Source organism: Rhamphochromis longiceps, linkage group LG9, assembly GCF_057381845.1.
Source record: "Rhamphochromis longiceps isolate RC_006_pf linkage group LG9, R_longiceps_female_GT1.1, whole genome shotgun sequence".
NCBI classification, from domain to species: Eukaryota; Metazoa; Chordata; class Actinopteri; order Cichliformes; family Cichlidae; genus Rhamphochromis; species Rhamphochromis longiceps.
This window is the reverse complement of record NC_140565.1, coordinates 22421980-22475382: the sequence shown is the minus strand read 5'-3', so window position 1 is coordinate 22475382 and position 53403 is coordinate 22421980. Positions and strand designations below refer to the sequence as shown.

At 39.0% G+C, this 53403-nt stretch overlaps 2 protein-coding genes and 3 long non-coding RNA genes across 6 annotated transcripts; 2 read left to right on the top strand and 3 right to left on the bottom strand.

Annotated features, from left to right (window-relative positions):
* Positions 1-5387: 5387 nt before the first annotated feature.
* Positions 5388-6685, bottom strand: LOC146662320 (uncharacterized). The gene is made up of 2 exons (XR_014913202.1): positions 6228-6685; positions 5388-5636 (listed from the first exon to the last, which is right to left on the bottom strand). It is a non-coding gene; the product is annotated as an uncharacterized LOC146662320 (long non-coding RNA).
* Positions 6686-6920: 235 nt separating this feature from the next.
* Positions 6921-24648, top strand: LOC146662319 (uncharacterized). 2 transcript variants are annotated; one of them, XR_014913340.1, is made up of 6 exons: positions 6921-7163; positions 7802-7873; positions 9676-9734; positions 10410-10478; positions 22607-22679; positions 22779-24648. It is a non-coding gene; the product is annotated as an uncharacterized LOC146662319 (long non-coding RNA). The 2 variants fall into 2 exon arrangements; XR_014913341.1 differs by lacking the exons at positions 6921-7163; positions 7802-7873; positions 9676-9734; positions 10410-10478 and adding an exon at positions 14642-20784.
* A 3717-nt stretch (positions 24649-28365) lies between these two features.
* Positions 28366-31959, bottom strand: en2a (engrailed homeobox 2a). The gene is made up of 2 exons (XM_085418881.1): positions 31086-31959; positions 28366-29264 (listed from the first exon to the last, which is right to left on the bottom strand). The coding sequence occupies exons 1-2, from the start codon at positions 31570-31572 to the stop codon at positions 28945-28947; spliced, it is 807 nt and encodes a 268-aa protein (XP_085275007.1). The 5' UTR covers positions 31573-31959; the 3' UTR covers positions 28366-28944.
* A 1235-nt stretch (positions 31960-33194) lies between these two features.
* LOC146662317 (uncharacterized) lies at positions 33195-36808 on the top strand. Its single transcript, XR_014913339.1, has 2 exons — positions 33195-33392; positions 36153-36808. It is a non-coding gene; the product is annotated as an uncharacterized LOC146662317 (long non-coding RNA).
* A 7497-nt stretch (positions 36809-44305) lies between these two features.
* On the bottom strand, positions 44306-51437 carry insig1 (insulin induced gene 1). Its single transcript, XM_085418879.1, has 7 exons — positions 51323-51437; positions 50710-51081; positions 50258-50608; positions 48680-48804; positions 48256-48422; positions 47708-47807; positions 44306-46226 (listed from the first exon to the last, which is right to left on the bottom strand). The coding sequence occupies exons 2-7, from the start codon at positions 50765-50767 to the stop codon at positions 46197-46199; spliced, it is 831 nt and encodes a 276-aa protein (XP_085275005.1). The 5' UTR covers positions 50768-51081; positions 51323-51437; the 3' UTR covers positions 44306-46196.
* Positions 51438-53403: the final 1966 nt, after the last annotated feature.

Below are 53403 nucleotides of genomic sequence, written 5' to 3'. Positions count from 1 at the left end.
AAGAAAAAACAATGACTAACAACAAAAATCAGGAGTCTTTTTTCTGATTGAATCCGAAACTTGGAAAAGGAAACTATTTCAGTCCCCTGCTCAGCTGAATATGCTATTTTGCACACATGAAATCATGAAGAACAGAAGAAATACTTGTTATCTTTAGAAAGGAAACAACCTCAGGCATTCAAAAGGTTGCATTTATTGTCTTGGCATGAGATTTTTTTTTCAATACAGAGAAGAGATCACAAACTGGCTTAGAACACTTGAAACTCATGAATAATACAAAATATTCTGGTTGTTAATTGGATTCCATATGTTTCAGTGCCACATAAATACATTAACACTAGAACAGAGAACAAAGAGAAACTTCTTTCCATTGGTCAGCTTTATGCTAGTGGGTGAAGTTTGCCCTTAGGGTGTCTGCTAGAAAGCCTCAAGGCAGAAGACTTTATGAAGTCTATGGTAAGCTAGTATAAAAAGTGAAACGTGTTGGAATAGGGAGGAGGTAAGGGTGGATGAATGGGCAGAGCACAAGACTTTCTCCTGGGAGACACCTGGAGTTTGTGTCCCATGTGAAACCAAGAGTCAACTTTGGCCTTTGTTAGGCTTTGTTTTCAGTTGTATTTTAGTTTAAACACAGGCGTAACAACTCTGTAACGGGCCTGGGGCAGATATTTTTTGGGCCCTTACTGCCACCAGAGCAAAAACACCATCTCACATTCTCTCTATATTTCTCAATAATCAATACTATCAACAACATCATTCTAGCTTTTGAACAGCACTGTGGACAGAAGCTGCACTCAGAAGTCGGAGAATGGACACATTTAGTGCTCGTTTAGTGCTATAAACTCGACTAGTTAAAGTGACATGAAGACAACTGTATTACTATAAACATGGAACAAAGGAGAGAAGCCCATTGACCACATTCAACAATCATTTCCAGTCGACCAGCTTCTAGATGTATTTTCACATGTAGGTGGTAATAATGTTTCAGTCATTTAGAAAAAGAACTTTATCTTAGCAACACATTGATAACACTGCTCAAATACAAAGTCTATCATCCTGCTCTCTTCTCTCCTTCCTCTTCTGAGCACCACATTTTTACTTTGGCTTGCTAAATATAATTTATAATGCTGCTATGCTGACAAAGTCCTCTATAGTACAGCCTACAGAAAACTTGATGTCAACAAGTTCGTGCACATCATCCATGGGCACCAAGGTCAAGAAGACAAGTAAAGTATTTCCCAGCATATTTGTCACCAAGACTTTTCAGAAATTCAATTCATAAGGAAAATGTATATTACATAAATCAAGTTAGCTAGAACCATGGCTTAAACATACGGTGAAACATTTATAATAGAACAAAGCAAAAGATCATGATATGAGCTATGGAAGTTTGTGGGGTTCTCTTCCACGGTCTTCACGCTGTACAGGCTCCAGTGATTCTTTTAAAAAGCAGCTGAAGACATTTCTATACAGACAAGCTTTTAATTCATTTGTTGTTTTATTTTTTCATTTTATTGTCTTATATTTATTTCTGGTTTTATTGTAAAACACTTTGTGATTTCTATCTGTGAAAAGTGCTATTTATATACATTTTACTTACTTTTACTTACTTATGAGTTAAAACAAATCCTTTTACAGTCGGTAGCAAAAGTACCTTCATCAAATTAACTGTCTATATGTAGGAAAACTTAAAGGCAAGCAGCTTTACATTGTTTCATGGTTCAGCCAATAGAATTCATATTTGTCATATTCTATTTGAAAAACATAAAAAACTCAACAACTTATGGCAACGGATATTTAAGATTCTGCACAGTATCTATCCCAATGATCAAACAAAGAATGAGAACAAAAGCTCAGAGTTCCTCGAACTGTTTCCCTTCTATTGAAGCATTTAGATGACACTTGGGTTGATTTGATCTGCTCATCAAAGACTTGTTTAAGTAGCCATTATTCGCTTGTTATAAATATGACTTCCCCCTATTTTACAGAAGAAACTTGATTATTACCTATCATTATATGTCAGATATTGTCAGACTAACAGATATTAAGAGAGTAAGTAAAGTAAGTAAAGTAAAGTAATATCAGCAAGACCAAAAGCTCAATGAAAGCTTTAAAACAAAAATGATGCCAATTGCAGAATTTGATAAACAAAGGATGCAAGACTCTAGTCAGAAAAAGAACTGCAATGGCTACTGTTGTGGTTATCTTGATAGTGGTCTGTGAACCAAAAAGGGGAACAAAAAGGCCAAATGGATGATTGGATTAAAACACAGTATTTCAAAGTGACTGAGTTGAAAAGAGATAATCTATTTACTGATCACTTAAGTTAGAGATTAGCGTATCAGTATCATAAGTGTGTAAGACATGGTAGGAATAATTAAATCTGAGTGTATCTTTTCTCTGGAGTTGCACTGAGTTGTACTGACTTTCACCGAAGAGAAGTGGCTCATTCTTCAAACATGCGACAGCCTCTAGTTTGCATGTTTATGGAGAAGCAGGATTCACACCCTAAATACACCTAAAAGCTATGCAAGGACCTGAAGTAGGGCTGAATGTTCCTCCACAACCAACGGACCACCTGCCCCAAACAGTATTTAGTGTTAAAATTGTTATAGATATCATAATTTCTAAAAATGTGTTTAAAATTGACTAAATTTAGAAATAGAAGTACCTTCTTACAATATTAAGAGACTATAATTGAGAAGGTAGTTCATATGGATAAAAATATTATTTAAAAAAGTACTATTAAAGCAATGACATGGCCTAAATTCTTTGCGCATTCTTCACATCCATATTGGCAATTATACACACACACATATATATATATATATATATATATATATATATATATATATATATATATATATATATATTGGCATAATATGTAATAACAGCAACTTAACAATTTCTATTTAGCTAACAATTAGCTAAATTAATAAAATGGCCACATATTGATATTCATCTTCCAGCATGTCCTGACTGTGAATATTTTTAACATTAGCTAAGTCAATATATTGAAGGCATCGCTTATATCCCCCCCTTTTTTAACATTTAGTGTTGGGGTTTGGACATTTCTGTTGTTTGGCTGTTGATATGAATGAGAAAGGATGGGGAGGGGTAGTTTGAATGCTCTTCTTCCACATGGTCCTAGTGCATGCAGTGTCTCCCTGGTTGTTATGTATTACATTTGTTTATAGACTGTAAGTAGTAGAGGGGTCCAATTCTGCATTTCCTCTTTGTACGTATACCCCACCGTCTACCACTTTTTAATAACAACCGTAAATTCGACTGTACAAAAATCAGTCAGGGTCCATAGATGGTCATTGTTTCTGGAATTTCTTCAGTGGGGGTCTCTGATCTGCTTTGCAGTCAAATTTTATGTTTTGATATCTGGAGGTGGCATCTGAATGTGCAGAGCTTCTCTCACTCACATGAGTTGTAGCTTTACTTTCCCCTGCAGGCAGGTATCATGACTCATCAGATCTGTTATTTGCTGCAAAGCTGTCAAAGTTAAAAAACAAAAAAACAAGTGCTTGGTTTTCAGTTTTAATGTAACAGAGTACAGCTGTCATGTAAATGCTTGTCCTTTTCAAATGGTCACTTTGGCTGAAATTCAAAATCTGGCCTTATCTTTATTCATTTCACTCCTTTGATTTTTCTTCCCTGTAAGGTCACAGCCTGCTTATCTCAACGCTATTTTTTCCCCCTCTTTTGTGCTTAAGTCTGGGAGTCAAAGTTTCGTCTGAGTCTGGCCGTTAGACTACAGCAGAATTCTAACCCCCAAATTCCTCTTGGGCTGACAAACGTCAACAAAGACCCCGAGAGACACCAAAGAGAGGTGAGCAGTGAACTGAAGCCTCATTGTATTGGCTCATTATGGGGTCCCGCAGTGAGGAAGAAGCTATTTTGTAGCACCACAAGGTCAATATCTGAAAGCCAGGGTGATGGAGGGGATATGCTGTGAGATTTTTAATTTGAGAAAGTGTAACGGGACTTTGTTAGTGAAATATAGTCGGTGAATTCTAATAGACTGCAGCTACTGATAGACAAAATGCGGACTTTGCCTTTATTTTTTCTTTTAAACTAATATGAAAAGCTGTTTATCCAAAGCATTGTGAATTTGCAGACACACCCAATACTGTGCTGAAATTTAACAAGCCCATATTTATAATAGTTTCCAAGTTGGAACCAAAATTGTATCTGGCAAGACCCATTGCAGGTGCTTTTATAGCCCATAACATGCTTTCTGACATTATAAAGGTCTGGTGTTTCAGCCTCCCAACCTCTGCAGGTGCAGTCCATATCAATACATATATTCCACACCTCATTACATGTTCACTCACAACATCTGTTTTCAAAGCTGTATAAGATATTTCTATGCTCCATGGATCTACTTTCCCAGGAATTTTGATTTTACTTCCAAATAGATTTGAAAAGGGGACCTGTCACACTCTATTATGCTGACCTCAATGATTCTGTGCTCTGTCCAAATCCAGCGGTTTTCCATAACAATGCAAATTACAGGGTGCAAAGCCGAAGGAGACAAGACTTGTTATTCTCCACCCAAAGGACAGAGGTTCTTTACAACAAACTCGCCTGTATGCCTTGTGTAGACTTTGACAGAATATAAATGCCAACTTGGAAGTTGTTTTGTGCCAGACAATGAGTTTTAGATGTCAGTTCATAAGGATCAGCAGCTGTCTGGAGAAAGTGATGCTAAGGCTGTGGGATGGGGTGGGGTGGGCTGTAATGGTCTGTAGGAATATTTTTGTGAATGAATGAAACTTTGAAAGAAAGAAAAAAAAAAAATCAGCCGAGACCTTCTGATGCTGATTTGGAGATTCAAATTGGTTCTGTTTTCTCAATAAGGGGAAAGTCCTTGGCAACATGGAAACTATTAGGGTTAATGTATTCAACAACTTACTTTTTCATCATTGTGCATAAAATCAATAACTCTAGCATTATGCAGACCGTATCTATCAAAGCTGTCTGGCCTTTATATGTATTTAAACATCTATCTATCCATCTTGAGGAACATGCTACATTTTTAAAAAAGGGTACACAGCAAATCCAGCATGTCCAAATTAACACTGTCGGATTTGATTTCAACACTATTAAAGTGTCTATATGGGTCCACACCAGAGAGTGTTAATTTAACTCTTTTTGGAGAGTTGGTATGTTAACTCTGATTTAGTGTTAAACACCAAATCTGTCTGGAGTTGATAATTTAACACTTGGTGTTAAGAGTTTATATATTAACTCTCAAAGAGTATTTTAGTTTAACTACGTAAGAGTTATCTTCTAATTCATTCTAAAAAGTGGGAATTTTACTGTTCTGAACTTCTAGAAATTTCTTTTGGAAATAAACATTTACTAAAAAGATGCAATGGTTTTTGAAAAACATTTATTCTGAACTGTGCACCACAATTTCAAAACATTTTCTGAAAGATGTAACAGTGTACATGTTCTCACTTTCATTAGAATTTTGTTTATCAAAAGGTCTGACATGGTAAATGCAAATAACAGCATTCTCATCACTTATTTCTTCAATACAATATGCATGTCCTTCATTCATCCCTTTGTGGAACTTCAACGCACTTCTGCTCTCCCCCATATTCCATCTTCACAAGCATATCCTGTGCGGAGATTGAATAAAAATTAGTTGACACTAATTAATGGCACAAATAATCCAGTAAACAATTGCAGCACAGTAAAAAAAAAGGAATCCTTTTTGAGCCATTACTTGTGTAAAGTATTTTCCCAAAAGACAAGGACACAGGCAACAGGTAATACTGAACTAAATGTAAAACCTCAACCTTTTTAATTTTTACCTAAACCGTGTGCACAAAACTCTGGAGGGATCTAAATGCTAACGTAGAACCCAGTCAGGACATCTGCTGCTGCTGTTTGCTCGTTTTTTTTTTGTTTTTTTTTTTATGGGCGATCGTTTTCAGGCTTCAAGTAGCACCATTATACCAACATTTCACATTCTAGACATTGTTTTAGGTGTATTTGACCAAAAGTTTGACTGAAAATTCACATGCAAGCTGTTTTTCAAGGCTGTGGTATTTGCCCGCAAACAATACCTTTCAGCTAGCTAAAACAGAATATTATGCTATCAGCGAGCAACATGGCTAATGCCTTTCACACAGCTTTGTCTCAACTCCAAAGAGCCACAGAAGTAAAAGCTCATAATAATTGAAACAATCTTTGAAAAAATGACTTACCAAGCATGGCAAACAACTCAAATATGTAGAGCAAAATGTTCTGAAACGGCTTCACTTCAGCTTCGATTGGAGCCGTGCTGGGGGCGGAGTCTGTGAATTTACTCTGTTGGTGTCATAGCCCCTCTAGGAGTTCAGAGTTAAGAGGTCAAGAGTTAATGTTTCCATTGTAACACCTCCAGATTTGACAGAGAAACACTCATTTTTAACACTCGATTTTAACTACTATCATTTTACGCCTCAGAGTTACATTAAAAGAATGTGACTCTGCTTAGAGTAAAATTAACTCTACTTTTGCAAGAAGACTATTAACACCAAAAAATTTAACACTTTTGAATTTGCTGTGTATGAATGAATATAACTGTCTTAACCCTAAAATGTTAACTGTTTTAGACTATATGCTTTTTCTTGAATACACAACACCATGCATCTGTGCCTTTTTCCCAGCGTGGATAGGCTGCAGTCAGTGACCCACATCTCAGCGCAATGAACTGCTTAACTCAGACTGTTGTTTTATTCAGTGCACTGTCAACAGACGGCTGAGGAGGAGGAGGGGCGGGGCTTACGCTTATGGCCCATTATTATTGGACACTAGATTCGACTCGTCTTGCCCATTGGCCGCTCGCGCTGTCGCTCTCGATCTGTTATCGCCGCTTCCCGCGCCATTCGGCGTGCACGCGCATGCAGGACCAGGCACGTAACCGTTTGGAGACTGTCTGGAGTCTGTCTGAAATAGATAAAATTGAAAATGGACTTTTAGATATCTGTGTTCATTTACAAGGAAGCCGCCTGTTGGAAAATGGGATCTTTGCTCTCCTCCTCGAGCGCCTTCGCCCACCAGTCGCCACGCTCTGGCAAAAATGTAGATTTTTTTTCTAGATAAACGTTGTGAAAGTTTTTTCTTCTGCAGTCTATCAGGAGACAGCTCTTTATGCACAGGTAGGTACGGCAAGCGTCAGAGTGAGAGTTGCCCAGTGTACTGCAGCATTACACAGCTGGTTTTTATTTTATTTTATTTTTTATTTATTTTTTAAATTCATTTTTAACCTGTTTATTTGTGAATGTTAGCTATGTGTTTTTGACTAAAAAATAAAAAAAACAGAAAACAGTTAAATTGCAGACCTTAAAATCTAAGGCAGCTTGTTTTACGTAGCAGACTGTAAAAAATAATAAAATAACGCATATTGTGATATTTTTATTTACTTGTATAAATTCGACTAGCAGTAGCTTCTTTTGTTGTGGAGGCTTCACCTCATTCACTACTTCAGGAAGACGCGCAGGTGATGCACCTTTGCTGACGTGAGGTTGTTGATTAACCCCATGCGCGCTTTAGCTACCTGTTAGTCAGCAGACACCTGAAGGCAAATGCTGCCTTCGGTGGACTCTTCTATTCTCAGTTTAACCCTTTCAGCTACACTGACAAAAAAAAGACCACATTTTTGGTTACAATGCATTTCTTTTGCAAGTAGACGCACATTTACGGAATCTAAATTCGTATATGTGACTACAGGGTAGTGGAAAATGAACACTGTATGAATTCTTTTTCTTCTTTTCCTATCTTTGCTTGTGCTCTGCAGGGAATCACCCTTCAGCCCTGGAGTTCAAGAGGAGTGCACCATCCAGAAGGCAGCCTACAAGAGCACAGAAAGGTTGGTTGCTGTGCGCATTAGGCTAAGATAGAGATTTTTGAACTGACTTATAGTGTGGGTTGATGTTATGCAGGATGTTGTTAGCTGTGTAAATTAACTGAAAATTTTCCTCAAAACATGATATTAATATTTGAATTCTAAAAGTTTTCAGAATTTGACCTGAACTTCTCCCTTTTGTAGCTTCAAAGTATAATAAAACACTTACTGTGGATAAAAAAAAATACATCTAGAAATCTATACTATATTCAAAATGCACACATATTTTAATAAATGTAATAAATATGGCTACAGTATTGCACCAAACTGAAATCCCTACGTGTGCTTTTAAACATCTTTTGTAGCCCAGCCTGGATGAATTTGGTTTGACCACCGAAAGATGTCTTTGTCAAACAGTTTCTTATCCTAAAACACAAGACTTTACAGAAAACAGAAATATTGGTAAGGCTTTAACAACACGATCAAAGTAATCTGTGTGCCACTGTGGCTGTGTGCCTGATGTGCTGCTGCCACAGACTAGTCTAGACACTTTTCCTCCTTCACTGCAGTTGTCTGCAGACAGTGCGGTCATATGACTTGGGGAGAATTCCTCCCTCCTTTCAGTGTCTGCTCTTTTAGGGCAAGATGGCTGCTAAAGTATTGTTGCAACCCATGACGTATATATGAATCAACGTAAAGGAGGAAAACGGTGGCAAAAATGGTCACACGTCTTGTTATAAATGACAACAAGGTAGAAGGGGTAGTGAATATCAGCTCTTTTCACAGATTTTTTTTCAAACCTACATTTATTGTAATCGTCAGCTCAGTTATTTCTTCGGTCGGTTATTGATTGTTACTAGTTAGCATCCTTGGATCAGTGCAACCCAGTAAATGGAAAGTTGCAATGTTTTTGTGCAGTTCTTGACTATCTGAGAGCTTTCCTCCCCACTTCTTTCTCTTCTGCTGCATGCCGGTCTTTTATAGGGGCGCTTGGTAGCCATTTTGTCTGATTCATCACTGCATAAGGCTTGCAGGGTATTCCAAAATTTGTCGTGCAACTACTCAGCATTTCTGAGCATTTGGCCCAGCACCTTCAGAAGGCTGTGGTCTCAACAGGAATACGCAGTACAAAATGCAGTCGTGTTCCAGTGTTGTTGAAAATGAAATTTGAGAGTGTGAATGTTTATATTTTTGTGTTCATAAAAAATCCAGCGAGTCTTAGACAAATAGTTTACTAAAAAGTAACCTAACATAGGAGAAAGCATTACTTGGAATAACGATGTAGTCTGTAAGATTATACTTTAGTTTTTATGATTTGTAATTTTTTATTTTAAAGCTTTTGTCGCTTTAGACTTGAATGAGTCTTGTATTAACAGCCAGTGTGTTCATACCACAGGTAGTGCTGTAAAGTGGGATGCACGATAACAGAAGAAAAAAAAAGTGTACAATGTCTTTGGGAGATGCATTGCTTCACCTGAAGTGGATATTGATTTATAACAGTGGTATTACGCTATTGAAAAATTATAGCTGCGGTAGTAATGCTTTACAGAATCCTCTTTAAAGAGAGGGAGGCAGGCAGTATTAACTTTGACTTGTAAAAGTGCTTCAAGCTTTCCTCTGACATTACGAGTTATTTCCACTGCTTAAGTCTGTGATGTTTATCTGTTTGCCATATCAGTGACCAGCCTGGACAGATCTCTTCATTAACACCTACTTAGTGCATACTCTTCTGATGTCTGACGGCTTCTTTAGTCTCATCCTTTTCAGGTGTTTTTGTGAGCTTGTTGATCATGTAGCCACATATAAAACATGCAGTATTTTTGCAGGCCTGTCCCTAACCTGAACCAGTGTCTGACAAAAAATGATTGGAAATGCAATTAGAAAGGTAAGAAATGCGCGCAAAGCAGTCTTATATTTCTTTTTGATACCTTTTAAAATAAATAAATAAATAAATAAATATGTGATTTACCTACAGTAGCACAATAACACAGAATAGCGAGCCATTTTGGGGGTGTATGCCACACAGAATAATACGTTACTGATTCATTTTCAGATTTTTTTTGTTCTTTTTTTTTTGTAATGCAGTTTTAGTGAAATGTCTTACTTATTATTTGTAACTGTGACCACAATATTAATTAAATGAGTATTTATTTAATCACTACTACCTCCAATCAAACTGTAAATTAAAGCGATGCATCGCTTAAAGCTAACTTCAAATAAAATCATTCCTAAATTATGTATCTGTAATTGTGTCAGCTACCATAAAGTGAATAACAATTGCAGCTTAAGTGTTTCCGCACAATTACGATTTGTTTTTAAACTGTTTCAGCCACACTTACCGTCTAGCCAATATGGCATTTATGTGTGGGGACTTTTTAGCCGCAGACTTAGTTGGAATAGTTTGAAGAAAGCTGTGATAAACAAGAAAAAAACAAAGTGTTTAATTTAATCCTTGGCATTTCAGTTTTCTGCTATGTTCTGTGTGGTGCAAAAGAATGTGAGCGTTGACTAAGACACACAGTTGTCCTGTAATGCTTTTTTTTCCCTTTCATTTTCACAGGAGAGCCCTGGTTTCTTGAAGTCTGTCATGCCTTCATATGTTTGACCCTGAAGTATACCCGCCCAAATGGTAAGATCTGTGTTGACCTGTTCATTAGAGCACATTTGGGCACGTTTAAAGTTGAGAAAAGCAATTCAAGGAATGCTTTAAGGTGCTGCAGTGAGTGAATGCGATTGCCTGAGGGAAATATCAGTCCGCTGCACACCAGCATTTCCAGAGCTTGAGCTCCTGCCTGCAATGCCAGTTCTGCATGATATGATGGTGAGACTTGGCTAATCAAATCCACTGCTGTCATTCACTATTTTTTTATTTTATTTTTTTACCAACACACATTTTTGATCTCTTCATAATATAATCATAGATATGGATCTTATAAGTTATACTTGAGGCGTTGACTGGAAAATGCTGATGCAAGAGGCGCTCTGAATCTTCATACTGTTTTTCTATTGGATGATTGTCTCCACCCACAAGTGCAGTCACGAGGTCTAGCATCATGATGATGTCTGGGAAAAACAGGCTTTTCGTGGGTTATTTCTGTGCACATACAAACTAAAATCTGAGCCTGTTTCAAAGCATTGCTCTGTACAGCAGCAGCACCTGCCATTGTCTCCTGTAAATGGTGGGATGTTTAGCTCACCAGGCTTTTGCTACGTAATGACGCAGTTTCCTTTGACAATGGTGTGTCATTTTTTTTTCTTTTCAAATCAAGGTTTTCTCTGTATTTAAGATGTCTCCTGGCAGTCTGCCAAAACATGGATCCATTTCCCTTTTCTGCTCTAACAGCTGCACAGCTGTGACCCTCAGCCGGTCTTAGCCATCGATATCGCAAAGCCATCAACGTCCATCTTAGGTTTAGGCACTGGCAAAAGAGAAGAACTGTAATGTAGCACGTAGAAAAGGAAATCTGAGCTCTCAGCATAAATCCTAACAGAAAACGGCACAACTTGTATGAACTAAAACTTTCCAGTCAAAGAGATTTATGGGTATATGTGAAACGTACTTTTAGCGTAGTGGTAGTAGTATTTTAGTTTGTCTTCTAAAGTTTTAATTTTTGTTCAGTGCAGTGTGTTTTTTCTTATTGCCGTAATGCTTTCTTTTTTCATTTTCAAATGTTTAAATTGACTTTCAAATGTTTTTGATGCCACGTTTAAGATGATTTACTGAAAATGCTCATCACCTCAGATTTAAATCAAAAGTATTAATTAAGCGCCAGCGTAATATATTCTAATAACGTACTATTAAAAGTTTAACATGGAATACATGCTTTAAAACGTGCAATACACATATTTTGTTATTTGTTATTTATTGAAGTCTATCAGACTTAAATGACGATCACTAAGTCACGCCATGTAAATGATCATTCGAGAGAAGATTCTGAAGCAATAAATGTTTGTTTGATTTTTGATTTTAAATTTTATTTGCTCTGTAAATTGTCGAAAAGTTATAGGCATTCGGCGATAATAAAAACGTGCATTAACATAATACATTTACACGATTAATAAAAATGTTTTTTTTTCAGCGTGTTGTGCATCTTAAACCTTTTATATTTTTTGTAATAAAATTTTAGCGGCATTAACGGTTTGATAGCAAATTTATTTCTGATTTGTACGATTATTACGCATTGTTCGTATTTATTGAAGTTATTTTTAATCGTTTATTTAAACACAGTTCGTTTTTATTTTATTGAGCAGAGTGTATAAATCTCTAAAATGTAATGAGTGTAATAAAATATTGTTTGTATATTATAGAATAGTATAGAAAAGTTATGCTTATTGACGCTAAATTATATTAGAGCGATATAGTGTTGTATTTTTGTGTGTGTTAGATTTCAGTCAGGCTCTTATAAGTGATGCATCTTTTTAATGAAGTTGTATTAGCTAATGACTGCACTGGAAAGTAAAGTCCACCCATTGCAACGTTTATTTTAAATGTACTGTATAAAACGATGTAGAACTGCTAGTTTGTCTTACGAAACTATTTAGTTAACCTTTACCCACCCACTAAATACTTGTTTTCCTCCACTTATGTAAAGCCACACTGTATTCTGATGCCATGTAACACAGCAGTGGCTGTCAGTAACATTAAGCTGGGTCTGTGCTTTGTTGCCATTAAAATAGAGAGAGGAAAAGGGACTTTGGATTTATGCATGTGTTTAGGTGTTATGAGGCCAGGAGGCAGGTCAGAATTACCAAACCTATAGATTAATGTCAGACCTGTTAGATTTTGTTAAAAAAATAATTAAATGAATTTTAAAAATGAGCCATGCTAAACCATATTAAGTTCAGCTTATGCATGCAGGTGGTTTAGATAGTTTCCACTTGAAATTATGATTACTAAAACGAAATTATTTCAGCTGAAATCCTGATTGCGTTGAACACTTATTAATATTTATTATTAGTTCATTTGACTGCAGATGCTTTTGTTAATAAGCCTAAATTGTTTTCACCGTTTTGATCCAATGTTACTTTTCAAAATGTTTCTTTAAGTGGTTCCATTAAACCTTAATAACAGAATAATAAAAAGCTGTTTATCTGGTGAATTTTTCTGTCGCTTTGAGCCAAAATAACATTTTTGAAGTATTGAATTGATCTTAGGTCAACAGTAGGATCTTGGCTTGGAGATAACAGACCTTTTTTTTTTTTTTTTTAAGTTTTCTTTTATTTTAAATCACTAAAGAATCACAGTCGGCACACACTCACTGAGGTTGGGAATGTAATCTGCAGCCACAACATCATATCACATGAATATTAGTTCTTCATTAGCAGAAGGCTGCCTGCCTGAAATTCCACATTGACTTCAATGTAAATGTCACGGTTATTTCTGAGAGTTGTGAAGGTAAGTAAATAACCTCTTTTCGTTGACTGGAGTGTGTTTGCTTGCATTTGTTACAACTAGCTGTGATCCAGCCAGTCTTAAGATGTGCACACGCAGCATGTCTGTTCCCACTCAGCTGCGTTGCATTGACAGCTTCAGCAGTACTTCCTGGTTTCATTTGATTGCAAAACCACCTCTGACTTTTAAATGGAGTGTGCTCATTTACAACACCCTCATAAACGATACAAACAAGGTCATAGGGCCTGGTGATCACTGTTTGACTGCACTGCAAGGCTGTGTGCTTGCTTATAGTGAGCAACAGCCTCAATAAGTACTTACCTTCTGGGAGGAAACTTTTGGGTTGAGGTGAACTTCTGCTTGTGTAACTCTTTCTCTGAGATGTCAACACATAAGATTTTACAGTGGACTACGGCTTTGAAAATGACCTTAGTTATACAGTTTGTTTGTGTCAAAAGACATGTATGCTTTTACAGTAGTGTTTAACATGTTGCACAATGCTTTTTGGAGATTTTATTGTTCGTAACAGTATTCGGCTTTCTAATGAAGGTTTGAACGTGCAGTAAATAGTATACCAGTGCAATAGTCACTATATAAAGCTTGACTCGTATCATTATTAAAGGACAGAATTTTGTAATTAGGAAGACAAAACACATTCTTATTGTGACGAGTTATTAGATATTGTTTTGTGCATATTTTAATCAAGACATCTTCTAAAATTGATAGCTGCTTGGTTGATCAGCTACTATCACCATGAGTGAGTATAAACATCTGGTAAGATGATAATATGGCAGTTCGAGAGTCCTCCTTGCCTCCGTGTAATATAGTACACATCGCCATCGTCTACAAATTTTGGTTATTTTAACAAAAGACATACTTGGGGTAAAGTGTAACTTGTTGCATTAACTTTATATTCACAAAAATGAAGATGTAAGAATAAATCTGCAAAATACTTTTATAGTGAAAAGTCAGAAACGTCATTTGTGGAGTAGCCAGTAGTTTGGTGCAAATAGTATGTAGAGCAGATCGGTGTGTATGTTACTGCTTTATATTTTTGTCATTTGTTTCATATCTTACAAAAACTGCTTCGTTAACATACAAAAGCATTAAAATTTCACCACTGCGGTGGCTTTGGTAAAAGTTTCCCTCAAAGCTGGATTTCTGAGACTTGAGGGTGCACTTGCATTTTTCCCTAATTGGGTCTTATTTGAACACACCTGGAATACCTGCTTTCATTCTGCCATTTGACCTTTTGTGAATTAAGACGGCAAGACAGAGTTAGAGCTCATCAACCCTGCGGTACATCATACTGAGGGAAGGCTGCACCATGACTAATTAGTAAATCTCACTTCTCTCTAAGGTGAAAAACTGATTTCCTTTGCAGAGTGTGGGGGTTGATGAGTAAATACCCACCTGCACTAAGTTGCAGTAACCTAATAAGTCTCCCTGGACTTTGAAAGTGAATATTTCATATTTCACTTATCTCCAACAGCTTTTCTGCATGTCTCATATCTGACTCCCAAACCTTAAAAGATGGGTAAGACTGCACCCACAGACTGCAGGATCTCTCTGTCACACAATGGCGTGGAAAGGTCAGGCCTAATGAAGTCGGGGGTTTGACCCCTAGTATTCAGTGACTTTGCATGGGCTCCCATCCCACTGCTGCAACCATGCCGGTTAATCCCTTTTTGATCCTAATTGATAGGCATTAACATGATCCTTATCCAGGAGCTGTGTTTTGTCTTCCACAGCCCTTCTCTCTGGGTGTCAGTGACACAAAGTGTGAAAGCGTTAAACCAAATGTGAAATTGATATTTTTCATGTTTGTGTGCTTAAACTCAGGCTGGGTTTTATGAACACTCACGCAGAAGTCCTCAGTGTTCAATGTTTTGCCCTTTGAGACTCTTAACAGGACTTAGCATATAACCTCTGGAATCCGACTGTGATGTGAATGGTACCAGCCCATTTCCAGTTTGTTTTCCTTTGAGTCCTTTTATCTTCATTGCTAGGTGATTGCTTCCTTTAACTATTTACTAATTACCCTCTTTAAAATGTTTGCACAGTCTTTAAGTCAGGGTACATGTCACTTTTATGAAAGCACAGATGCTGCAAGACTTCAGAAATGCAGGCGGCATCAGTTCTTCAGGGTTTCTTTTGACTTTGATTTTATTAGTCTAGTATTATATAAGATTCGTTTTTTTAAATTCCAGCTGTCAATTTCCAACTCTAAAAATACTTAACTTTAAATATTAGAACTCTCGCTACACACTAATCATTTACATTACTTATTGTAGTTTGACTTTATTCACAATAGCAATCAGAAGTCATCGCACACATTTGTAAATTAGAAAAACGCCTTTACTAAACACTTGATGTACATTTGAGTAATTGCTCATTACATTACATATTTTCCAAAGGTGTGTCCTTTTAATTTCCTTGCATCTACAAACTAGCGGCACATAAATCTGTTGTGTTACACGATGTTTTACAAGCGACATTAAAGGGGTATTTTATTTGTATTTGTTTGTAAAACTACCAAGTAAAGCAAATAGCAAAGTTTTCTTTGGGCTCAGCAGTATTCGAGTTTTCTGCAAAAGTTTTGCTTATGTTAATGTTTAATGTGTATGAGAATTTTCTTCCAAATGCATTGAAACCTTGTGCTGTCATAAAAACACTGATTTAAAAAGTTAGGTTCTGACTGCTGTGCGCTTTGAATTAGTCACCTTTATATTAGATTTACACGTAGATGTTTTACATTTAATGTATTGGTGAACATTTTCCCACAGCTCCAACGTCACAATTGTTCCCCTAAAAACTGCATTATGCTTTTAATCTATGGTCTCTAATGTGAAAAACTTATTGTAGGAACCTTTTTCTCCCATTGTGCATTGCATGAACTTTACTTAAATGCACTTAAAAAAAAATTGTAGAGACATTTCATCCTTTAAAAACAAAAAAACCCCACCAGAAAACAAAAATCTGTTTTTAAATGTTCTATTTCTTTCCTAATATTAAGATTTAGTTCCTTCTTTAAGCTTAGTAAACCTCATCTGTCTGCAAAACCAAAAGAAGGCTTCAGGTTTTTTGGACAACCATATGTTAAATATTTATTTATTTTGAACACTACACTCAAATCTGCACAATTAAGAAGCATGTCTCGCCATTTCGCTACTGTGCTCAGCAGTGTGCATCAACCCACTTTAGCTGTAAAATGCCAGGTGTCATGTTGGTTCTTGTTGGTTTCACACAGCGACTCAAGTCCCTCCCTGGAATGCATTTCTCATGTCTCCATAGGATTGAGTGCTATTTCAGCTTGTTTGTTGCAGTCAATAATGAGTACTCTGTAAGGCCTGATGACATAATTTTAGGGATTGCTAAAGGAAAAAACTCATTATGGAGCTAAGACGGTACAGACTGGGACGGCGCACATGTACTCCACATGACTGGCACCACCTGCCCTCTATATGTTACACTCGCTTCTCTTATCCCACTGAGCTAGTTTCTGCCAGTTATGTGCAACCCCCAGCAGACACCCATGCAGTGACTCAGTGGTGGGTTGGGCTTTACTGTGTTGCTGTTATTTAGATTTGCTTTAGCCACAGGTAAACAAGTTTGTAGATGATTTGGTGGATTGAAAGGTCAGTCAACGACAGCAACAGGAAGTGTACTCTCCTTAGTGAGATAGAAAGATTAGAGAGTCAGTGCACTGTAGAGAGTTTTTCTCATGTTTGTTGTCTAAAGAAGCTTTGTTTTCTTGCATTTTGTCTGACACGTTTTTTTCTGAGATGGTAGAAATTTTCAGCAAGTGTGTGACTATTTGCTGTGCAGTATGAAGAGTTTGCTTAGTTCTGGTTGTAGCTGTTTTCTTTCTACTTATTTTTTTCTCCTAGTTGGAAAAATAATGGGGAGGTAGTTCATGTACAGTAAAATGAACAATGCAGTAACCAGCTCTAACATTTATGACAGTGTTGCACTGGTTCAGGACATGCAAATAATAATTATCTGTAATTGTCATGCTGTGTGGATGGTAATTGGCTAACAGCTATATCGTGCATGCGATTGGTGCACATTTAATGTAAATTTTAACGTTTCCTTGATTGAGAGGTATTTACGGTATAGCAGTAATTGCCATCCTGGAGCATGCAAACCTTAAAAAAACCTGACAGATTCCACATTTTGACTGTAGCTGTCCTGTAATTTGATATTCTTGTCTATAACTGCCTTTATTAATAATTGCAAAGCCAAAAAGTACTTCTTGAGAAAACAAAAAGCAAAGAAAATCAACCACGAATTTGTGCATGTGCATTTGTGTTTGCCTGTGTTATAGAGGTTTGACTTTCAGCTTGAAGAAAGCGACATCATTACACTTTTACAGCATTGGCAATTGAGTGACTGAGCCATATTTATACATGTCAAATTCTGGTCTAAATGCACATCAATGCAGTCTGTCTTTAGCATTTTAGAGCAGTTATACCTGTATGTATCAGAGTGACATGTCTGAAGTTTAAAACTTTGGAGTGTTTATTAAAAATAAAACACTCTTATTTTGATATCTTATTTTACTCTGGAGCTTTACACATCACAGCGCCTCACCACCTTTGTTTATTCTCTTCATATTGTTTCGATATGAACAGCTTTTTCTAGAAATGACACAGATGAAAATATCATCTTGCAGGATGTTGCTGCATCACAGCAGGGATAAGAGGAGCTTGTTGTCATGTGTGGAGTTGGTCTTTTAAGACATTGAAGTCGACGATAATTTCCACTCCTCTCTGGATTTAGCTGTCAGAATTCCTACCAGCAGACTTCCATTTGCATTCAGTTCATTTTTATGAATTAGCTGGTGTATTTATAGCCTCTGACCATTTTCGACAGCTTAGATGTGGATCACTTAGTGTGCAGCCATATTTTTTAATTATTTGGTTGTGTTCACGCACATTTTACTTATTTGTATGATGTTTAAAACATAAAACTAGAGTGGGATTTAGGTTGAGTTCCTAAAAGAAAACAAGAAGAAGAAGAGTGAAGCATATGAAGAAAAGATGGAAAAGGTTGGAAAACAATCTTTGTATAAAACTTGCACTATGTAAGACCAGCCATATATTTGCAGAATGGCTCTAAAATTAAAAGAAAACTGAAAAAGAAACTTTATTTAAAACTTTTCTTCAGGTTCATTGGATATTAAATCATCATTTTCTCCCGGCACTAGCATTATTTCATATTTCCTACATCCCTTTTATTCATATTTAAACTTTTGGTGATTAAACCTTAAATAAAAGCATTAAATTAAAACACAATGCTAAGCTCTTGATCTGTGAAGATGGAGTTTAAAGAGGCAGCAATGCTAAATAATCAAAGTGCGGATTGATGGACAGTATTTGATTGGAGAGCCTTTTAGCAGCTTTGGGCCTAAACAAGTTATCTAATGTAATGACTAATGTTTGAAGTTGGGTTTCATGCTGTGCTTTTTCCACATTGCAGTTGCATTTTTATTTTAAAAAATAAATCAGTTTTCTTAACATAGCTGTTAGTCCCAAGTGGGGAGACTGCTCAATCTAACTTTACTTCTCAATGCTGCACATTGTCCTTTCTCCTGACAGAAGCATTCAAGATCAAGGGCAGCATCACCTTTGCCACTAATGAGGTTGTTTATTCCCCCAAATTTCCTTGTGGACTTAAACTGAGAGGAAAAACGGGCCATGCATAGCAGAGCACATAATTAGCATTAGCAAAACAGAGCTCCAAAAGTCCCATTTTATAGAATAGGTGACAGCAGGATCCCATGTTTCTTACCTAAATTGCCTGTATGTTTACACTTTGGACAAAAGTGTATTTAATTGTAATAGGTCATAATCTTTGAAAAAAAAATAGTTTCAGAACTTCCCGTTGCTTTATTTTAGAGTCAACATTTTTAGGACTTTAATTAGAGAAATTAATTTCAGATTTTCCCAAATTTACAAAGATTTCTCAGTAATAAACAATATTTTTTCAATGGTGACTATCCATATAAGATATTACTGTGCTCTTTACTTGGACTCTGTAATAAATGACACTATAACAATGTGCTAACTGCTAGTCAGTAGCATTTTTTCTTCTCTTTCAAGGCAACTTGAGCTGCAAATAGGCCAAATCATCTTTGACATCAGCTGCATCAATGTTTTTTTGCTTTGTTTGAATCGTGGGCATTCAAAAGTCACGACATGCAAAATAGAAACTCATCTGATGAAGACGACTAAGTACTAAAAACGAACTACTAGGGATACGACAGAGTACACAGTGTCTGTGGTTGCAAATCAATTAGCAATCAACCTAATGTGTTGAAAATCCTTTTGAATTCCCAATACATTGGCTTTTTTCGTGCAGTGGTGCCTGACGTACTCTGCCCTGGATTATTTATCTTAATTTCTATTGACTAGATTGTATTACCAGTTCAGAACTGTCATATATTTTAATGTTTTTAATCTAATTTCCATTACGAATGAGTTTAACCTGATCAAGGGCCTTTGGCGTTGTATATCTTCCAATAATAGTGATGATGATATATGTGTGGCACTTTTCTCTAGCTGGTGCACAGGCAGAATACCATTTCCAGGCCTCTACTCAGAGCCCATGTACGCTGCTTTATTTGCTGATGTAGATTGGGTTCCAATCTCTGCGTAAATGTGAGGCTTTACTGTATGTTTGCTTATCTGTCCAGCCATCCCATCTATTCAAACAGATTTCCTTTTATTTAAAGCTGTGTGCTGGCTGGGCTTTTTATCCCTAGGACTTTTTCTGTTATTTTGGGACCAGATGGCGAGGGGCACGGAAGCGCCTCTTTTGTCTGGGTGCTTCTTTTGAAAAGAGGTTGTCGTTCCCTAATGTAATCAGCAGCACCGGAAGGGTCCATTTTGGGCCGTGAAAGAAGACAATTGGGTCTGGACACCTCTAGCTTACAGAAATGTAGAGTTCATCTCTCGACCCTGCCCCCTTTGACCAAGGCCCTGGCATGAAGGATGCTGATCTTTGATCAGTGGAGGGTGGAGGTGCTGATCCGACCTCATGAGGGCCAAAGGGCACCCCCCTCCACCCCGTTGCCCTGTTTACCCTGTACTTGGCTACTGCTGACACCTCCTTCCGGAAGAAGCCAGGGGGTAGTGGGTTGGGTTGGGCATGGTGCGGGGGTGTACCATGACCTGTCTAGACACAGTTGTTGTTTGTTGCCCTGGTGTTGCCAAGGGGGACACGGTGAACTTTGACCTCAACTGTAGTTGGTTAGGAGCTACTTTGGTCATCCAAGGAAGACATTTTTTTTTCTTTTTAATTTCAGGGTTGGAGGTGGGGAAATGAGGCGGGGTATGGATGTGACCTACATAATGCGCAATCTGCTTTCAGAAACCACAGGCATGAATTTGTTGGCAAAACTGGTTTTATTTTTTTATTCATTTAATTATTTGCTAGTTATATTATATGATAATTTCAGTTGGGTCACAAAATGGAAGACTTGTATTGTGATTTTGCTGTTTACTGGATGCACTTTTGGATGTTTTCTTCATCATACACAGTAAGTAATCTTAAAATTTCATTTACAAATGTGATATTCAGTCAATAAATTGGAGGTAAAACCAATAGAAATATTAATTAAACTCTTACTTACAAAAACTGACTACTAACATAAGCTGTTTTTGTGTGAAGCATCAGTCTTTAGGCCCTTTATTTATTTTAATTTATTGGAAAGCACTTTGGTTTTAAATGTGTTATATAAATTCAATTTAGTTACTTGCTTAGTTTTAACAAATGCTGAGTAGCACTTGTCTGTCCGAGCGGCTTTAATGCCTTCTTGTTGAGCGAGAGACAGATTTTCTGTGTGGTTACACATTGTTATGCTCGTATGTTGCTCGACCTTTTTCACATTTTTAATTTTATATTTCAGTTGCTCAAATTAATATCCGGCACAGTGTTTCTCTTTATCTCTGCTTACTCAGAGCTTATACATAGATAATTCCTTGGAAAAGATTTAAACGTAATCTGGAAACCAAAGAAGACAAACACTGAAAAGTAGTAATGAAGAGTTTGAATTTTAAAAACGCAAATCAGATCTTGTCTAGAATTTTTATGCCAATATGCACAAATGTCTAGATTTTTTTTTCTTTGTTCCTTTTTAAAAACAAACAAACCCCAAAACAAACTATTTTAATAGGCTTAGAAGAAAATAATTAGCAACATTATTCCTTAATGGGAATGTTTCGCCACAGACACAGTGAAATGTTTCTTTTATTATTTACCACATGTCGCTCTTTATCCTATGCCTACAGTCGCTGATTTTGGCCTGAACCAGAACATAGCCTAATGTGTGAACTGGCTTTGATGTTGAGGCCGTTTCTCAGGAGTGGGTGTAGCGATTCCACCATCATGGCCGCCACTTCCAACCCCGCCCTCTCGCCTGCCACTCAGGAACAGTTAAAATGGCAGCACGCAGCAAAATGAGTGAGAGGGAGAAAGAGGGAAACGCCCACTACTGTGAGCTAAGGCACAGTCGACTGAGCTGTAGCTCGCCTCGTATGCCAGCTCAAAGCGAGATCATTATTTTTTGGTGTTTTCAGTCGTCTGAGTACAATGTGAATCCGAAAATGTCTAGACTGGAACACGCTGCTGAAATCACTGAATAGTTAGCAAATTTTGTCACAGATTCATCCGCCATCTGTATTTTACTGTAACGCTCTGTTTTGAGCAACAGTTTGTGAGAAATTTTACTCAAAACAATCATATATTCTTCTTTATGAGCTGATTTCAAAACTTGTAATAGGGCTAATATGATTAGCGAACCCTTCGTATGCAGTATTTTATTAGGCGTTACACTTACTACACTGTAATTGAACATGAACATGCTCTTTGGCGTGCTGCCATTCTTCATGTTTTTGGCTACAGGTTTATACAACTGCTTATGGGCTCTGTGTGATTAACACAGGATTTTCTGCTGTGTACTATCTAAAGATGTTAAAAAAACAAAACAAAAAACCCTAAAATATTCATATTTTACTCATAATATGTATTTGTTTGTACTGCACGCATTGGCCACTGCATCATTTGTATTCTGAAGTGATACAGTACAGTATTTCAGCGAGCATATTCATTTTTAATGTTGACAGAACAAAGTAGTGCGATCAGTGATTTTTGAAACCCTTTGCTCTTAAACAGCTCTGTGAATGTGCTTATTATGTCATCTAACTAATACCAATTAAAGGCTGTACGCTACACCAACCCAGTGCTGTTTCAATGAGCTTGAGACCCTTTTAAAATGGCTCACAGAGCATAGATGGATATAACCAATCTCAGTAAACTGGCTGAAATTAAGCATTATACCCAATCATTTTAAACCTTTGCAGGACTGGCAGCTTCTTCTTAACAGCTCTATTGCAAGGCACTCTACATCCAAACTGCAGTGTGGAAAATTTAAAGGTAAATGTCCAAATTTTTATTTTTAGCTCTTCCTACTTTCGCTGAATGACAGTTTATTATGATCCTCTTGGTGTGAATGTGTTTATTTCCTTTCCACAGTGCAGGGAGCTAGCTGGTGTACTAGGAGGAAGATGTCATGCTAAGGATGGGTTTTGGTGATGATGTTGCTACTGTTGATGCAGCATCGAGCTCTCACTTTGTGCCTCTGTCAGCTATGATCCGTAACCACAAAGTGAGTGACAGGCCAGTCCCTGGGGAAAGCAAGGGGGCCTGAGGTGAGTCAGATATATCCTTGACCCTGTCTGGCTGTGTGTCAGCGAGCAACACAAACTCTGTATAAAAAAAAAGAAAAAGAAAAAAAAAAAGGCCAAAACTGGCATGACTGTACATTGTACATCTTTATTTAGTATGTAGAAGAAGAATGTAGGAGAAACAGAACCAACCTGAGTTTTTCTGTTAAGTGGATCCGTTTTTTTGTTGTTGCTAGACTCATTTTGAAATTATAATGAAGCGCACATTACAAATTGATGCCTTTGATACCTTTGTGTGCATTTCTCTTCCACCAGAGTGCTGATGTTTTAATCTTGGCTTTGTGATGTTGTTACAGACCTGTTTTAGACAAACTCAGCACAAATTTTGTATACACTGTTTACTCCAGTGCATTACATATGGCTTAAATAACACATTCATGCAAGGAAACATAAATCTGTTCATTACTGAGGGTAAATTTTACTCAGGTTTGAAGTTGCAAAGTGGCATATTCACTCAAATTAGCATTTTGATTTTTTTCACTTAAAATAACTGAAGCTGATGATTGAGAAAATCTTTATTAATATAGCTGTTGTACAGGATATGTGGTCAAATGGTAGAAAAATGTTCCACTGTTAATCAGCTGCAGCACTAGGTGTTGCAATACTTAAAGATGGTGTAACGTTTGTACACGATGGACTCAAAATGAGGGGCCTGGAAAATGTTATCCACATCTCAGGATTTCTTATTAGAGCAAATACCTGATCAGTTTGAGAAGGTGTCCAATTGAGAAGAAATTTTTGAATTTATTGAATTGCGATAAAATATCTGTTTTATTTCTGGCCTTTTTTTGTTATATTCATGTACTGACAAATTTAAAAATATATAGATTTTAGACTTTTAATCAGATAAAACTGTTAATCTGATGATAATGTTTAAGCATTTTGTGTTTGGGGATTTTGTGTATCTAATGTCTGAACAATAAATGATCAATGCAAAATTTAAAGAATATAATGATGATTAGTGAAAATAATTTTTGTAGTTGCTGCTTTTAGGTGTAAATGTACATTCAGAAATTGATATCTGCAGATGTTCCAAAAGAAAACATTGTGTTTTGTGCCATGCAAGATATTTGCTTCCACTTGCCAAAAAAGATGACCCATAAGACATATTAGGAAATTATTTTAAAAGTTGGTGTTTTTTTTTAGTTCTAAAGTGCTTATTGTAATATTTTGTAACAGCAATCAAAGACAAGAGTTCATCCAAAGCCGTAGTCAGTGTTACACCAGACGCATTCTGCAAAAGACATGATTCAACTTAAGGTGCAACTGCAAGAAATGATGTATTTATGTTAAATTAAATGTAAGATAACTATGACCGTAATATTAAATAACTTTTTATTAATAAACATTTCCTATTCTGTAATTGCTTCTCTTATTTTGTTCCTATATTTCTTTTACCATCTTTTTGTTAAAAATATATGACACATCCATAAATCCACCAGTATAGAGAACAAGCTGTGCAACTCATGCTGTGTTAAAAACAACTTTGTGAAATTTGAACGCAGCATAAAATTTGGTCTCGCTGAGCAGAAAACATTACTTTAGGAAACAAATATGGTAGCTACATGGGAAAAGGTGCATTGATGTTTTTTCTTTTTCCTGAATTTCTTCAAGTGAACAAAAAGAATCTTTGCTTAAAAGTCTTGCATCTTCTTTCTTTTTTTTCAAGGGTCACTCAAACACGGTGTGTGAAATGAGAGTTGCCTGGGTGTGACTTCTCCAGAAAGCATCCGCTTGCTATTGTCTGCCTAGTCAACTTCTGCAGGCCCCAGCACCCTGACTTCCATACATGAGAGATCAAGGGTTACCAAGGTGCTTTTGAGAAAGAAGGGCTCAGTGTGAGAGGGGACAAACCAGTCCACAAAATACTCATTTCCTTTGCATGTTAGGTGCCCTAGTGGGGATTCAGCCGGGGTCACTGACACAGTTTTTCTTTTTTCCATCGTTGTTCTTAATGAAAACTGTTGCTTGCCTTTTCACTGCCTTTTCACTGCTATCTGCTGCCCTGTACAGTATGTGGCTCGATAATACGGTGAGTTTGTCCAAAAGAAAGTTTGTTCAGACTCTAACTGTTTATCCGGTGCCAGACAGAGGCACCTCATGTAGAAAAGGTAAAAGTAGTTCTGTCCACCTCTCATTCTTGCCAAAAAAGTTCAGCCACTGAGCCACAGCATTAACTTGTATTCTAACAAGATTAAAATATATTCGTCCTGGGGATTAGCATAGTTAGGTGTCCTTTTGCCTCTTTTTTTTCCTGCACTGGTGCGGTGACAGTGGGCTTTGATCTGTGTTGCGAGGCAAGAGTCCTGGCTTGGACCTAGCCATTCGAGTGCCAAGTGTGAAATTGGCCTGATGTCATCCCCATTCTTCACCTTTTACATCTTTCACCACTTTAATTATGTTTCCGCCACAAAGCCCAGGCAGCTCTGAGCAGATTCCACTCTGGCCGTAGGAAGCATTTAGAAACTGTGGGTAAATGACACAGTAGGGGAGGGGGAGGATGGTGGGAGAGGTCATAGCAGGATGGGGCCCTTTTGTGTGTAGAGGTAGACATTGATACTTTCCTGATGTATCCTGCACCCACTTCCATTTTTTACAACATGAGAACTCTCTAAAATTGTCTGCAGTACTGAATAAAATTGCTTTTATCCCAGGCATTTTTAAGAGTTTCTGCAGAGATTTTTTATCTCTGTGTTACCTCCCCAGCTTTACACGGTCATATATGGTATTTTGGCAGCAATGCAAGACTTTTCTGAACCATGAGGAGCCTCAAAAAAGGACCGCTGGTGGTCATTTGACCACCTGAATCTCTACTTCCCAATACGAGACAAATTATTCTCAGATAAAACCTTTTGTTCCAGGAAAGAAGTGCCCATGCAGCCTAACAGCTTTAGCTTTTGTTCATGCGCTGGTGTCCCTATCTGAACTTCAGGGGAGCTTCTCTGCCTGTGAATATTTTGATGAAGCTTCCTATTGATGCGCTGAATGAAGGATCAAAACAACAGGGCTGCGTGCGCATGTGAGGAGGAACACAATTGAATGGAGTATTTGGATGTGTGTGTGTGTGTGTGTGTGTGTGTGTGTGCCATGCAAGAATAAAATAAACCAAGTGATACTGAGATATGTGTGTGTGTGTGTGTGTGTGTGTGTGTGTGTGTGTGTGTGTGTGTGTGTGTGTGTGAGAGACAGAGTATGAGTTGGCGAGTGAAAAAGCTGTGTGTGGAGAATGGGTTACTGAGGGGCGGGAGGGGGAAACCAGCCACCTGCAGCCATGACGGGCTTTGACCTTCATTGCTCTCTCTCTCATTCTCTCTCTCCCCCTCTTGCACTCACCCCTCCCTCCCCTACCCTCTCTCGCTCTCTCCCTTCGACTCCAATTTCTTCCTTGTGATAGAAGCACAGGCTCTTTTCAGAAGCAACGAGGAACACTGACCGTCTCAAAGACAGTGCTGGGTGCAGCCCTATTTGCTCTAATGCTAGTCACTGGCCGTTAGACATGGCGTTCAAAGACTAGTGGTGCAAGTATGGAAATGCAGATAAGGCATTGTTGAGGAAACATGCCTGGGAATTGTTCAAGGCTTTCCCTTGCATAATATTTGAAGCTTTTGCAAATGTTTTAATCTCAAAACCCATGATTCTGATTTTCAGCGACGATTCTGAACATAAACAAGTGTGTGTTTGCATGGAAAGGACTGCTGTGCTGTGCAAATGAATAATGTCTGTAATTTTCTTTAAAAAGAGCAAATGCCATGTTTTAGCTTGTAATGTATTTGTTTTTTCTTCAAGTTATGATGTGTGCACACTATCAGGAGAGACCGAAGGTCCCGTTTGCTGTTCTATCCAGGCCTCGGCTAATGCTTATGGGTTTTAGAGCACCATACAGAGTTCAGAAACATGTTTGTGTATAATCTTCAAGGTTTATTTACTCTTCTTCTGCAGTTTTCAGGTGGCAGTTAATTACACAATTAATACATGATACAAATTATGTACATTTATACCAAAGAATACTTCCAACATAAAATAAAAAATAGCATTGTATTCTACAACTCTGTGTTGTAATTTTATTTAAACATGTTCATATATAGATAGATATACGCTGATGAGTAAATTCATAATGTCGTACCAGCAGTTTTTCATAAAGGCATTAAACTTGAGTAGTCTGCATTTGAAGTAATACTGCTTCTCTGATTCGGCACAGTTCTGTTTCATAAAAAGTTCACACTTGAACTTTAAGGCAAAGTGTGTTTTCTGTTTGGTGGATTTTAATTCACACACACTTTTTGCAGATACACAACAAAAAGACTTTGAAAGGCAAATAATCCACAATTTGGTATGGATACAGTCTGAAACTTAGCTCGATCATACTTTCGTTGATAAAGACCAAAGTTTTATAAACACAGTTATTTGCCCAAGTACAACAAATTGCAGCTTTCATGCAAAAGGCCCCATAAACAATTTTTCATTCACAAAAAAAAGAACCCAAAAGAAAACAAAAGAAAACAAAAAGAAGTTATTGCAAGATAAACAAGCAGTGTAAACACCTCAGATATCTACTCTAAAGCAACACTGGTCATTGGATAGATTTTTTTTGTCAATATAATCTATATAAATACACATATGAAGTCCTTTCAACAACGATAAGAGATTTCCAACATTTGTAATACAGTCACTGACGGATTTGCCTTCTTTTTATGATATATGGATATGCAATAAAAATGTATATAGAGAAAGATTTAACAAGAACATCCAATAACCTGCATTTCTAGAAGATACTCGTGAGAGTGCGCAAAAATCGGCGTCATCATTGTCTTTATGCTACGGAGTTGTTTCTGTGACGTAATAGGCAGCATTATAGCCTTCGCTTAGCTACAAAAAATGATTCGTATTGCTATTTAAAACTATAATAGCTGCACTGATGCATTGGTATAACGAATGGAATACGCACATAATATTTGTTTAAAGGCTATGAGATGACCACAAGCATAAGCAAGGCCTAAATTAGCATTTTAGTTAAGTGGTGTGTTAGAGAGAGAAAAATCCCTACCTCTCCCGGTCACTTGTAAGAAACTGTGAATTTAAAAAAAAAGTATCAAAATTCAGAGTCTGCCCGATTAGTTTTGCAGCTGACACGCAACACCTTCTTCTGCCTATTTTACATCAAACACAATCAACCCTCCCTCCCCCAAAAAACCCAACAAGCATGGAAGATAAAAACCGCGTTAGCATTTATTTAAATTCACAGTAGCCTGGATGCAGCAGAAAAATATTCTTTGGACTTAAAGTTTGCTTACTTCACTGACAAATCCAAACGTCAGGTGCCAGTTAGTAAAATGTGAAACGATGACAATCATGGGTAGCAGTAATCCTATACGGTATATAAAAATGAAGGGAGTAAGCGTTTGTACCTCAGGGGGGGTTGTTGGGGTTGAGCTTGGGCTGGGCTGGGTTGGGGGACAACAAACAATGAAAACATACCTTTATACAACATCTTTTATAGACGTGATATTGCAGAAATATCTCTCTTTTTTTCAAACAATTTATGCTGGTATACTCTATACACTGGCCCTTTATTCGGTGAAATTATTGCATTGTAGGCTTGTCTAAACCTCCCATATAACGAAAAAGCACTATAATATTCCCATAGGAACATACAGAGACCTATGGTAGCATTAGAATTCCTGTAGGGACTCGAAGTAGTAGCGATCTTATTCTTACTTTTTTTTTTTTTGTAGTATTGTATTTTTAACGGTGCCCTGGACGCGATGTACATCTGTAGGCTACTGAGTTAGCGTTGAGTAATAGTAATAGTACTTTGTAGTATTTTTATCTGCTGTGGCATCATTAAATATTCCTGTAAGTAGAGTTTTTTTTCTCTGTGATATCTCTATAAAAATCTATAATAGGATTACTATAGGTTCTTTTTCGTCAGGAGGCTGCTTTTACTTCTCTGGAAATCAATCGCTGTCTGATTTTTCGTCTTTCGACGTGACGGTGGAGTGATTGTACAGTCCCTGTGCCATCAGGTGCAAGGCCAGAGAGTTTTTAGCGCCGCTAGCCTTCTTGATTTTGGCCCTCTTGTTCTGAAACCAGATCTTGATCTGGGATTCGTTCAGGCCCAGTTCCTGCGCCAGGTTCTGTCGCCTCTGCTCCGTCAGATACCGATTTGTCTGAAACTCCGATTTGAGTCTTTGCAGCTGTTCTGCTGTGAAGGCCGTCCGTGGTCGCTTGTCCTCTTTGCTGGTCGTTTTCTTCTTTGGTTTCCGAGATCTTGGCCCTGTAGTGTGGGGAGGTGGGAGGTGGGGTTCACAGATACACATGTATGGGTTTGTCAGCATCCGAACACGAGAAGAATAAAAGAGAATAAAATCATAATAAAAGATACACTGCCCATTATCAGAGCTGTTTTATAAAGTTCAGAAACTATTTTGATTCATTTTTTCTTATTTATGTATTCAAATCCTCAATCAACATATGATCTCTACACTGTTGTGCTAATTTGTATTCACAGCAGTGCCTACAAACCCGTGCGTAAAGCGTATTTTATAATAATCTAGATTTTATAAAGCTTATTTAACACCCCCCCCCCCCCCCCACCCCCCCATGCAATAAGTATGAAAACAAATGGCTCTGTGTCTTACTGCTCTGGTCACCGTGCCTTTTAAAAAAATCGCAAAATAAGTGTGAATTAACTGACAAAACATTTTTAGAAACTTGTAAAATCTGAACAGGGATGCTTGTTAAATGTTGACAAAGCAGAAACAAAACCTTCCCTTCCCCCCTCTGTTTTTATCCCTCTTCCCGGCTTACACATACTACGTATGGATACACACACACACACACACACACACGAACACACACAAACTCTGGAGCAATGTGAAATTATTAGCATAAAGCATCTCTGACACAACTCAGCCACTGTTTAGCAGGTTGGCTGAAAAAGAAAAAAAACAGGATCAATTTCAGTGAAGCTACTTTGCATTTTAGTTTTTGTGGGCCACTTGAAAAGCTCCTCAGTGGACAAACGTGAACAGAATGTGAGCAGCACACATTAGATACACATTAATTTTCCGTCTGGATGGAGGCCTGTTTTGTGGAGCCGCTGGCTGTCTGTGTTCGGTCGCCTCCTCCAAACAGCGCGGAAAACATTAATGAAACTACTTAATACGAGTCGAACCTCCATGAATCAACGTGCATGATGTGTGTGCCCATAACCCCCCCCCCCCCCCCCCCCCCAATAAAAACCTGCAGCTCTACAACTCGGTAGTAGTCGCCTACGCCACTCTATATGGCGTTACATAATGCATGAGAACAAGTTGTACTCCACTTTTTTTGACAGACACTTAGAAAAATACACGAGCTGTTAACCTTGCTTGCTAGATGAGAAGCGACTTTCCACGCGTTCTTGTAACTGAAGATTAGAAAAAAAATACCACCAAGCTCTCTACTGGCCAGCGTGTAGCCTACAAGTCCTACTGCAGCCATCATTTGAAAGCATATGCATATTTAATTCACCTCAAACAACTTCTGCAACGCGTTTAAAGAGCAACACGTCCACGCAAAGTGCACTAAATATTCATTTGGAGCAAATTCTTTGGAAGACACGCAGCTGCTTATTTTTAATGGAAGTAGGACTCCGATATTATCATATTCATAACAACGTGAAACTGATGACTGCTTGAATGTGAGATTTTCAGACAAAAATTTAAATTTCTGTGCAATACAGAAATTGAATATATACATTCAATTTCTGTATTTTTAGTATTTAAAATATTTATATCTTTTTTTAAGGAAAAAAAGACATGATCTCCGCTCTGTCATTTGCATTAAAATTGCCCCTCGCCAAAAGCTTTTCATGTTGTGTTTTTCCGCTCTGTAAATTCACACCTTGTTATTGTCTTCCTGTGGATATTATTCCTGCGTTAAATAATTTTTGATGGTTTTCTTTTGTGTGTGTGCAAATTCTCAGCCTGCTCTGCACAGCACGGTTCGCTTCTCTACTCTCGAGAAGTCGGTCAAGGCATTCGGGGTCAGTGTTACGGGGTATTTCAGGTTACCGAGAACGCGGTATAGAAAATTTAAAAAAACGCACACCAACCTGAAGAAGGCCTATCCGAGTATCTGGTGCAGTAGACCCAGGCTGGCCACAGCATGGGCTGAGACATGGATGGGTTTGAGCTGGCTTGGGAACTGTCTGAGTCTGAGCTTAGGCACTGGTCTCCATTCTCCCCGCGGGGTTTCAGGGGCTCCTCGGCGGCTATAGCAGGCTTCTTGGTCCCGGTAACCGTGTGTGGAGTGGAGGTCCCTTCTGCTGGCACAGTGCTCCCCACCGGTTCGGTCTGAGGGGCGGTTGGGCTGTTGTGGCTCTCCCGCGACGCAAGGCTACTCTCTTCGCGGTTTGCGCCACCGTCCTTTTTCCGTCCGAAATCCGGCCGCAGGATGTTGTCGATGAAAAAATTGGTGACCCGGTGAGGGATCTGCAGGTTCTCCGGCGCCTGTAAGAGGGGAAGGATGGCTCTGTTTGATTCGTCCGCCGACTCCTGCCGCTCCACCACATCTCTGTTGCCGTGATCATTTTCTTCCATACTGATTCACTTTCCCCCGCTTTACTCTCTTTAACCCCTTTATCGCTCTCCCCGTTGCAATAAAATTCGCGAACAACTTTAGGGGAATTAGACTGCAAAAACTGCACGAGTAAAATAAATAAAAAAGAAAACTCAAATACTAGTGAGTGCCTCGGACACCATGCAAAGCCTTGCGACTGTGTCCTCTGAGAAAAGCATACTTTTTGACATATATCCCCCCAATCTCGGGTTACAACTGATCTCGCACAGCTAAAACATTTGCCATTTGCGCACCATCCAATTTAGTGTCATCCAATATCAGCGTGCTCGGTAATGCCTACACCTAAACTAAACTAAGGGTAAATAAAGAGGCTCCTAAACTGATGCTCTAATACTCTCACTCTGGAGTTTTGTTCTTATTTTCAATACGAGCCCCCCGAGTGACGTTTTCCCACCGTCCTCCCAGACACGTGCCTTGGACCAATGGGACGGCAGAAACCAGGCCACGTGACGCAGGCTCCAGAGCAGTCTACAAACGCCCATCCTCTCCTTAGTAAAAGAGAAAGAGTGCTGGACTAAAGGAGAAGAGACCTAATTTAAATCCAAGGCATGCACCCACATACTCACAATATTTCATCAGTGTTTATGAACCTGTGACTTATTTTATTCTATTTTGGGGCGCTTTGGGGTTTTCAATTTAAAAACGCCATGCATGTCGGTTTTTGTCGTGTATATTAAAACAATAGGACACTGGAGCATCGGTTGTCAAATTGAGCTGCGGGGACCCCCGGGGTTCCTTGCTTGCAGGGCAAGCAGGGATTCCCAATAACACAAGTAGCAATTTTTTACTATATAGGCCATTTATACACGTGTATATATATATATTTTTTTATTCAATAGCATTTTTATAACTATAAAGTTTAATTTTCGACACTTTTACGCACGTCCGCAATTAAATACAGTTTCATTCTAACATAATAAGAAGTGATGATTTACTCATATGAAGGCAAATGAGACGGAATTTTAACAAAATGGCTAACTGGTCCAATGCAGACATGCGTGGGGATGCGTGATATGAAGATCTTTGAGGCGAGTTTTAAAATGCCATCTGAAAACACTACAACAATAAAATAACTACTTGTTGAGTTTATACATTACAATTTAGCTTTATTGAATGTAGTTAGAGCACTGGTAAGGTCAACTAAGGCTTGAGAACACTCCGTCCTGGCCAAGGTTAAATGCGGATAGCCTTTTTTCTGGGTGTCTACGTGCTCATATTTTCACCTAAAAGTAATGTATGTGTGTTTACTTTAAAAATGCAACTTAATCTCCGAGCATTTATGCCCTTTATCCCCCAAATAAACAGCAGATTTTCTGTTTACTCGTCACTGATGTGCAGGGTGGTCGGATGTGTCATGTTGCTTTCAGTCGCCTCATAACTGGCAACAAATTGCATCAAAACTAAAACGTGACAGCCAAAAGAGTCTTCCCTGTCTGCTTTCAAACGCACGGGGAAGTGCGCTGAGTATTTTTGATGTTCTCATGTTCGCCTGTCGTGACGCTGCGGTCGACCAAGAACTGGGTCCATATCCCTTTAAAAGAAATCAGTGATGCAAACAAACTGTTTTGTGCGCGGTGCTCGGGATACAGAGTCGCGCCAAAGACAAAACTTTGAGTAACTTTGCTGACCAGCACCAAGTTTGCGCTTCACTTCCCAGGACGCCACCGGCTCGCGAGGACGGCTCTTCTCTGGCGTTTGAACCGGAGAAGTGCATTTTAAAAAAAGAAAGAGAGCCAGAGTGGATCGGGGATGACCCGAGGAGCAGCAAGACTGAGACTGAGTGAGGAGTTTTTCGGCTGGCTTATTTTTATTATTAGAAAAACGCTTTGTCTTAGTCACTAGGTTTTCTGGCTGGCGCCTCTTAGATTCTTCAAATTAATTCAGGACACATAACCTGTTTCCTCGTGTTAGCTAATTATTTGGGCACCACAAGCCGGCAGTTTGCTCTGATGTGATGTATTTGTTTGATTTGATTTGTGCACATGCTTTGGGTTTGGGAAAACTGTGAAGGTTGGCTGAGAAGTGGAGTCCAAAGCTGTTTTCATTTCTATTTGTGCAACACAAAAAATCTGTAATTTAAGCTGGTTTAGTCTATGCCCGTTTTTTCCCCCGTGGGAGACATAATTTTCTTGATTATTTTTTTCTCACTTGTTAAATACAGGCTTTATGAATTTATTTTTTGCAAAGCAATAGCGGTGAAGCAGCACAGCAAAATATTTTCTTGGAATTCACACAGTGCGCGTTTCCACGGCTATGTCCAGCTCCTAGTTGCAGAGATTTGCAAAGTGCACCATCACATGCTTCTAGCTGATTTGATTTAAAATAAAATTCTTGCTTTGTGATAATGCTGCTTCTGTTTAGTATTTTTACACCATACCTGAGCAGCACCTTCTGCTCCCGTCTAACATCTCCCCAGTCACAAAAGGGCCCAATCCAAACAGTGAAAGTTGGGAGTGAAAGATGTAATTAGACAGGCCACTCTCACGCTGCGATTGTTTCTCACTTGTGAGGGGAAGCGCAGATTAATGTTGAGCGCTAAATAAGCAGCACACAATGGATTCACAGACAGGCCGCTACCGCCTGGGCTTGGCCTCTAACCTCATAGCAAAACAGGGATGTCTGGAGGAAATGACACCATTTCAGACTCTGAATTATAATAGGGGCCTTTGTGCACTAAAAAAATATGCACATCTAAACCAATCTAAGCCTGAAATATTATTTGTCTTTAGAGTGAAAGAGCGTCCACTAATATCACTCCATTGGCTCATATTGTTAAAGCGTTTTTAAATAAAGGACGAGATTTGTTTGAAAGTCGGATTTGGAAATAATGACTCTTTGAGCTATTTCTCAGTGCTGCTTCTGTGCGGTGCAAGGAAGTCATCTCAGCCTGGTGCAGTTTTTAGACGAAAACAAGGTTTTGACTCAAATCTGGAACACACATGCTTATTTCTTTATGCTGTACAAATCCATAATCCCGGTCATTGTGGGGGTTCCGATTCACTATTGTCTGCCCACTTTGGACTGGCTTGTTTTGAGTATGACTGATGAAAAGACAAAAGGATCGTGCTCTGTTTTTAGCACATTTCTGTGGTGCTGGATGCTAACGAGACTTTCTGGTCGACCTTTTTCGGGTTTTTGTCAAATTATATTTTCCAGGACGGTCTGATCTGGTTTATTAAGGGTTAAAATAGTACCATACGATTCAGTTATCGACATATTCTCATTATTACTTTAAATATAGGCAGGCGTTAACTGACATCTATAAAGCTGTGTTTTATTGGCATGGTCTTTTATTCATGTTTGCCTGTTTTGGCACGCGTATATGCCAGAACAGCCAACGAGAGCTGCTATATTACTTTCTCTGTTTCGGCTCTTGTGGTGATTTGGTGGCGCCACTGCATTTTCTTCAGAATGCGCTTTGTTTCCCTTATTTACTGATTTGTAAAACGTGATTTTTAAATCACAAGCCTTAACGACGGTAACTTATCAGTCCCCCTTGCCTCACCAAGCCTGGGCCCAGACTTTCCACACGCAAGAAAATGATCAAATTACTGAACAATTACAATTACTTTATTTTTGCTTGTGCTATTTTCCCAGTCAATCAACTTATAATCTTATAGTTACTGTTATAACCTAACCATTGTAGTGCAGGGGTTATACCTTAACCCTAGCTGTAGTTTTTGTTCAAGATGACTTTTTATATTTTGACAAGAACAACAACAACAACAACAACAAAAGTCCACTGGTCAAAGAGTAGCAGCCATAGAGCCAGAGACAGCTGTTTTTTGGGGGGGATAATAATTTTCTGGCGAGTCAGAAACATCCCCTGCAACCATTTAACATTTTGAACACAACATGTGAAATATTTTCATTTCCTGGACCCTGTTTGCCATCATTTGCTCTTTAACACGCTGCCAGGTAACCTCCAAAATAGCCTCCAGCAGGCCCGTCAAAGCTCTAATCAAAGATATAAAGATTTAAAAATTCTTGATCCCGCTATAAGGATTTTTTCCTCTCACATATAGGCTCAACATTATTCATTTAGCTGGTTAGCTTTTCTTGAATTCTGCATCCCGGGTGCCGCCTTATGGTTAAAACATAGCCTATAAAATGGGCATTTCTTATGATTATATTCTGTTCTTGTTCACGGAAGCAGGAAACATTGATTATTGTACTTGTCATATCTGTCAGGTTCTACTAAATAAGTGAATGCTTCCGTTTTTTTCTGTCTTTTTGTTTGTCTGCAAAAAAATTAAAAAAAAGCATTGGGGCATCTCTTCTTTTGCCCTGAAAGGGTTAATATTCCCTGTCTTTGAATGCATATTTTGCGTGCAGCGTATATACACACTAACCAGGTGTGTTTCATAATCACTTATAGCTCTATACCCCTCCCCTCTACCTCACACGCGCACATACACACACGCATATATACAGACATATACTCCTCCTACTATTATAATGTATCGCATGCATTGTGCGCATGTGCCCTGTCCTTGAGTTCCTATAACCTATTTTTTTTCCTCTGTATTTTTCTGGGTAGGATTGTCTTATACGTCACCAGCGCTCAGTACTATGGAGTACTACAAAAGGTGACGCGCAGAAGGAGGATTTGTGAATGGACGCCGTGATGTGTGCCAGCTCACAGATCAGAGGGCGGTGGGCCCTCTGCAGATGCACCCCCTCCATCACACCACCCCTCCCTCCAGATGAATGGGGGTCTCTAATATCAGCCCTGTCACCATTGCAGGGGTCTAACCAAATCCTCCAGCTTCCTGTGCCTTTCAAAACCTAAAAGCACCTCTCTTCTATTTGATGATCCTGTATGATTTTTTTCTTTCTTTTTTCTCTTTTCTTTTTTATTGTCGTGGTTTTGTGGGCCTAGAAGCTCGCTGCCCACTCTTTTATTATGGGCCAAGAGCATGGCAGCCGAATTAGACTAGAAGCAGGCCGAGCTGCATTTAGTGGGCAATACAAAAAGTCAATCAGTTTTAGAAGTGTGGTTCATCGGAATATAAAATAGGTTAAATGGAGGGACTTGACACCAGTATCTATTTTTTCATTGTTTCCCCGGGATTTTCCAGAATCGGTCTTCGCAGTGTTTCATATATAACCATAACAGGATAAATCCCAAAGAAAAGAAACACATGGATAAGAAACAAAAGCAGTTTTTTGGTATCTGACATCGATACATGGATACAATTGTAGTAACAGTCTTTACAAAACTGCCTTCTTGGGCTGAAATACTGTAGGTGTTCATCCAAGTTTACATTGTTAGATTTTTAAAGCAAAATCATGCTCAGGTGGTGTTTCTCTAAATCCGTTTGATTAATTTTATGCTCCCCTTTTCCAGTGGAAAAAGCGCAGTATATAATTTCCACAGCTGCTTATTCATCACAGGCTCTATGTAGATGATGTCTATATAATTTTTTTTCCCCGTGGTTTGATTGTGTTTACAGAGAAATCCTCTAGAGTCGCCACGTAGCGGACTTTGGGGCTGCTGAATCTTCTGCTTTCAGCCCTTTATAGGTTTTAATAACTCTTAATCCGTCTGATCAGTCTGGCGTAGATAAATCTCATTTGAATTTGGATTGTTCTTAAGAGGCGGGTCGTATTTCTCCACAGAAGTCTACAGAGCTTAGCACAAACAACCGCACCACCCTGAGCGCAATTAAGGCTTCAGCTAAATTAGATGAAGGGTAATTGAATGCAGCTGACTTCCCATCAGCAAACTCTTGAATTAATACAATGAATAATACCAGTTGATGGTCACTGATTATTATTATTATTATTATTATTATTATTTTATCTGTATTTTTAGGGTAAAAAGTCAAAAAGTGCATTTTCTTTTAGACACGAAGCAGCAACACTCCAATCTTTATTCGCATCATTTTAGAGAGGAAAAATAGGCAAAACTTTTCTTCTTTTCAAGTTTTCTCTTTGCGCATAAGAGACACAGATTTGGAGAACCTCGCTGTGGTGCATACCGTGTGGGTTGCAGACATAGAAAGCTTATATCTTTGACAAATCAAATTTCTGTTCTTGCCAATCAGTGCCACCCTGGATTGTTTTGCAACTATTTAACTGTTTTCTGAGCGGAGGGGGAAAAGAAAACTGCATATGCTTACTGTGATCCAAAGTTGTTGTTTTTTTCTTTCTTCTTTACAAGAGAGAAAAATAACATAATTCTGATCCGGAGATTAAGGTTTAAAGGAGAAAATTTGATTTTAAAATATAAATTTAAGGACAACCAAAATCTATAGCGAACAGAACAACCATCTCTAAGAATGAAACTCTAAAAAATAATGCAACAGATATATAAAGTGCACCAACAGCAATAAAAGTTTGAACAGAAAAACCTTTCCTTACAGCGGCTGCAAGAAAAAAAAAATCTCATGCATTAAAAAAAAGCATTGTCCACCTTCTTTCTTATATTTTGAAATAACTCAGAGACACTCTTAATGACCCATAGTGCCTCATTAACAGCCATAAAAGTTTTTTTTAAAAAGGTTTTAAAGTGGAAAAAAAACTTCACTATGCACGCAACTCTCGCTTTGTATCCCGTTAAAGATCAGAATTTCCTTTTTCTAGTGTGCTTTTGTACTTATATACACATCAGAAAATAACACTGTAAAGATCCTCATATCTTTAATAATAACTGGCTATTTTTCACAGAGTGTAAAAGCCTCTAAGGGTCCGCTCTGTAATCCTGTAGGTACATAAAGCGCACAGTTATCTGCGTGACGCTCAACTGGTGTCAGGCCCACAGAGCTCTTCTCCTACTGTAGTTTTGTGGCTGGTCTGCGGGACTTTTCACGTGTCGGGACGTCTTACTTCGGACAGCAAAGAATGAACTGCTGGCTATTTCTGTAAGGTTAATGGGTTTACATTCTCAGTCATACAGAACAAATAGGCTATGGTGTGGGTGTGGGTGGACAGGTTCAGTTTGAGAGGGACCAGAGGGGGGGGGGGGGGGGGGGGGGGGGGGGGGGGGGATGAAAATGTGCCGCCAAACAGACCTCAAAGCAAAGCCAGTGTAATGTAAAAAAAGAAGAAGAAGAAGGAAGTAGTGTGTACCTTATGTTCAATCAGCTCAGCTCGCTGGCCCCTAAAGTTTTTTGGGGTCCTTGATTCCCCTGTGTGGGTCATCCGGGAAGCTTTGCGGTTTTTGGATTGTCCGCATGCCTCGTGCACCTGTCTGTCGCGGGGAAGCAAGGAACAAGTGGGACAAAGACAGGTGGAAATCCCTTGCTGAAACTCATATTTGTTCTTTGTCGTTGTATGAGCTAATTAGATTTTATTAGAAGAACCTCACGTCCGCAGGAAGTGCAGTTAAACGTGTGATCGTTTAACTGCATAACCAAATCTGTTAGTTTTATTTCCTTTAAAACGACGAAGAGGAGAAATTCCTCTTAAATTATGGCAAAATCTATACATATATATTTAAAAAATAATAATAGTACAAATCTTATTCGCGTTTATGTTAAGCTGAAAGTAGATTTACCCCAGCCAGTTCGGATTTTGCGTCCGGGCAGTTACAAACGCCAAACCCACAAGTTAGATGTAATCATATCGCATCACAGAGATTTTAAAGTTACACATTTAGTGCGAGTAGTAAATGCTAAGGGATTAAATCAAGCATCGGCATCAGTGCTTCTTCATTTGTTCATACCGAGGCTCTTTCTAATTGCGAGATACAATTTAAGTTATGTCCCCGCGTCCAGCAACTTTAATTATAGTGGAAGGAGGTCAGTCATAAGCGGATATTTGACCCGGCTCCTTGTGTGGCATCGCGCCCTTTACCGTTAAAGTCGCCAAAATAGTTCTGGATTTACCATGTGCACCCAGTCCCACCCAGTGCACCTGAGTTGTTTTTACCCCCCAGTAACTTATATGTTGTGAATTTGTCACCTACCAGGAGAGGGGCTCGTCAAAGGACATTTTAGACGCAAGAACTTTCCCAGATGGGTTTAGCCTGCCAACTTTGTGCATTTCTCCGGAACTGCAATCCTGTTGCTTGAATTATGCTTACGTGTACTAATGAAGACTAATTAAAACATGACAAACATCGACCTTTAGTGCATTCTAAGTAGGGCTGCAAGCATGTCTTAGATTACTGGTATATGGAAATGAAGTCTGTTAGCCTATTTGACAATATACATACGGGCGACATACAGTAAGACATAAGCAGACTGTCCACATTAGTTGTAAAATCACGCAAACGTAAGGGCTTATATATATGTATATATGTTTTAATATTGTAATATTTTAAACGTGCTTCATTGATACAGCTAATGGCCACAACCAGCTAATCTTCTTGAATCTCAAATCCACATTTCATTTTTAAATGAATCTCCTACTATTTAATTCTTTTTTCTTTCTTTTTCTTTCAGAAAACTAAAGAATACACACGGATATTGACCTGTGGTGTAAATTTTAGCCTTCTCTCTGTTTGTGAGATGTTGTTGTCTGCCTCCCAGGATAGATCTCGCAATGGAAATGCTCACCTTGATTTATTCCATCACCTTTTATTCAGCTGTTATTATTATTATTATTATTACCCTGGTCGATTTACAGAGTCTGATCTGGGCGCTAGGATGCACTGGGTGTGTTTAATTTACACTGGGAAGGATTTGTTTGGATGGCATGCATAATGTGCCATCACCTGAGGTTTATGCTGTCATTTTATTATTGTCCTGCGGTGGAAGAAAAGGAATCAACTGGAATGGCACACAAGGCTGAGCATGTTGACTGAACTGATAAATCTCACACGACACAAACACTTCTAATGATGATTCTGTATCAGTCTGTTTAATGTTTTTAAGCGTTCATACTTTTATTTGTTTGGGTTTTTTCCCCCCGTGATTTCACCCACTGGAGGAACTGCGACCAAAAAGAGAATCACAGCCTCTTAAAGGGAGAAAAGGTGTGAATGGATCATTTCACCCTCAGACAGGAATACGCAGAGAAGGCAGAGAGCAGCCCGAGACTGCCATTTGAATGGATCTGAGAGGTAATTTGAGCTAAAATGGAGTCCACTTCTGAGCCACTCACTCAGCCCCCCCATGGCATCCACTGTAATTCATTATTCCTGGCCGGCACTGGGAGAGGCAATGAGCGAGGGCAGAGGACAGGAGTGGACCCAGCTCTGGTGTAATGAAGACTCAGTAGACCTAAACCAGTCTCGCACACACTCGCACACGCACTTGCACGCACAAAATCTTTCATTATATTTCAGAGAGAGCAGGACATTAATGCCACTGAAGACCTTTTGGCAGAGAAAAAAAGTGCAATGATTTTCTCCACACTCAATCCATTTCATTGACCTTTTCTATCATGCATGTGACTCTGCCCGCTCACTGCACTGTGAGATAAATATTCCAAGGATAATATTCCTCTGCTGTTTTAATAAATTATCTTTCTGAATCCAAAGTTTTAAGAGGCTTTAAGGAGAATATGAGCGTATTTGTAATTACTTTTACTTTTAATTGCCTTCATTTTTCTTCATGTGCTGTGTTTTCTTGCTTTCTCAGATTCCAACACTCCGGTTGTTCTTTGTTCGACGCCTCTAAAGACTTGTTTTTTCTACATTTCCATACAAGTAGTTAGGTGAAAACCTCTACATAGATGAGGCCCTTCCAGACCTTCCTTTTCCTTGTCCTTCCACTAGGGGTCTATAGATGTCCTGTCCAGACAAGCTGGGAGGATAAATACTGTCATCTGGTGGTAACAAAAGCCATCACTACTGGGTAATCTGGTACTATACTGCATGTTTTCTTTCCCCAGAATATATGCATCTTAATATCTTTATCCACTACCACACCACAACGCGGTAGTTTACAATACATTTAGTTTTTTTAAACAACAAAACGAATAAAGTAGTCAAAATTTCATTTTTCTTTGTCCTGGATGAAACAAACAGAAGTTTAGTGCCACAGGTGGAGCATGAAATAAAGCAAACAGTGCCTGTGTAACAGCAGCTCACAGATTTTAAATGTGTGTGACAGCCAGGTGAGATGACAGGCGCTCCCCCAGATGGGTTTACCACAGAGACGCGTGTTCAAAGCGAGGCAGGCCACCAGCGTTCAGTGAAGACAAAGTCAGAAGTTATAGAGGAGAGGAGAAGTTCAGCATTCAAATGTTTCGATAGGAAAAGAAAGAATAAACGTGAAAGTAGCTGATGGTTTCAATACATTTTTTCAGATTGTAGATGCAGATGCATTAGTGTGAGACTAGTTTTTCTACTAAGACAAATCTGAATGCTTGCAAGACTGGGGTAAGAAAGTGATGAAAATAAAGTTTTACTACAAATTATGCACCGAGTTATGAACATTTTGTTTCTTGTTAAGTTTGAACAGCTGTTTAAGTGAAAAGATTTCTAAAGGAAATGTTTATTTTGATGGGCGGATCTGCTGAAAATGGTCACAACCCCATAAGATTAGTACCTGTTGGTTTAATGGTTTTTAATGTATTTTATAATTATGCCTTACGTGCACCATTGTGATATGTAAAGTCTTCAGCTGTTGCATACATTTAGAAGTTCCAGCAATTCACTAATACACATATTTAAAATAATAATTTGGCCAAATTTAGTCTATTCAGATACAAATAGAAAGAAGAGCTGTAAAAATTGTAAACATCTTCTAGTGACATTGTAAATGCAATCCTGTTTGCAAACTGTTCAATGGTGTATTCCTGAAATGCAATACAGTGACAGGAACAAAACCAAATCTGAAATATAATCCAGATGAAGTGTAAAGTAGCACAAAATAGTAATACTCGCTGCCTTCTACACTGTTGAGGGACGGTAAACGAAAGAGCAAATCTAAAGAAGCAGTTTAGTATAGGATTGCATCTTCTTTCTCAGTACACCTCTGAACACCACCTTTTTTTTCCTTGAAAAATTTAGTTTTTGAAATATTGCCTCATCACAAAAAAACTCTCAAAGGCAAATATATTCAAAAGTGCCAACACCACTAGAGTTGCTCTGAATTGCTGAAGCCTTTTTCTTTGAGTTCGAGCTGCTTTTTTAAAAAAAATTTTTATTTTTATCTCCTAAGAACTCATAAAAGTGAGAAACTAAGAAATACTATAAAATTACAGAACCACACAGTGCAGCAAAGAACTATTATTATTATTACATTACATACATATTGGCCTTAAACTCTGCTGTATCATACTGTTATATTTTAATAGCAATACCACCGGTGTGTTTCATGAGCAAAACTCGTACTCATACTTCTTCCATCGTGCCAACTTATTCTGGAAAGCTGCACTAATCATTTTCCACTTTATTTTGGAGTCTCTCTCATTTCCTTTGGCTAGTTTAAAACAAATATATATCTGTACAGTGTAATTTTTATATGAATATACCTTCTTGTCTTGTTCTTTCTGCTGCTGTTTTCCTCCTCGGACCAATAAAGCTATTTTTTAAATCTGATTTTATCCATCTTGTATACCGTGATCTGTACTAAACAGACGCAGTAAGTGAGACTCTCATTTCAAGAGACAAAAAAATTGCAAAGAGAATGAAGTTAAATACAAAGTAAACAAGTTAAATTTGCTATACTCCAGTGTAGAGTTGTAAATCTTTGTCTTCATGTTTGCTGGCAGTCGACTTGCTGCACAAAATGCGAGGCCAAGTAACACAAATTTCAAAGTCAAAAAAGTGCTGCAAAGAGATGATAGCAGTCTGCCGGAGCAAACCTATAGGTGCTGTGAATCAATATATCTGATGTGCCCTCGCTTGTCTTCTTGCCTGGAAGGAAGGATAGAGAGACGGAGAGACGGAGGGGAGGGGGCGCTTTTGGCAATGAGGGGGATTCTCTAATGGAGTCTTTCAGTTTGCTGTGGCTGGAAATGAAAGGAGGTTGAAGCCTGGCCAATTATTCTGCCTGAGAAGAGTAGGAGACTGAAAGAGGAGGGAGAGGAAAGAGATGGCGTGTGGCGCCGTTGCCCTGTTAGAGGATGGGTAGATGGATGGATGGATAGATGGGATAGAGGGATTGATGGAAAACAAAAACAGATGCATGCGAGTATAGAGGGACTTCCAGAACGAGGGATTGATTCAGAATAGCCCACAGCCATTGGCCCCGCTCCCAGAAATTTCCCCCCAGTGCAAAAGGTTAACTGTCAGTCCCCCGCTAGGTATAAATAGAAGTCTGCCCTCCAGAAAGGCGTGTTCAGAGAGGGGGTAGACAGAGGAGGGGAGGGAGGGCAGTTCCTCATGATCCCAGTGACACACAGCAGAGGGGGGTGGTTTCAGGGTTTTTTGGTGGGTTGCAGAGGGTCTTACAGAGAAGAGGAAGGAGAGGGAAGATGCAGCCAAAGACAGTACAAAGGAGGGGACAAAAGAGTGTCCTCATCTATTCAACATGACCGTGACAGCAGACACAACAAATGCCATCATCAGCACCCCAGAAAGCTTCATTCCAATTAAGCTGCAGCTGCATTTGACAACCAAATAAAATCTGCGGGCTAGTGTCTTACTGGAGCTGCAGAGATGTGTAATTAGGCAAGTGTCTAGTAATCAGTTTAATTATGAATGATGGTATCAGGTTCATATCACCACAGGGGAAGCTACAGTGTCTGTTATTTTCAACCAGATAGCATCCGTATGTCACATCATAGCAGTCACAAAGTCCCTCCAGTCCCACACGCGAGTAACACAATAAAATAAAAGAAATCACAAAGACGTCTTTGTCAAGTGTTTTTATTTTTCACTTAAATCCAAAGTAGCAAAAATGATACACAGCTGAATTATCAGACGCACGCACACACACGGAAACTCTAAAACATTGAGACAGAAGGTGCTTCACCACCTCAAAACATAAAGCTTCCTCTTCAGTTTTAGCACACCTGAATGTACGCAGATTCGACCTGAAGTGATCTGCCACAAAAAAGGATTTAAAAAAATAAATCAGGTTTCCTTCAGTAACACTACTAAATGAGATTTTTTTAAAACAACAGTTTGACACAATATTTTTTTTTTATGCTGTCTCTCTGGTTAGAGTCATTGGTATTGACTCTGAAGGCATGTAATCTCTGACAAAAGCATTGTTGTTTACAAAAAAACATAAGAAAGAGAGGATATTATTGCTGTTTTGAATGATCCACACTGCATATACTTTAAAGTTACAAATATGTTTTTTAGCCTTTGTCAGAAATAATAAATAAGGAAGAATAATCGGCTCATGTATGGTCTGATTGCACTTAATCCTCTGGACCCCCAGACACTAACGCACTGTAGGTCTAGTGTGGTAATAATACCTGATTACACAAGCAAGCCATTATACACACAAGCAGTAATGTCATTATGTTTTTTACAAGGATACAACTAAACTGTAATAGTGACAAAAGCACTACATTCTATAATACACAGGCAATCACAGATTGCAAATCTTACGTAATAACGTCCCGTCCTCTCCCATTTTAACTGGTGTCTGTTCCCAAACTATCATCTCTAGTTTGAGGATGCTGTTGAAGTCGAAAACATGTACGATCCCACAGTAAAGTGTTTTTCCAAATGGGAATGTAAGGTCCATTCTATAAAAATGCACTGGAAAGGGTTTTTTTAAACTGCTAGTATACCTGGTACATTCCTTCAAAGCATGCTTCACCTCTATGGTTCATCTCAACTCCCAGTCCCGACTAACGCTTCCTTTAAAACAGTCCTCTCTGTCGTTTTACAGCAAAGACAAGCTTGATAACTGATTAAAAATAATACTATTCGCTGGCAAAAACAACTAATTTACATTCTAAAAAAAAAAATGAAGCAGCTTGAATTTTGTGCTTCAGTGATCTTCACTGTTTGTGAATATATAAAGTTAAATTGGTAGTCAACTCTTGGCGCCTTCTTTAATCATGTATTATAATCAAGTGTTAATAAATCAGAAAAATGATTTGCTTTCCTGCTGGGAATAAGATGAGAAAGCAGTTTCCCCAAATATTTCCCAAGACATTGAACTAGTCCTTCGAAAAATGTGAAACACCGTTCATTACCATACATACATTTAGTTTGGGGGCGGCGGTCACTGGATGCTTGGAAAATAAATACTTCAATTTGGTTTCATTGGGATTCTACATTGGAAAACAAAAGGATCTCTTTGTGCAAGCGAGCATCATTTTGCCCACTAGAGCAACACTTCCCTTTTATGATCATACAAAAATGAAAAGAAAGAAAGAAAAGAAAACATCATAGCACCCCCATCATTTCTTTTCTGCCATTTCCAGGATACAATCACGCCCAGGAGCACGCGTCCACTTCATGAAATTAAACCCCTCTCCTGTTCACTTCAAACAAGGACACACACACACACACACACAAAAAAGGCAAGGGCTGTCCGCCTGTGTAGTGTGAAGGAAGCCTTAATGCTAATGGAGCACAACAGAGGCGGGAAGGGGCTGTTTGGCTGCAAAGAGATGCAGAGGACATGGCACGTTTGATGAGGGGCTTTTCTGACCTGCACTTTTGTCATCTGAGCAAAAGATGAGGTCGTGACAAAGAGTCTTTCCTCACATCATTCTTCTCGTTCCTCACAGAACGTATCCATTTTTTCTCGGATGCTCTCGCCCGGTCGTCCACCAATCAGTCCATGTGGGGTTTCTCAACACCACCCTGGAGAAGAAAAACAAGGCCTATGTTAGTTATATATCAATCAATTTGTAATGCAGCAACAGGTTAATACTTGTATTTGCTCACAGTATAAAGGTAGCATGTTTTGTTGATCTGACTGATATTAGAATCAGTTCCCTTTTTCTTTCTCCCCAATGGCAACCTAATATTTTGCAGAATCGGGGGAAGAAAGTACTTCCTTCTCAACATCGGCTTGTTTAGTTACATGCTTAATCACCTTATTTGCTCATGAGCTCCTGCAATAGTTACATTTATCAGCCATTCAGCTTAAAATCACAGCTAATGTGTAATAAAGGGTGTTTTTTTCCATGGTTAATCCAACTAAACAGACTCTATCACTGTCATTTCCAGAAAATAAAACAAAAAAAAAGGTCTCGTGTGCCTCCTGATTCTTCTCATAAATGACCCACTGAAGCGAGTGAGCGAAAAAACACAGAACAAAACCACGAGTTCAGACTTGTGCCAACATTCCTCAGGCCTCATCGCGAAAACAAAAACAACAAGTAGCAAATGACCCTCTGGTCAGCCGAGTCCAGACTGGCTCTGTGTCTCACCACGACTGTGAAAAACAACAGCTCTTAATCTGCTTTCACGCTTTCAGTGAGTCAAACTGAGGCAGTGATGGGGACTGGTACTTTACAGACAGAATGAGGTGAGGCTTCTGGGCAGAAGCTTAATGAAGACATCAAAGCTGACTTGCTGGGATAATTATGAAGGAAGGGGGGCGTCCAATGCTCTTTGCACAGTTTTAAACCATTTGACAATGTTATCTGCTGCCGCGCCTCAGCAGAATAATTGCAAATAAAGCATGTGTGGCGCACGGGAAGCTTTTGAAGTCAGCTCTTTAGACACAGAGCGGAGGCTGATAACGATAAATGCGGAGGGATATTTTGCGCAAATACGACATACCGAAAACTTTTCAAACCATCGATGCAGAATCGCCACTTTATCCTCCAAATTTTTACATGGCCAATTAGAAAAACCTTTTGGATCAAGAGAGTCATGTGACTGGTTTCCACTGAAACTTGAAATCTTGGTAGCTCTTGAAAGGAACAGTTCATCTCAAAAGTGAAAATTAACATGTCAGCATCCAACCTCATCCCTGCTTATGCTGTTTTACACATAAAAGACAATAAAACTCCAAATATGCAAATGCTCCTTTTTTTAAAACCCTTAATTCTGAAATCTGCAAAATTTAGTAAATAAGCGAGAAAACCTAGCTATCTGACTCCAGAATAAATACAATGGATTCTACGGACTTAGCTATAGCCCCTAAATATGATGATCACAGGACAGTAAACAGTGGTTTCTTGCAGTGAGTATTGGCTTGTTTCAACTGGTAATATTCCAATAAAGCCAGGTAAGTGTTACCTCGTGAAATCAGCACTTCACACAAACATCAACATATCAGTCTGAACCTTCAGTTAAAGGATGACAGTGTGATCAAGACTTGCAGACTTTACCATGGCTAGTTGGCGTCCTATGTTACCCACAGTAACACCGCCGGAGAAGAATATGCACGGGAGCCAGGAGCGTACGTACAGGAAGTCTGGAGATGTGTACCTTAAGAGAAAAAGAGAAAAGAAGTCACACTTCAGAAAAAAATAAAAGTTAAGAAAGCCATCCCAAGCACAAGTATGAGTTGCAGTTATTACCAAATCATTACCTCCCCTCATCCCTTACTATTTTTCTATTTTGTAAAATCAGGATGATCTGCAGCTGTGTTTTTCTCTCTCTGCTGTACAGTTTTAGTTATTATTGTATTGGCTAACACGTCACTGACATCATTCCATATCCTCATACCAAAGCTGGGTTTACTCTCACAGCTGGATAACCAACTCCCACACCAAACACTGTCATTTTAGTTGTGGGTGTAATAAGAAATAAAAGAATAGTGATGACAAATCACTGCATTAGTTTTGTTTCCTCAGAAAAAGATACTCAAGAATGTTTTTGTTCCACTTTTAAAGGCTTTCCTTGAACACCCTGTTGTTGCTGATGGAGAACTTACTGGTAGACTCCATTGTAGACCAGCAGCTGTGTGATCACAGTAGCTAAAAAGGCAGTGGTGATGCCCAGTCCGAAGCCGCTCCTGGACCGGTCGAATGTCCACCACAGACCCAGGGACAAGGCCGCTAGCGTTAAGGAGAGCTGCACGTTGTTGTCGAAGTCTAGTTTCTGTGTTCCGGGAAGTTAAGGACAAACAAATCAAACAGCACGAGGATAACATCTGATTATTTCTTACACAAATATTTGGCCACCAACAAGTTGCACCACCTCTTTTTGCAAAAGGATAAAGCAGATTACTGAGCTGATGCAGACAGCAGCCAAAATTGAGTTAATTACTGGTGTACTTTTCCACTGTACTGTAACAAACAATCACAAAAGTAGCAAAAGTGCATTTGAGAGGTGTACAGGACATGGTGAAAGGATACAACACTGGCGTGGTTGATACCGACGAACACAGCGATACACCTCATGACGCTCGCCCACTCCCTCTTGAACTTGTGCGGCTCTCCCAAGTGGCTGTCGAGACAGGGATACAGCAGGCCGATAACAGCTGCAAAAAAAGCACAAAAAAAGGGAACAAACAGTCTTGAATTGTGCCAGATAAGCAGAACTTCTCTGAAATAAAAATAGGGCAAACTGTGTCATAGAGACAGACTGCTGAAGGTGCATTTCCACAGTTAGCGACACACCTGCTGTACATGCACTTCAAAAATCCCCACATGACGAGTATGAATAAACATTAGCTTTAATTTTAAAGTTGTCTTTTACTTTTTAAGTTTGCGACTTTTTAATCTAACTCCCTACATACTGTCATTAAAAGTCCAAGAATTTGTGAAGGAAACTATGTAACCACACTATTTGAATGTAAAAAGTGGACACAGTGGATATCTTACAAGAAGAGTTGGCGGAGTTACAGGAATTAGTACCTGGGTCACGAGAAAATGAATATGAAACCATTTTGACATTCGATTCGTCACTTAAAAAAACAAAACTGCTCACAGAAAGCACCAGATGCTCTTTAATACCAGCCTCTTAAGTCAGAGGATTTACTTTACCCCTCTAGCTTTTGTTAGTATATTTTTCACCTTATTCAGGCTCCAAGAAGCTTTTATCTGAGAAATACCTCCTTTGACTCGTCATTGACAATCTTTAGCTGCAATCCTACTAAGAATAGCATGCTTAGATGGGATCTGTGACAGTTGCTTGTTGTGGAACCTGAAATATCATCTGTTTCTTGGACTATTTATCAAGCATAAGAAGACATTTAATGACATCACCTTCAGGTGTGGGAAAGTAAAGAACCATAAGAGCCATAAGCCTACATCTCTTATTTCTCAGTTTGTTTCTGTCCTGCAGCATGCAATGACGAGAGGAGGGGGAGGAGCCCAGCATTTACGCGCTTCTTTCTTTCCCTCACTTCCCTGTTTCTGGCCTTAAAAGTACCTCCCCTCTCAGCTCACCCGTTATGACACCATCCAATGAGCTCGCAGCTCGCCTCGTGTCCGGCTGCCGCGACCAATCAGAGCGCAAGAAAAAGCAACATCCGTTCCAAGCCATTTTTTTTTCTTTTTGATAACAGCCAGACTTAATGATGCCTTCAAAACTGATAATTAATATGAAACAAAAACAAAACTGAAAGGTGATTCATTGTCAGCTGATCATACAAATGCTCCTGACAGTGGTGATGAGAAAAGGGATGTGCTTCTGCTGTATGCGGTTTAAATTCCTGCTGCTTATTATGGCAAAATCCAGCTCACAAAGGGGGATTTCCTGACCATAAGAGCCCATTTTATATACACAAGCGGTAAAACACACCACATATTATTTAAAGTGTCATTTTATCTTCATAAGGGAAGGCTGTTGTGCTCTAACTCCTCCCCTCTCTGCATTCCTTTGTCCCCAAATTAGCTGCAAACTACTGATCACCCGGGTAAAACTACCCTTGCAGGGTCGTTTATAAAGCACCAAGTAAGCTTGATAAAATCAGCCTTTTATTCACTCACCGGCTCCTGTACCGCAGCAAGGTGGGATCCACCATGCGGACGAAAACAAAGTTGTCATCACCTCCTCGGGGAAGAGGGTAACATTTCTTTGTATCTGGAGCAAGTTGAGCACCAAGGCCAGGAACACTCCGACCGTGAAGAGGACGACACCCCGGCGGATCAGGTTGGCCGTCTGGACGTCCTGCAAGGAGATGTAGGCACTGCTGAGCACCGATGTGATGATTGACATCATCTCTTCAGCTCTGGATGCCAACCAGTTTGCGCCAGAAGATGGGTGCTTAGTTTCGGTCTTTGATGAAGTGGAGCAGCTCCAACAATGCTCCTCCAGCCTGGGCATTTGGCACTTTAAAGCTAAAGAAGGAAACGAGACAGTCAACACACGAGTGCCACTGTTTTCATGTTGAAAGAAAAAAAATCGAAGAAATTGTTTTAAAATTGTTCTGGCTGCTCACCTTGATCTCCAGACGTCTTCAGAGTCAGCTCCAAACAGAATCCTCTTCTCCTGTTCATTCGCGCCTCGACAAGCAGATTTAAGCCAGGATCCCTCCTCCTCGTTTTCCTGCTCTTTTACAACAAGTGAACTGCAGTCACGTTGTTTGTTCACATCATCGTCAGCAAACACACGCAGAGCGAGAGAGAAAAAACACACAGTGCTCCTCCATTCCACCGCACAGACCTCATACCACCGACGAGAGCTTCCCCTGCAGAAAACAATCACAGCTGTGTCGGGTGAGAATCGGCAGCCAATCAGAGCGCGGCGGCTGATATGACGTGACGCCACCCCACCGCCCACTTCGTCCGGGACAGACGCACAAACAGGGAGGCTGGAGAGCAGAAGTGAAAGTGGAAACGCCAAACAACGGCTCTTTTAAAAAAAGCCTTTATTCTCTCTATGATAGTTTACAAGAAAGTATAAAAGAAATCTAAGAGACAGAGGAGGCGGTTAAAAACATTTGGAATAAAAGCAGTAACTATGACTAAACTACCACAGTACCACAGCTGTAGCTTTAGCTTTATATTCAACTAGAATATTACTCATTTTTTTAAAGGTAAATGTGCGTTTACCAGGCAGATCTCAAGCTCCACCTCGCTTACGTGTTGAATTATTCACTGATATTCTCTAAACAAACCCTGCTTTTCTTCGTCTGTAACTAAACAAACAGCAGTCCTCTGCACCCTTATATATAAAGCCTTTGGGAAATGGGGTCAGTGGCACAGTTCGTTTGTTTAAAAAAAAAAACCAAACCGGTAAACTTTGGGTCACTTTTGAGGAGGTGTGGCTTGGAAGGAGGCTCGGGAAGGCGTGTAGTGCCAGCGCACGTCGGTTAGAGATAACGTGTATTCTGAAAGGTTCAATACCCCGATCACATGTAGACTTTTGGGGCTCGTTCGACAACAACGCGAAAACGTGTTTTGCAAGAATCTGCGTTGTCCAGTCGGTCGTGAGTAGGTCAGTGCAATAACAAACACCCTCCTGCTGGATACGTGCAGCAGGACACATGCAACTACCGGAGCACATTTTGCTTCTGCGCCCGAGGAAAACCTCACCTCGCACGTGGATGAAAATCTACTCCCGTGCAAGCTTCCTCACTTGTTGTGTTTCCAAAAAAGATAAATCAAACGTTTTCAGTTCTTTTCACTTTGTAAAAGCCCCACAAAAAACCTGAGTCACATTTACTTAATAATATCAGCTTCTGGCACTTACAAAGCAATACCATGGATGAATCATTTCTTTATGCAAATAAGACTTGGAAAAAGTGAGTTGATGCCTCATGACCTGGAGCAAATGTGGTAAACAAAAACAGAGACCGTATCAGTGTGACAGCATTTCATTTCAATTAGGTTTAATTAAATGTATTTTTTGGGGGTGTAATTAACAGTGCTCTTGATATTTTGGGGGTATTATATTAATCGTGTGTGTGTTTTTGGCACATTTGTGGTGTTCAAATGTAGAGAGTTCGGCACTAAATCAGGGTGCAATGTTGGTTTTCACCCAATGTTCAGCTTCAAAGCTTCCACCCAGCTGCCGAATTTATCTCTTCTTAGTTATGGCTGATTTGATGTGCAGTGTGGAGAAAAACAATGTACGATTTATCAGGAGTATTTGTGGAAATAACTGTATTTATAATAACAATAATAATAATAATGGACATGGTAACACTGTGGGCACACCAAGGACTTTTTAGTTTTGCTAGTGGTTTTGGCTCTAGGGTTTGGTTGCTTCACCACTTTGGCTGCATGGCCATGACTTTTGGTGAAGACAATCAGAGTCTTCAGGGGTCAAATCATAATGAGTCTGTTGATTCTCTGACTTTTATTCTAGCACCACAAACAGATTAAAGGCAGCAGTTATCCTGTTAAATATGTATCAAAATCTACTTGTTGGATTCACACTATTTTTCGTAGTTATGTTATTGGTCCCCCAGAATCTCAGTATTATTACTCAGTTAAATACACTGCCCAGTGAAAAAAACAAAAGGCACCGCTTGTATTTAACTAACCAGAATTTATGCAGGGATCAATATGATTCAGCTGGCTGTTTAACCGTAACTGAAGCAGTGAGAAGCTTATCATTAAGAACTGTCCAGGTTTTAACTGTATTGTTAAAACCTGGAAGGTTATTGATGAACCGGCACCTTTGAGGAAGAAATGGTATTGGATAAAAATCCTGAGTGATCGTGATTGGATTTCACTTAAACATCTGGTCAAATTAAATAAAAACAGCAACAATAAACCTCATGGCCATGTTAAAAGTGATAGTAAGAGCATTTTCTCACAAACACACACACAGTAAGAAAAGAACTGAAGGGATTGGGGTGTGTAGCTGTACAGCTGTGCAGCCTTAAGAAATCCACTGACGCTAATTGGAGAAATTGGTCTGATTAGTCCAGACTTTACCCTGTTCCAAAGTTATGGGGACATTAGGGTAAGAAGAGAGGCGGATTCAGTGGCATCACTGAATCTGTCATTTCTAGGCTCAGCAACAAAAATGAGGTCTGCTGACTACCGGGCAGGGATAGCTCAGTAGGTAAAGTGGTCGCCCCATGATCGGAAGGTCGGCGGTTCAAATCCACCTAACGGCTACCCTGAGGTACCCCTGAGCAAGGTACCGTCCCTACACACTGCTCCCCGGGCGCCTGCTTAGT

Coding starts and splice junctions, on each gene's coding strand:
- en2a (XM_085418881.1), bottom strand. CDS start 31,572: ATGGAAGAAAATGATCACGGCAACAGAGATGTGGTGGAGCGGCAGGAG. Junction 29,265..31,085: donor CTCGGATAGGCCTTCTTCAG/GTTGGTGTGCGT, acceptor CCCACACTACAG/GGCCAAGATCTCGGAAACCA.
- insig1 (XM_085418879.1), bottom strand. CDS start 50,767: ATGAACAGGAGAAGAGGATTCTGTTTGGAGCTGACTCTGAAGACGTCT. Junction 50,609..50,709: donor GAAGACGTCTGGAGATCAAG/GTGAGCAGCCAG, acceptor TTCCTTCTTTAG/CTTTAAAGTGCCAAATGCCC. Junction 48,805..50,257: donor TTGCTGCGGTACAGGAGCCG/GTGAGTGAATAA, acceptor CTTTTTTTGCAG/CTGTTATCGGCCTGCTGTAT.